The sequence below is a fragment of the Nannospalax galili genome, unplaced genomic scaffold (assembly GCF_000622305.1).
Source record: "Nannospalax galili isolate Female #2095 unplaced genomic scaffold, S.galili_v1.0 scaffold406, whole genome shotgun sequence".
NCBI classification, from domain to species: domain Eukaryota; kingdom Metazoa; phylum Chordata; class Mammalia; order Rodentia; family Spalacidae; genus Nannospalax; species Nannospalax galili.
This window is the reverse complement of record NW_008357033.1, coordinates 4,368,346-4,436,369: the sequence shown is the minus strand read 5'-3', so window position 1 is coordinate 4,436,369 and position 68,024 is coordinate 4,368,346. Positions and strand designations below refer to the sequence as shown.

General features: G+C 48.1%; 5 protein-coding genes and 1 pseudogene across 19 annotated transcripts in view; 3 read left to right on the top strand and 3 right to left on the bottom strand.

The window, feature by feature from the left end:
- Positions 1-5,564, top strand: part of Emc3 (ER membrane protein complex subunit 3) — a 27,626-nt gene extending 22,062 nt beyond the window's left edge. Inside the window, exon 8 of the mRNA XM_008854865.3 lies at positions 4,382-5,564. Within this exon, the coding sequence (XP_008853087.1) occupies positions 4,382-4,510 (129 nt within the window). The 3' untranslated portion in view covers positions 4,511-5,564. The remainder of the gene's footprint in view (positions 1-4,381) is intronic.
- Positions 5,565-10,301: 4,737 nt separating this feature from the next.
- On the top strand, positions 10,302-11,627 carry LOC103751481 (annotated as a pseudogene).
- A 4,544-nt stretch (positions 11,628-16,171) lies between these two features.
- Positions 16,172-26,289, top strand: Prrt3 (proline rich transmembrane protein 3). Its single transcript, XM_008854863.3, has 4 exons — positions 16,172-16,257; positions 21,865-22,915; positions 23,103-23,258; positions 24,018-26,289. Exons 2-4 carry the CDS (start codon positions 21,922-21,924, stop codon positions 25,796-25,798), a joined length of 2,931 nt encoding a protein of 976 aa, XP_008853085.1. The 5' UTR covers positions 16,172-16,257; positions 21,865-21,921; the 3' UTR covers positions 25,799-26,289.
- Positions 26,290-26,527: 238 nt separating this feature from the next.
- Positions 26,528-38,061, bottom strand: Creld1 (cysteine rich with EGF like domains 1). 6 transcript variants are annotated; one of them, XM_029557045.1, is made up of 11 exons: positions 37,986-38,060; positions 37,303-37,495; positions 37,018-37,100; positions 32,096-32,206; positions 31,679-31,770; positions 30,805-30,981; positions 30,625-30,720; positions 28,898-28,981; positions 28,664-28,759; positions 28,386-28,520; positions 26,528-27,007 (listed from the first exon to the last, which is right to left on the bottom strand). In XM_029557045.1, the coding sequence occupies exons 2-11, from the start codon at positions 37,474-37,476 to the stop codon at positions 26,964-26,966; spliced, it is 1,092 nt and encodes a 363-aa protein (XP_029412905.1). In that variant the 5' UTR covers positions 37,477-37,495; positions 37,986-38,060; the 3' UTR covers positions 26,528-26,963. The 6 variants fall into 6 exon arrangements, with proteins under 6 accessions (XP_029412905.1, XP_029412902.1, XP_008853084.1 ...); XM_029557042.1 differs by having other exon boundaries at positions 26,982-27,650; positions 37,986-38,056; XM_008854862.3 differs by having other exon boundaries at positions 26,982-27,650; positions 37,705-38,032.
- Positions 38,062-38,122: 61 nt separating this feature from the next.
- Positions 38,123-51,703, bottom strand: Il17rc (interleukin 17 receptor C). 8 transcript variants are annotated; one of them, XM_029557040.1, is made up of 19 exons: positions 51,385-51,703; positions 51,182-51,324; positions 51,078-51,099; positions 50,737-50,889; positions 50,427-50,489; positions 50,239-50,337; positions 47,938-48,049; positions 47,603-47,647; positions 45,544-45,683; positions 45,300-45,359; positions 43,324-43,378; positions 43,065-43,246; positions 42,895-42,978; positions 41,421-41,469; positions 41,138-41,259; positions 40,889-40,948; positions 40,420-40,468; positions 39,047-39,139; positions 38,123-38,877 (listed from the first exon to the last, which is right to left on the bottom strand). In XM_029557040.1, the coding sequence occupies exons 4-19, from the start codon at positions 50,737-50,739 to the stop codon at positions 38,228-38,230; spliced, it is 1,866 nt and encodes a 621-aa protein (XP_029412900.1). In that variant the 5' UTR covers positions 50,740-50,889; positions 51,078-51,099; positions 51,182-51,324; positions 51,385-51,703; the 3' UTR covers positions 38,123-38,227. The 8 variants fall into 8 exon arrangements, with proteins under 8 accessions (XP_029412900.1, XP_029412899.1, XP_029412901.1 ...); XM_029557039.1 differs by having other exon boundaries at positions 51,182-51,313; XM_029557041.1 differs by lacking the exon at positions 47,603-47,647 and having other exon boundaries at positions 51,182-51,313.
- A 720-nt stretch (positions 51,704-52,423) lies between these two features.
- Positions 52,424-65,581, bottom strand: Il17re (interleukin 17 receptor E). 3 transcript variants are annotated; one of them, XM_017794798.2, is made up of 16 exons: positions 65,399-65,581; positions 65,057-65,072; positions 64,197-64,307; positions 62,141-62,238; positions 61,763-61,919; positions 61,529-61,668; positions 60,047-60,115; positions 58,808-58,874; positions 57,593-57,768; positions 57,461-57,508; positions 57,332-57,377; positions 57,056-57,210; positions 54,623-54,691; positions 54,103-54,295; positions 53,928-54,026; positions 52,424-53,521 (listed from the first exon to the last, which is right to left on the bottom strand). In XM_017794798.2, exons 1-16 carry the CDS (start codon positions 65,528-65,530, stop codon positions 52,944-52,946), a joined length of 2,154 nt encoding a protein of 717 aa, XP_017650287.1. In that variant the 5' UTR covers positions 65,531-65,581; the 3' UTR covers positions 52,424-52,943. The 3 variants fall into 3 exon arrangements, with proteins under 3 accessions (XP_017650287.1, XP_017650289.1, XP_017650288.1); XM_017794800.2 differs by having other exon boundaries at positions 54,103-54,154; XM_017794799.2 differs by having other exon boundaries at positions 61,781-61,919.
- Positions 65,582-68,024: the final 2,443 nt, after the last annotated feature.

The window sequence follows — 68,024 nt, the reverse complement described above, 5'->3', positions numbered from 1 at the left end:
TATGGCACTTCATCTTGCTTTGTATTTTAAATATTTTATTATTTTTATTTTATGTGTACGAGTGTATTGCCTGCATGTATGAGTGCACCCGTGTCGTGCAGTGCCGTGGAGGTCAGAAGACAGCTCCAGATTCCCCTGGAACTGGAGTTAAGGACAGTTCATAGTTGCCATGTGGGTGCTGGAAATCAAACCCGGGTCCTCTGCAAGAGCAGTCAGTGCTCTTAACCACTGACTTATTTATCTATTTTTAATTCTTGTATTACATTTATTAATTTATTTGGGGATAAGCATGCCATGGTGAATGTGTGGAAGCCATCCAGCCAGCCCCTGGTATGATTTGTATACAGCAAAATCTCACTTGACTTTTTTTTTTTTAAGTTTTGTTTTTATTGTATGAGTGCTTCCCTACATATATGTCTGTGTACCTGGTACCTGCAAAGACTAGTAGAGGCTGGCTTTAAACTCCTGGATTTACAGCAGGTTGTAAGCTGCTATGTGGGTGCTGGGAACCGAATCCACATCCTCTGCAAGAGTAGCCAGTGCTCTCAACCACTGAGCCATCTCTCCAGCTCCCATTACTTGATTTTTTTTTTCATGATAAAAACTAAAATAAAATGGAACTCCCTCATTCTGTTACACCAGAATATATAAAGAACTCTTAGAACTCAACATTAGAACTGATGAGTTGGCTCAGCAGTTAAAGGAGCTTGCTGCCAAGCCTGATGGCCTGAGTTTGATCCCTAAGTCCCACATGGTAGAAGGAAAAACTAATCTCCCACCAGTCTTCTGACCTCCACACATATGCTAAACACATATACCCACAACAAACATAGTACACACAAGTAAGTCAATAAATTAAAAATTTTAGGGAGGATAGGTATGGCACATGCCTTTAATCCCAGCACTTGGGAGGCAGAGGCAGACAGATCTCTGAATTCAAGGCCAGCCTAGTATACATAATGAGTTCTAGGCCAGTCATAGTTACATAATGCAACTCTGGGGTGGGGGTTATTTATTTCTTTGTTTGTTGTTTATTTTTAAAGGATGGGGGGTGGCTAGAGAGCTAGCTCTGTGGTTAAGAGCACTGGCTGCTCCATCAGAGGAACAGCATGGCAAATAACAACCATTTCCTGGTTTAAAAACCTGTAAAGCCACAATAATCAAAACTGCAATACTGGTGAGAGGGTAGAAAAGTAAACCTGTGGAGGAGAATTGAGGGCTGAGAGATCAATGAATATTTTTTATTTAAATACATTTATGATAATTTGATGATAATGTATGCTTGACTGGTTTCTCACAACAGTGCCAGGATAATTTAGTGGGGAAAAAGAATAGTCTCAGGACTACAGAGATGGCTCAGCAATTAAGAGCACTTCCTGCTCTTACTGAGAACTCTCTTTCAGTTCCCAGCCTGGAACTTGCTATGTAGACCAGGCTGACTTCAAACTCACAAAGATCCGCCTGCCTCTGCCTCCCAAGTGCTGGGGTCACAGGCAAGGCATGCACCACCACGCCCGGCTAAAAATGAATAAAATAAATAAATAAACCAGTCTCTTCAACAAACAGTGCTAAGAAAAAGATGCCAACATTAAAAAGAACAAAGCTGAAGGGGGCAGGTACAATAACTTAGCAAGGAAAAGTTCCTGCTGCCAGTCTTGACAACCCTGCGTTCAATCCCCAAGACCCACATGGACGAGGGAGAGAACAGGTAAGTTGTCCTCTGATCTCATTTGCTGTGACATGTGTACACGTACTCATTCACACACAGATAAATGGAATTAATTTTTTTTTTTTTAAAGAATGAAGGTAGACATTCCCCACCATTTACAAATGTTAGGTCAGGGGCTGGAGCGATAGCTCAGCCGTTAATACCACTGGATGTTCTTTCAGAGGACCCAGGTTCGATTCCCAGCACCCACATGGCAGCTAACAACTGTCTATAACTTCAGTTCCAGGGGATCCAGCACCCTCCTCTGACCTCTGTGGGCACTGCATGACACTGGTGCACTTATACACTCATACACATAAAATAAAAATAATAAATAAAAGGGCCAGGCATGGTGGCGCACACCTTTAATCCCAGCACTCCGGAGGCAGAGGCAGGTGGATCTCTGTGAGTTTGAGGTCAGCCTGGTCTCCATTAGCGAATCCAGGCCAGCTGCGGCTACAGGGAGACCTTGTCTCAAAACCACCAAAAAAAAAAAAAAAAAAAAGAGAGAGAGAGAGAGAGAGTACAGACTGTTCTTCAAAGGAACCAAGTTTAGTTCCCAGCACCTATGTTGGGTGGCTCATAACTGCCTGTAACTCCAGAGGATCCAACACCCTGTTCTGATCTTCAAAGGCACCTGCACTCACATGCACATACCCACACACAGAGACATATGTACATATAACTAAAAGATAAAAATAAGGGCCAGTGAGATGGTTCAGTGGGTAAAGACATTTGCCACCAAGACTGATGAACCTGAGTTTAACTTAAGCCCCAGGAGTTTAACCTCCTTATCCACCTGGTAGAAGGAGAAAACTGGTTCCCCAAGATTGTCCTCTGACCTCCGCACATGCTCCATGCTACATGTTCATGTACACATGTGCATAAATAAATGTAATTTATTTATTTATTTATTTTTATTTTTTTTGGTCTTTTTGAGACAGGGTCTTCTTGTAGCCCCAGCTGTCCTGGAACTCACTATGTTGACCAGGCTGACCTTGAACTCACAGAGATCCGCCTGCCTCTGCCTCTGGGGTGCTGGATTAAAGGCGTGCACCATCACACCTGGCCCCCACTCCATTTATATTTAAGCAAGGGGTTTAAATTTTTTCTAAATAAAATTCTCATTTTGTTGACAATAACTTTGGTCATAAATTAGAGGTAATGAAATGCAAAGGAAAAGTGATGAGTTTTCCAAAATAGAGAAATCTGTTCTTTGATTTGATTGGAAAGCCTTTTGAGAGTTGGGTTTCCTTTGTGAATCCACTGACCTTTAGTGCACTGGAAATTGTACAAGGCAGTACAAAGAATGCATGCTGCTGGGCATGGTAGCGCACACCTTTGATCCCGGCACTTGGGAGGCAGAAGCAGGAGTATCTCTGTGAGTTCAAGGCTGGCCTGGTCTACATAGTGAGTTCCAGGACAGCTGGGGCTACAGGGAGACCCTGCCTCAAAAAATCCAAAAAAAAAAAGAAAAGAATGCATGGATTGACCCCGAGTACAAGAAGTGATTTTGTTGTTAATGTTTGCTGCAGCTCTGTGTCTTGTGCTTGGGTGCTTTTAGTCATTGTTATTATTGGAAATTTCTTAAATAAAACTGATTTAAATGTAAAAAAAATATTTTTTTGCAGCCAACAAGAGCTGCATAGTGAGGTTCTGTCTCAAAAAATTTTAATAAATGAATAAATATTTTAAATAAATCTTTAAAAAATTTTAAATTAGCCAGGCATGTTAGCACGTCTTTAATCCCAGCACTCTGGAGGGAGGTAGAGGCAGAAGGATCTCTGTGAGTAAGAGGGTACATAGTGAGACCCTGTCTCAAAAATAAATTTGATGGGCCAGGCATGGTGACACATGCCTATAATCCCAGTACTTGGGAGGTTGAGACTGGAAGATCATGAGTTTGAAGTCATCCTGGACTATATGAGACCTTGCCTCAAATAAAACAACAACAACAATATATTGATGGATCAAAGACTTAAATTTAAGAGCTAAAATATGAGCATAATAAAACATAGGCCAGGTATGGTGGTGCACATCTTTAATCCCACCCAGTACTTAGAAGGTAGAGGCAGGGGGAACTCTGAGATCCAAGCCAGCATGGTTTGCATAGCGAGTTCCAGGCCAGTTCAGGCTATTGGGAATCCCTGTCTTCAAAAAACAAAAAACAAACAAAAAAATGTGCACAAATCTTTGTGATCTTAGATTGTGGTTTTGTTTGTTTCTTAGTTTTGGGTTTTGTTTGGTTTTTGGTTTTTGTTCTTGAGACAGGGTCATACTATATAGCCCTGACTGACCTGGAACTTGCTATGTAGACCAGGCTGGCTTTGGGTTTGGAGTGTTTGTTTTGAGGCAGGGTCTCATTTAGCCCAAACTGTCCTGGATTTGGCTGTGTAGCTAGAGATGACCTTGAACTTCTAATCCTCCTGCTTCCACCTTCCAGGTGCTAGAATTGCAGTCGTGTGCCACTACATCTGGCCTTTGTGAGTTTTTTGTTACTTTATGAAAGTTAACAGAGCTGGGCAGGTGCGAAGGATCAGAGTGCCTGCCTCACAAGATCCAGTGAACTTATATCACTAGCTTTGTTCTGCCTCTGGTCGGAGTGGTGGTTGCTCCAGGCCATCCCCATCAGTGACAAGCTCTCTCCCTGCCCTACGTTCTCTTCCTGTGCAGACAGAGTGGGAAGCTTTGGAGCTGACAGATCACCAGTGGGCACTGGATGATGTGGAAGAAGAACTCATGGCCAAAGACCTCCACTTCGAAGGCATGTTCAAAAAGGAATTGCAGACGTCAATTTTCTGAACACTGTGCAGGGATTAGCTGTGTCCGGAACTTGGAGTAATGCTTAACCTTGTAACTTTCGTTGGAGCTGGAGCCTCTGAGAATAAAAGGAGGATGCAAGGGCTGGCGGGCGTGCAGCAGGCTCATTCTTGTCTGAGCTGGGTTCCCCTTTGTGTTGGAAACTAGAGGAAAGAGGAGTTGCTGGATGATGTGCTGTTTTAAAAGGTTGTAAAAGTTCCTCAGGTGACTCTAGTTTAGAAAGTCAGAGAAAGGGGAAAACCCAAGCTACCAAGAATATATCAAAACTTAGCAAAAATTTCAGCCTTTGGAAGAAGCATCATCAGTTCTAACTAGTCATTATGTTCAGTCAGCCTGACTTCTAACCACAGTAAACTCCTGTTTTCTTAGGATCCAAACACCCTGCATTTTACCTTTAATTTCTTGTTAGTATTTTTTAACTTTCTTTACAAAAGTAATACATTTTCACTATCGAAAGTTTAGAGACTGCAGCTGAGGAACTTAGAACTTCTGCACTGCTCACTTGAGCCTACAGAACCACGCAGAGTCAGTGTGTCCTATCCTTATTGAAATCAACTCTTTCAAGAGTGAATCCCCAGGGCCAGGGCAGACTCAGCAAGCCTTTCATATCTCTTCATGTTGTCCAGTGAAAACAGGTGACCCTGAGGCACGGCCAGACTCTCAAGTGCCTTTGGGATCATCAGAGACAGGTTACATAATACAAGTTCTTGATCTGAACTTGAGAAAATATCAAATCCATTGGCCAGTCAATGGTGCTGTACTGTAAATGGCTACTCATTTGAACGAGTGACCTCATTTCCCAGTTCCTCTGGACAGGAGAGAATTTACATATCACTGTCAGAGGGCACGAGGGCAGCTGCTGATGGATACATAGATCAGGGTGACCAGAAATCCTCTGTCTAGATGAACAGCCCCAGGGAAGTGGCAGGGTGCCATTTCTGTACCAAGAGTTGGATGTAATTTGCATGTTGAGCACTGTAATCAAGAACAAGCAACTCTTGACTCTACTAATTAAACAATCCTGTTTTCTCTTTTTGCCTGTGAAAGTGTTGCCTCTGTGGGTTCTGACTATCTTCTGCCAACAGGAGTGTTGTCTTGAACCAGGGCTGAAGAGCCCCAAGGTGAAAGAGATATGGCCCTTTGTCTTCAGAGAATTCATGAGAGGCTTGGGGATGTAGCTCAGTAGTAGAGTCTAAACTAACTGTACATCATGAGCCTGGGTTTTATCTCCAGCACCAAAACAAAACACCATAAGAGAAACCCATTTTTGAGTTCATAGACTCTCTACAGCAAGTCTGGACCAGAAGCAGAAGGCAGGTGGCTTGGAAGTCATCTCAGAAGCAGGCTTGATCCTGATGGCAGTGGTGGGGAAGCACTGAGGGATAGGGGTTACTGCTTGGCTGGGAAATGGTGGCTATGGCAAGTGCTAGGTGACAGTGGGGAAGGGAGTGGCATTGAGTTCATATGCATGATCCCTGCCTGTCCTGGACTCTCTGATTCTTACCTCTATGGAAGACATTTCCCCTCTCTAGGCCTCAGGCTCCCTTTTTCTTCCAAAGAGGATTAGATAATGCAGCCGCTCTGGAAAAGTCTGATTATCCTCAAAAGGTTAAGCATTTTTCCCTCGTGGTAATGTTTACAGAAACAACGGGTGGAGAGGCAGAGAAAAGGGTAACACTCTACACATCTCAGTAGGGAATTAAGGAAGAGAACTGACCGCACATGTCTGCAGAACTTATACATGGAGTCACAGCAGCGTTCTTCACAGTCATAAAGTGGGAGACAACCCAACTGTCCAGCAGCTAATGGATAAATACAGTATATTCATATAATAGAATACTCTTCAGCAGTAAAAGGAGTGAAGTATTGCTATTACAACTCTGAGTCATACAAAATAAAAGAAACTAGTCTTACCAGATTATATCCCACCCCTCTCTTTTTTGGTGCTGGGGATGGAACTAGACAAGTGCTCCACAGAGCTGTGTGCCCAACCGTTCCCATCTTTTATGCAGCTTCCAGAATTAGCAAATTCATAGAGGTAAAGGTAGGTACGTGGTGGGGCTGGAGAGATGGCTTAGTAGTTAAGAGCAGTGATTGCTCTTGCAGATACCCAGGTTCAGGTCCAGCACACATGCGGTGGCTAACCATCCTTAACTCCAGTTCTAGGAGATCTGAATCCCTCTTCTGACTTCCAGGAGCATTGCACAACATGGGTGCACTTACATACATGCAGGCTATACACTCATACACATAAAATTAAAAATGTAGGTAGGTGGTTGGCTGGGCGTAGGGGAAAGAGGATGGGAAATGCTAAGGGGTCCAGTTTTCTTAGGGTAATGTGTTAGGTGACTTGATATCACTGATAAATTGCCTAAGAAAATGAACTTAAAAAGACAAAAAGCTTATTTTGGCTCACAGTTTTGGAAGTTTCACTCCATGGTAAGTAGACTCCATGGTTTCTGAACCTGTGGGGAAATAAAGGAGGGAAGGAGGGAGGGAGGCAGGAAGGAAGGTTGGGAAAGAGGACCTGGAACAGCTGCTCAACTCATAGCTGCCAGGAAGCAGAGAGTAAAGGGTGGGGTCTTTGCACCTTGAAGGGCACACCCCCAGTGACCTCACTTTCTCCAACTAGGCCCTTCCTCTTGAAGATTCTGTCACCTCTTAGTGGTGACACAAACTGAGGACCAAGCTCTGCACATGGGTCTTTTGGAGATCACTCCAGATGCAAACTGTAGAAGAAAGACAATGTGTTCTGAAGCTGGATGGGGTGTGGCTCTGTGGACTTGTCTAGCATATGTATATATGTATGTGTTTGTGTGTGTGTTATGTGTTTGTGTGTGTGTGTGTGTATATATATATATATATATATAAAATCTCCATCTTCAGAGCCACAAAAAAAGCCCTGAAGATGATGATAGTTGCACAAGTCCAAATACACTGAAAGACACGATAATAGCACTTTTTTTTTTGAAGGGAAAGCAAGGTTTTATTAAGTAGAGTTAACAGCTCGCTGCAGCAGGGAGGAATCCTGAAAATGAATTGCCCGTGGTACACTTTTAACAGGTGATTTAGGGTTAGGGATGCAGCTTAGTTGGTAGAGCGCTTGCCTAGTATACATGAGGCCTTGGGTTCGTTCCCCCAGTACCACATGAATCAGGCTTGGTGGTGTACCCCTGTAATCCTAGAACTCAAAGGCAGAGGAAGGAGGATCAGAAATTCAAAGTCATTCTTAGCTACATATTGAGTTTGAGAGCAGCTTAGGTAAATAAGTGATTCCTATGGATTAGATCTCAAACCTGTCACAACACAGCAAGGTCTCCAATGATCCTGTCCATAAGAGGATCATTTAGGTATTCCAAATGAATCACAGGGAGACATCTGTGGCCCCCACTTAGAGAGGGGCCTGTGGTGACCCAGCATGTGCCTGAGGCTCTCCTGTGTTAGCACCTGGTCCCACCTAGCCCCTGCCTTCCTCCTCCCTTCCAGCTTCTAAGTTCCTCTGCCTTCCAGGAGACGGCACGGGAAGATCAAGACTCAAACACCTACATCTTTAGCAACCCCTTCCAAGGATGGGGACAACTGTCTGCAACTCCAGCTACAGGGGATCTGATGCCTTTGGCCTCTGAGGGCACATTCACATACATACACATACCTCCACATAATTTTTTAAAAAAAATATCAAGAGAGCTGAGGAAAGCTGGATATGGTGGCATGCACCTATAATTCCAGCACTTGAAAGGTAGAAACGGGAGGAACAGTTCAAATCCAGCATCAGTTATTTAATGAGGTTGAGGCCTGCCTCAGCTACATGAGACCCTGTCTCAAAAAAAAAGGGATGGGATGGGCTGGAGAGATGAGTACTTGCTGCTCTTTCAGAGAACCCAGGTTTGGTTCCCAGAACCCATGTGGTAGCTCACAACCATTTCTAACTCCAGTTCCAGGGTATCTGACACCCTCTACTAGCCTCCCCTGACATCAAGTGTACATATAGTGCACTTACATACATGAGGCAAAACATTCATTCACATAAGTCTTTTTAAAAGGGGGGGAAGGGTAGTGAGAACAAGAAGACATAGCTCAGTTGTAGAGCATTTACTTAGAATGTGCAAGGCACTCAGTTCAATCTAATACCATAATCAACCAACCAATTCTAGATATATCATTTCACACACATTCTAGTATCTCTAACAGGTCTCTAATAGGTAAGGCATTTTATTTATTTGTTTTTTTGAGACGGTCTCATGTAGCCCCAGCTTTCCTTGAATTCCTGATCTTTCTGCTGCCACTTCCCAAATACTGGGATTACAGGTCGGTGCTAACAAACCAGGCTCAACATGTTTATTCATGAATATGTTCAGATTTTCCCCTGATCATCTTAAAATGCCCCCTTACAAAGGGTTTGTTTGAATGGGGGTCCCAGCAATGCCTCATTGTGGTATTGGTTGCTATGCTCTGCTCTGTCTCTTAAATCTTTGTTTTACTTTTGTTTTCTGTGTATGACTTTTGTTGCATGTAAGTGCACCCATGTAGTGCAGTACCCGTGGATATCAGAAGAGGGTGTCAAATCCCCTGGAACTGGAGTTACGAGTCTCTGTGTGGGTGCTAGGAACAACCCAGGTCCTATGCAAGAGCAGCCAGTACTTTTAACCACTGAACCATCTCTCTAGCACCTTTTTTTTTTTTTTTTTTTTTAATTTTGGCACATGGTTCTCTTTTTACTTTTGCTGTCTTTTTTCCTTTTCCAAATTTTTTTTTTTTTTTTTTTTTTTTTTTTTTTTTTTTTTTTTAATCTTGAGACATGGTCTCCTTATAGCTCTAGCTGGCCTGAAACTCACTATGTAGACCAAGCTGGCCTTGATCTCACAGAGCTCTACCTGCCTCTGCCTCCCAAGTACTAGGACTAAAGTGTGTCACCACGCTGGGCTTTTGTTTTGTTTTGTTTTTGAGACAGGGTCTCACTATGTAGCTCTGGCTGACCTGGAACTCAGAGAGATCCACCAGCTTTTGCCTCCCAAGTGCTGGACTTAAAGGCAGGCACCTTTGATCTTCAAGTGCTGGGTTTACCAATAACATTTTTTAAATTATTCTCTTAAAGAAGCAGATCTGTTTAGTAGGTGCTGCGGGAGATGCTGAAATCTGAGAATTAATGAGTTCAGACTAGGAACTGTGAAGGCTTACTGCCACCAGGTTAGTGGAAGAGTGTCCTGCCCTCAGAGTCAAGGACAACTGGCAGGGCATCAAGCAGGTGCCTCAGCCAGCCCCAGCTCCCCCCTGTTCTGCCTTTGTTTATGTGTTGCTCCTGCCAGAGTGGCCAGCCAAAATGAAGATGTCAGCCAACTGTTTTGGGCACTGTCTGTACAGGAGGCTTCATCCCTGCTAGACACACCTCCTCTGCCTTCTCTCTCTTCTCTCTACCTTGGGAGCTTCCAGCTCCCACCAGCCCCCAGTTGTAACAGTCTGCAGTCCTTTCAACAGAGATCCCAGATGGACTGTCTGTTTTTATGAACTGACTCCTAGCAGCAGGGGCCACATGGAAGGCCTGGGGCGGTGTTCTCCTCTCTCAGATAACCTTCCAGAGGGGCAGGATGGTGATCACTATGTGTGATCACTTGCTGAGTACTGGCTCTGGAGACAGTCTTGTGACTTGTTAATTGCTCTGTGATCTTTAGCAGGTTCCTTAACTTTTCTGAGCTTTTGCTTACCAGCTGTCAGATAAAAAAATAATAAAAAGAGCTAAAAAAAATAATAAGAGCTGTTGGGAAACTTAAAAAGAATGATACAGGTAGGACTGGAGGTATGGCACAGTTCCTCACAAACTGGTAGATAGGAGCTATTGATCACCACCCACTCCAAATGAGCAGTGTCCTCCACCCCCAAGATCTGCCACCTGAAGCTCTCCAGGATGATACACGCAGCTTCTAGAGGAAGACCCTCACCTCATACAGCTGGCAGCCAGCACTCATCACTGGCATCCACTCTCTTCTTTCCAACCCTGCTCAGCTTTCATCTAGGCCTTGGGCCAAAGGGATCAGACTGTCCTGTCTTTGTGAGGACTCTCAGACTTGGAAACCCCATGGGATCAGGGCTCCCTACCCCAAAGAGGGCAGCCAGTGAGCAGTACTGTGAAGGGGGCAGGGTGAATACACCCTAAGGAGGGGAGCCTGGCCAACAGGGAACTGGCTCAGGGGATATTAACCTCTCAAAAGGCCCATCAAAGGGTTGAAGAGATGGCTTAGTTGGTAAACTGGGTGCCATGCAAACCCTAAGACCTGTGATCCCTAGAAGCCACATAAAAACCCAAGCAAGCTGGTGTTTGCCTGTAATCCCAGCATTGTGGTGGCAGAGACAGGCAGATCCCTGGGGCTCAGTGCTCAGCCAGTGTAGCTTATTTGGCAAGCCTCAGACCACTGAGAAACCCCATCTCAAAAAGCAAAGTGAGCCAGACATGGTGGCACACATCTTTAATCCCAGCACTTGGGAGGCAGAGGCAGGTGAATCTGTGAGATTGAGGCCAGCCTGAGCCACATAGTTCCAGGCCAGCTGGAGCTACAGGGAGACCCTACCTCAAAAAGACCAATAAATAAATAAGTTAGTTAATTAATTAAATAAAAAACAATTAGGGTGCTTTTTGCCTCTCTCTAGGCGTCCAAGATGTGAGGAAGTGGTGGGTCCTCTGGTGTGAAATTCTGGATTTCCCTGGGTCTTCCTTTAGGAGCAGTGATCAACTGCGCTGACAACACAGGAGCCAAATATTTGTGTATCATCTCTTTGAAGGGAATCAAAGAATAGCTGAACAGATTTCCTGCTGCTGGTGTGGGCAACATGGTGATGGCCACAGTGAAGGGCAAACCAGAGAAAGAAGTGGTACCATCCAGCAGTGGTAATTCAACAACAAAAGTCATACCAAAGAAAAGATGGGGTGTTTCTTTATTTTGAAGATAATGCAGGGGTCATAGTAAATAAAAAAGGAGAGATGAAAGGTTCTGCCATCACAGGTCCAATTGCAAAGGAGTGTGCAGACTTGTGGCCCATAATTGCATCCAATGCAGGCAGCATTGCACGATTCTCCGATGTATTTGTAAACTATGATGCCCATTAAAAGTATTTGCTCAAAAACAAACAAACAAAAAACCCAATTAGGGCACCTGAGGTTGACCTGTGTAACCTTTACATACACATGTACACACACACACACACACACACACACACACATGGCCTATTAGAGAGTCATAGAGCAGTGAGAATCAGGAGCCCTTAGATTCCATAGCTCCCTTAGGACTGCTGCGTTCCCTGGGAGACTGCAGGGTCCCCAAAAAGGAAACTAGGATCTAATCAGGAAAAGGAATGGATTTTGGACAATTCCTCCAAATGCCAGTGACTATGTCAAGAATCAAGATCTAGACAATGTCCCACAAGACTAGAAAAACAGGCTCCTCCAGGAGATAAACAGCAAGCAGGCAGCATGCTACATGCAGTGTGTGTTGTGTTTGTGTGTGTATCTGTATGTCTGTGTCTGTGTATAAACCAAGTGCACAGGAGCCCTGCAGAAGACCCAGGACATCCATATTGGGTGATAGCCAGGAATGACAGTTCAATATGAAGCCAAGGGTGACTCAGCTTTCCATCACTGTGACAAAACAAGATTTTAATCAAATTGTGAGGAGGAAAAACTGATTTTTGCCTTGGGTCTCAGAGGTTCCAGTCCATAATCACTTGGCCCTATTGCTTTGGGCCTGTAGTGGCACAGTACATCATAGCAGGAACACATGGCATGTAAGGGAGGCCTGTTCACCTCAGGGTGGTCAGAAAGCAAAAAGCAAGAGAAGTGGCTGGGATCCTAATAGCCCCTTCAAGGACACACTCTCAGTTACCTTTCTTCCATTAGGCCCCACTTCTAAAGACTGCCATCTCCCCAAAGTGCCACAGCTAGTGACTAAGTCTTTAGTACACAGGTCCTTGGGGGACGCTTTGAATTTAAACTATAACAGGCCATATTAATAGAAGAATAGAATCGAGGAAATGGGAGATGAAAGTTGTTTTTTCTCTTTTTTTATATTTTATTACTTTTATTTTATGTGTATGTGTGTATTGCCTGTGTGTAGGTAAGTGCATCCATGCTGTGCAATGCCCGCGGAGGACAGAAGAGACTGTCGGATCCCCTGGAACTGGAATTACAGACAGTTGTTAGCTGCCATGGGATTCAAACCCAGGTCTTCTGCAAGAACAGAACAGTCAGTGTTCTTAACCGCTGAGCCATCTCTCTAGCCCCAAAAGGTCAGTTTTCTTAACTAGGCTCATTTCTTTCTTTCTTTCTTTCTTTCTTTCTTTCTTTCTTTCTTTCTTTTTTTAATTTTTTTTTATTTTTATTTTATTTTGGTCTTTTGAGACAGAGTCTCCCTGTAGCCACAGCTGTCCTGGAACTCTCTATGGAGAACAGGGTGGCCTTGATCTCACAGAGATTCACCTGCCTCTGCCTCCTGAGTGCTAGGATTAAAGGCATGTGCCACCATGCCCAGCTAACTGGGCTTATTTTCAAAAGTCATACTGCAAGGGGTACATTGTTAGCTGTAAGAAACTAACAGAGGAGCACTGTCCCCATGGTGAATGCCCAGAATCCTGTTCTTTAAAGGATCAATGGAAAGAAATGGAGAGGGGTGACCCCAGGGGAAGGTGAGATGCCTTCCCAGTTCTCAAGAGGTGAGAGCAGGAGAGCTGCTCAGGTAGTAGGGTGCAGGGCACAGTCCTCTGGAGTCAAAGAACTGCTAAGCCAGGTATGGAGGCACATCAGCCTACAGCCCCAGCCACTCAGGAGGCTAGGGCCTGTGACTCTGAGACCAGCACAAGAGGGAGACCTACATCTCAACAAAACGAGAGTTGCATGCTGTGTGCAAGCCCCAGCATTAACGAGCTACCAGGGGCTGAACATTTGGAAAAACTACAACATGTCAGACACAATAGAGGGCCTGAGGCCTGCTTTTCAAGAGCCAGAGGTACAAGCCCATGAGAAAGGAAACCTTACCTTAACCCTGGGAAGAACTGTTTCTTTTTCCTTTTATTTCTTTTTTTTTGGGCGGGGGGGGGTCAGGAAGCTACTGAAGGTGGAGCTGAGGAAAATGGCCACCTGATTACCCATCAGTCAGTGGGGGAATATGGGGAATGACTGAATAAATATCAGATGTCCAGACCATGCAATACTGGGCAGATAGAGGAAAGAAGAGGGTGGAGCAAGTCTGGATTGTGTTCAAAATGTTTCTACCTCTGCTACAAGGCAAAACTATACAATGTACAGAATAATGTACAGAATAATACATGCAGTGTGATTCCATTCTATTAAAATGCATGCATAGATAGATAGATGGCAGAGGACAGACAGACGACAGAGAAAGTTTTTTTTTTTTTTTTTTTTGAGATAGCGTCTTACCTTATGTAATTCCTGGTTGTCCTGGAACTCACTATGTAGACAGAGATAAACCTTCTTCTGCCTCCCAAGTTCTAGGATTAAAGGCTTGTGCTATCATGCTTGGTTTAGTTGTTGGTTTTTATTTTTGTTGTTTTATCTTAATATGTATGAGTATCTTGCCTGTGTATATGTAAGTGCAACCATGCATGTAATACTTGTGTGGGCCAGAGAAGGTGTTGGATCCCCTGGAACTGGAGTTAAGGATGGTTGTTAACTACAGTGTGGGTGCTGGGAACTGAACCTGGTTCTTTGCAAGAGCAGCCAATGCTTTTAACCACTGAATCATCTCTCTAGCCCCAGATCATTTATTTGTTTATTTTGAGACATGGTGTCTCTGTATGCTAGGCTGGCCTTGAAATCCTACATAGCTCAGGCTAGCCTCAAACTCACAATTCTCCTGCCTCCACATTTTTTTTTTTTTTTTGGTATTTTTGAGACAGGGTCTCCCTGTAGCCTCAGCTGGCCTGGAACTCGCTATGTAAACCAGGCTGGCCTCGATCTTGCAGAGATCTGCCGGCCTCTGCCTTCTCAGTGCTGAGATTAAAGGCCTGTGTCACCATGCCTGGCCCTGTCTGCACTCTTTTTGAATGCTAGGATCACAGGTATGTACCACCACTCCTGGCCATACATGGTTGGTTGGGTTTTTGTCTCTCTCTTTCTCTCTCTTTCTCTCTTTCTCTCTTTCTCTCTCTCTCTCTCTCTCTCTCTCTCTCTCTCTCTCTCTCTCTCTCTCTCTCTCTCTCTCTCTCTCTCTCTCTCTCTCTCTCTCTCTCTCTCTCTCTCCCCTAGTAGACCAAGCTGCCTTATCCCTTATCCTCCCCACTGCTGGGAACATGAGGTTATAAGCAAAGGGAACAGTATGACGAGGACAGTGAGTGCACTGGGGGCAGAGGTGAGAGTTCACAGTAAAACAATTGTTCTTGGAACATTTCTGTGTTGCTAGAATTAAGATAATCAGTACACATTGTGTGTGTTTATAATTCAAGTGACTTGACATTTTAGTAAATGACAGTCTACCCTAGAAATTTGTCCTCACCATTACAGAGTCTACACCATTTCCAGTGCCCACAGGCATTCCCTGTATGGATTTTCCTGAATGGACTGAGCCTAATGATCGACATTTGAAAGGCTAAGATAGAGAACAGTGGTAGAGTGCTTACCTCCCATGCATTAGGCCTGGGTTTAAACCCCAGCACTGAGGGAGAGTTTAAAAAAAAAAAAAAGACAAAAATGATGGACATTTACTATATCAGCAATTGTTCCTGGAGAGACCCGGACACCTGACAGTGTCTCTGGGACCTGAAAGTGTGCAGAACCCCAGATCTAACCATGCCTCCACTAGATTACCAGACATGTGTGGTGGTTACATGCACATGGCTGTGGGGTGCAAGGTTGGGCCATGTCCCATTCCTCCTGCTAGCGAAAGACTAAAGATAAGGAATCCAAACCACAAGGACCAGGCAAAGTAAACATGATCAGCTGACAACATGTTGGAAATCTCCACAGCAAAGGCAGGAATGAAGTAGATCTAGGGCCTACAAGATGGTTCAGCAAGTAAAGGAGCTTGCCTCCAACCTTGAAGACCTGAGTTTGAGCCCCAAGACCCACATGGTAGGAGATAACTGACTCCACACAACCTATGTGGCATGAATAAGGTCCCCCCTTCACCCCCACACAAAGTAATTTAAAAAAGGAAAAAGTGAAGTAGATCCGTGAATAGTTACTTGGGAAATATGTCAGAATATATTGTAAAATGATGATTGGGGGAAGGCAAGTTATAAAAACAACTTGCACAGAGTGATCTCATTTCTATTTAATATGCACATATAACTAACTGCACTGAAGACCTAGCAGGCACGTCAAGTTGTACGTAGGCTTTACCTATGCGTGTAGGCATCCCTATAAGGATACCGTAAGGATACAGAGGGAGCCAGCTGCCTGTCTCATGAGCTTCCAAACAAGGCTGAGTCTGGCTGGGGTTCTTCGGGGTTCTTCAGGATTCTCCATGTGGCTCAGACGTGACCTCGGTTGTGTTAGTGTGCCAGAGAGGCGGTGAGGCTGGACAAGATCCATGACCAAGAGAAAGGGTTAAGCATCCCGAGCTCCTGTGGGCGGGCTCGGCAATGAGATCTGAGATCTGAGATCTGAGATCGGCAGCGCTGGGCTCTGCTGGCCAAGCCTGAGCATGAGCATCTCCTAGGATGCGGCGCAGCAAGAGGCTGCAGGGACCCGCGCAAGGTGAACGCGGGGCTGCGGATGCAGCGCTCAGGTGAGGAGCTGACCGAGGGAGGGGGTGATGGCGGGACCCTAGCAGGGGGCACAGCCTGCAGCACCCTTCCAGGGCCTGGGCAGACAGGCATGCACGACGCCCGCCCCCCACTCGGGACACTGCGGGAAGGCGTGGAGCCAGGGAGAGAGGAGCCTGGGGGAGGGGGACGAGGAGGAGGAGGAGGGGGAGGAGGAGGAGGCGGAGGAAGAAGAAGAGCGGTAACCCAAGATGCAGGCTGCCCCTCAGAGGCCTTTGCCCTGCCCCAAGGCCATTCTCTAGTCTCGGTGGTTGGAACTCCCCACCCCTCAAATCTATCTGTCCAACCATGGGACCCCAGTGCTGGGCGAGCTCCTCCTGCCTGGATTGCAGGTGCCCACATCTCTTGCATCGGGGGTGGTAGGCAGATGGCATGTTATTCACTGAAGGCCTAGCTCAGCCATTTCCTCCTCTGCAAAGCTTTCAGAGCTGGCTGCCCGTACTAGATGAGCCCTGTGGATTTGGTTATCTCCAGTATGTACACTCAGCCTGCTGTGCGACCTTCGGCAAGCTGTTCAGCCTCTCTGAATCTTGGTTGCCTCCTCCTCCCCTATACAATGGGTTGGTTACTTGTACCTGTTAGCAGAGGAACCCGAGTAAACAGCTCAACCTTGATCAGCTGCGATCAACCATGTTAGGGGCTCCTGAATTCTCAGCACACCCCAGTCCCAACTCCTGCCTCTTTGTGGGTCTCCAGCCTGGGCCAGAAGCAGAGTCTAGGGCTTGGTAGGTGTTTGAGAGAGATCTAAGGTAGTCTGAATTGTGGTTGGGGATAGACCCAAGAGGTTTGAATCCCCTGAAACTGCCCACAACCTCTGCATGAGTCTGGGGGAGCTCCTAGGGGGGGCGTACCTGGAGTGACTGTTAGCTTCTCCTAGAGTCTGAGCTAGGAACTAACCCTTGTACAGCTGTATCCCAGAGGGGAAAGGAACATAGCCCTGCCCCTGACACAGCAGGAACTCCGCTGACTGGCCACCAAAAGTCCCTCCTGCGACCGTGGCCTACTTAGGGATAGACTGGTGAACAGGGACCTTCAGAGAACATCCACCTGAGCTGAGTATACACAGGGCCTAGTGGTGTGAAATGAGAGGCAGGAGCCCCAGGCCATGGCCAGACAAAAGATAGTATAAAGGGGGACCAATGCCCAGGGGAAGTCAGGCATGGAAGGCTTCCTGGAGGAGGAGTGTCTAGGCCAACATAAGCCACTGTCTTATCTTCTCTGGGCATGTGCAATTGGCTTTATTTATTGATTTATTGATTGATTGATTGAGCCAGAGTCTCACTATGTATCCCTGGCTAGTCTGCAACTTGCTATGTAGACCAGGCTGGCCTCACAGAGATCCACCTGCCTCTGCCTCCCGAGTGCTGGGATTAAAGAGGCCACCACATCCAGCCCCTTTCCCTTTTTAAAATACTACTCAGAGCTAGTCACTCCCAAGCTCCCCATTCCCATGCTGCAATCCACCCCCTGCTGTCCTGATTCCACCTTCTCCCACTGCTTTCTTCTCTGCCAGCAGTCCACTGTGTTCTGATATTTCTTGAGCTCACTGAGCTCATTCCTGCTATAGGGCCTTTTCATGCACTGTTCCTTTTGCCAAATACTTTTCCTTCAGGTCTCCAAATGCATGAATCTCTTATAATTCAGCACAGCTTTATTTGGGGGGGGGGGTTCTTTTTGAGACAGGGTCTCCCTGTAATAATTCAGCACTTTAATGTCACTCCAGAGAGGCCCCTCCAGGTAACTACTGTGCAAACAGACTCTCATCCGTCTATCTCCTGACCCCATTTTATGTTCTTCAAGGCTAAAATTTAACATTCTATTTACTTATTGTGTGTGCACAAGTGCCACGATGCATGTGTGAAGGTCAAAGGACAATCTGTAGGAGTCAGTTCTGTCCTTCCACCATGTGGGTCCTGACCATCTCACTAGCCCTTAAAATTATTGTTCATCTTATCTAGAATGCCAGCTCCATAGAGAGGAGCAGTCTTGTCAATCTTTTTTTAAATTTCATTTTATGTGTGTGTATATTGCCTGCATGTATGTAAGTGCACCTGTGTCATGCAATGCCGGAGGAGGTCAGAAGAGGGTGTCAGATCCTCTGGAACTAGAGTTAAAGATGGTTAGCTGCCATGTGGGTCCTGGGAATTGAACCCAGGACCTCTGCAAGAGCAGCCAGTGCTTTTAACTACTGAGCCATCTCTCTAGCCCATCAATCTTGTTCACTGATTTTTATTATTTTTGAAAATTTTATTTATTTAAAAAACAAAACAAAGCCAGGCGTGGTAGCGTGCACCTTTAGTTCCAGCACTTGGGAGGCAAAGGCAGGTAGAACTCTGTGAGTTCAAGGCCAGCCTGGTCTACATAGCAAGTTCCAGACCAGCTGGGGCCACAGGGAGACCTTGTCTCAAAAAGGCCAAAAATAAAAAAGGAAATCAAACATGCTTTTAAACCCAGTACTTGGGGGGCAGAGGCAGGCAGATCTCCGTGAGATTAAGGCCAACCTAGTCTACATAGCAAGTTCCAGGCCAGCTAGGGCTACAGGGAGACACTGTCTCAATAAAAAAAAAATCTATTTTTATTTTACGTGTATGAATGTTTTACCTGTATGTATATAAGTGTATCCATGTTGTACAATGCCGTGGAGGCCAGAAGAGGGTATCAGATCCCCTGAAACTGAAGTTACAGACAGTTGTTAGCCACCACGTGGATGCTGGGAACTGAATCCAGGTTCTCTACAAGAACAGCCAATACTCTTAACCACTGAACCATCTCTCCGGCCCCTTGTTCACTGTTTTTTTCCCAGGGCCTAGCATGTAGTACATGTTCAGTTTGTTGAACTAATTAAGGAGGCTTAAGGGGAGAAAGCTTTCTGGACATAGGCTAAGGTGAGGGGGCCCTACGACACACTAAGCTCCTGCTGTGGGCCTGGCCCTTGTGTATCTCATTATTTATGTCTTAAAAGGACTCCCTTAAAGAAAACACTGTTGTTAGCTTCATTTTACAGACAAGAGAGCCACATGCCAAGAAGCATGGGAGACTCAATGCCCATATTCAAACTCTGGTCTTTCCTCACAGGAAGGGGCACTCTAAGATCAAAGCTGGACCTTTAAAAATCTGATTTCAGGGAAGTAGCCCAATGGGTAAGGACACTTACTGCCAAGCCTGACCAGATGGCCTCAAACTATGTAGCCCAGGCTGGTATTGAACTCACAGAGAGATCTGCCTGCCTCTGCCTCCCAAGTGCTGGGATTAAAGGCAATGCCTGGCTTGACATTTTTTAAAAAAATATTTTATTTATGGGGGCTGGAGAGATGGCTCAGCGGTTAAGAACACTGACTGTTCTTGCAGAAGACCCGGGTTCAAATCCCAGCACCCACATGGCAGCTAACAGCTGCCCATAACTCCAGCTCGGGGGCTCCGATGGCCTCTTCTCTCCTCTGTTGGCATTGCACAACACGGGTACACTTACCTACATGCAGGCAATACATGCATACACATAAAATAAAATAAAAAATAATAAAATATTAAAAAAATATATTTTATTTATTTTTATTTTATGTATAAGCATGTATTGCCTGCATGTAGGTAAGTGCACCCGTGTTGTGCAATGCCAACAGAGGAGAGAAGAGGCCATCGGAGCCCCCGAGCTGGAGTTATGGGCAGCTGTTAGCTGCCATGTGGGTGCTGGGATTTGAACCCAGGTCTTCTGCAAGAACAACCAGTGTTCTTAACCACTGAGCCATCTCTCCAGCCCTGTGGCTTGACATTTTTTAAAAAGTCTTTTTAAAACCCTGATTTCAGCAAGTGGAGGGAAGGAGAGGGCATTCCACACTGAAGGAACAGAACTGGGTAGTGAGTGGTGGAGATTAGGTGAGTGGCCTGGTGTGGCCATAGCCTTGGAAGGCCAGGAAAAGAGCTTCTAGTCTTTACTAAGAGTAATGGAAGTCATATAAAGTTCTGAAGCTGGGTAAGTGGCATGACCAGAAATGCAGCACTTTTTTTTTTTTTTTGAGGTAGGGTCTCCCTGTAGCCCCAGGTGGCCTGGAACACACTATGTAGACCAGGCTGGCCTTGAACTCACAGAGATCTACCTGCCTTTGCCTCCCAAGTGCTGGGACTAAAGGTGTGCGCCACCACACCTGGTTAGAGATGCAGCTTTTTAAAAAAATAGAGCAGATATATGTCTTCAATGCTTTATTTTTAAATAATTTAGAAACATTTAAAATAATTTTTAAAATATTTTAATTGAATTTTTTAGAATTCCTTTTTTAAAAAACATTTTATTTATTATTTTCATTTTATGTGTATGGGTGTATTACCTGCATGTGAATGCACCCGTGTCATGCAATGCTGTAGAGGTCAGAAGAGGGCTTCGGATTCCCCTGGAACTGGAGTTAAAGACAGTTTGTAACCGCCATGTGGGTGCTGGGAATCAAACCCAGGTCGTCTGCAAGAGCAGTCAGTGCTCTTAACTGCTGCGCCATCTCTCCGTCCCCTCAGAATTTCATACAATGTATTTTGATCATATTTAGACCCCCTTACTATTTATTTGTCTGATTTCATAGACAGACAGACAGACAGACACACACACACACACACACACACACACACACACACACACACAGGCCTATGAAGTCTAATTTGTGTCTGCCAATGCCCTTCAGTGTAGGTCCATCCACTGGAGCCTGGCTAACCTACCCAGAATCACAGCCTTAAAGAAAACTGATTCTCCCTCTCCTGGCAGCTATAATTGCCAACAGTCCCTCAGCCAGGGTTGGGGGTTTTGCCCACTTCCGCACCTCTGTGCTGGGATTTTTGTCTGGCTTGAATATGAGTAGGTCTTGTGCATGCTGCTATCATTGCTGTGAGTTCTAGCTGCCCAGCTTCCTTGTGGTCATCCACCACCACTGGCTCTTACAGTCTTTGGGCCCCTTCTTTCACAATGATCCCTGAGCCTTGGGAGGCAGAGGTTTGATATAGATGTCTTATTCATGGATAAGCACTCTGAAGTCTCTTATTCTCTGCAGGCTGACCAGTTGTGGGTCTCTATGATAATAACCCTCTGCTTTATGAGGATGCTTCTCTGGTGAGAGTTGAGAGATGCATTAATCTAAGGGTATAACAATAAGATATTAGTTGTTGATTTAATACTATGAATATTTAGCAGAATAATAGTATTGGACTTTTTTCTATGGCCTGTGACCTGTCTAACCACAGGTTCCTAGGCCTGATACCAGTGTCAGATTGGGGCTCCATTTTGTGAAGCTGACCTTAAATCCAATCAGAAAGTAGTTGGTTACTCACATAACATTCGTGTCACTATTGCACTAGTGGGTATCTTGCCAAGCTAGTTGTTACTGTAGCCTGCAGGATTCACGGCTGAGCAAGGCTGACGATTGAGGTTCTTTCCGGCAGCATGCATAGCCCCTTCCAGCACTATGAAAGCCAGCCAAAGCTGCTGCTGGAGTTTCTCTCCTTTCCCACCAGCCCCTTGGGGAAGTCATGGGACTCCTCCGTGCTCACATGTCATCTCTCTTTACTTATCTTGTTTCCTCTCTCCTCTTTTGTAGGCTCATCCAGTGAGATCTGGAAGTCCAGGGCTCTATTCCTAGGCATCAGATTAGACCATGGCTCTGAGCACGTGGGGCTGTGTCTGTACTCTCCTGCTGTTGCTGCTGCTGCTGCTCCTGCCGTCCATGGGGACTGGCCCAGCCTTGGGCAGGGGCCTTCCCAGGCCACTAGAGGACTCAGAACTCCACCTGATCCCATCAGAGCCCCAGACCTTTGATCTTTTCTGGGAAAAGCCCAGAAACAAACGTCCCTGGCACCCTAGTGTCCCTCAGGCCTCTACTGAAGGTCCTGAGAAGTCTGCAGACTCTCCACTGGGCCCGGCCCTGCATGGGCCCAAAGTGGCCCCTGGGGCCCAGGGTGAGCACCTCCCAATAACCGATGACCTCCAGCTGGCCCAAGGGCCCAGCTCCCAGGGCTGGACAGGACCTCCTGACTCACAGGAGATTCTAGAAGCACAAGTCCCCCACCCAGTGGAGGCCCCCCACCTCACTTTCATTCCTACAACTCCCAGTCTTCAACTCAGGGTAGCCACAGTTCCCCCAGCCCCACGAGAGCCTGGAGGCATGGTGGGACAACGACCAACTAGAGATGAGGGTTTGAAGGCCAAAATGAAGACTGGCATGCTACAGGCTTTTTCCTGGGACCACCAGAATCCTCCCCATACTCTGGTACCCCAGGCAGGTGTCGTGAGTAGGCCAGCACTGGAGAAGCAGGGTGGGCATGAAGAGGGCTTCCAGGAGGCCATCCAAGGCCCCTTCCTCACCCTGCAGGATCCAGCAGCCCCGGAAGTTGGCTCAGCAACACCAGTTGAAGGGGCATCTCCTCAGGAGCCTGGGCCCCACCTAAACCTGCCATTGGCCAGAAGCCTTCCTCCTGCTGAGGAGATGCCAGCTGAGCCCCCGCAGAAGGCTGGAGTTGGAGAGACCTGGGAAGTCAGCTCCCTGGCTCCCCTGCCCAAGCAGACTGGCATCCCCGGTGGGCAGGACTCCCTAGCACCCCAGCCCACACCTTCTCCAGCCTCAGATGCTCCTGATGGGCCACTGAGACCAGGTAGGAATCACAATGAGGGGGCTGAGTGGGGCTGTGAGGGCCAGTGGTCCAGGGCAACTGGGTGCAACTTTGGAGTACCATTTTCCTTCTTATAACAAATTAGGGTGATGGCACTTCCCTCTGGAGGGACTAGATGTGGGGGATTGCAAGAGGGTCAGGCAAGGCAGTGATTGTTTTTCCATTTCAGCAATAGCAGCAATGAATGGAGCAGATCCTATCTCCCCGCAGCGGGTGAGAGGAGCAGTGGAGGCCCCAGGCACTCCCAAGTCCTTCATCCCTGTTCTTCCAAATGCTGGTCTGGCTACAAATGGAACAGAGAGCCCTGTGGGGGCCCTGCAGCCAGGTGAGGTCATGGCTTGGTGAAGAGTGTAACTAAGACCCTGTGTGAAGTCAAGGGGCTGTGGGGCCAGGGCTGAAGAGAGACAAACACCTACGTAAAGGAACTGGCTAGGTCCTCCTTCAGGCAGCCAAGAATAATAAACTAATGCTCACTGGGGACTCCAGGAGAAATCATTTTCCCTTTTGAGCTAGAATGTTCTCCTGTTCAACATGGACATATCTCCTGCAGTGATTCTCCAACTCTGGCAAATCACTGGTGGAGCTTTTGAAAATGCCAGACTGGAGGTACATATTGAGTTCAAGACAGGTGTGAGGATAGCTTTATGAGACCCTGTCTCAAAAAACACAGAGCTGTCGATGTACCTTAGTGTTAGAATTATTGCTTAACATATGAAAGGCCATAGGTTAAATTCACAGCAACACACACACAGTTTACATGTTTTGTCTTTGTGGGATAGGGGCACTGTGCTAAATACTGTGTGCCCTCATCATGGCCCAAAGACCCTAGCAGGTGCTATTGATCTCTATTTCACAGACTGCATTTTAACTTAACTAACTACACTTTCAAATTTGGAAAAATTAGAAGCACTTTTTGTTTGAGACAGAGTCTGATATAGCCCAGGCTGGCCTAGAACTCACTATATAGCTGAAGATAGTTTTAAACTCCTGACTCCCTTGCTCCACCTCCTGATTATAGGCGTAGGTCAACATACCCAGCTCTCCAAAGCACTATCTAAAGAGCTATTTCGTATTATTATTGCAGATGAAACAGAGGAATGGCCAGGGCGCCCCCAAAGCCATCCTCCAGCACCCCCAGCCCAGGCTCCCTCGACATCACGCCGCGGCCTCATTCGAGTCACTACGCAGAGAGCCCTGGGCCAACCACCCCCTCCAGAGTCCTCAGCCAGCTCCATGGCTCCAGCCCCAGCTTCCAGCCCCCCAGCCAATGCCACTGCACCCCCCCTGCGCTGGGGACCTCTACGGCAGGTGCTGAGTTTTTCCTGGGAGCTCCATGTCTATGGAGTGGGGGCGCTCTTTCTGCTGCCAGCGTTATTGGCACTAGCCACACTGGCAGCCGCCTTGTCGGGACCCCGGTTGGCGCTAGTAGCTGCCGTGCTGGTACTGGTAGCTTCGGGGCTGCGATCTGCCTACATGCTCACGGATCCGTATGGCTCTCAGGCACGGCTGGGCATACGCGCAGGCCTGGTGCTCTACAACCTGCCCTTCCCCTTGCTACTCACTGCGCTGGCCGCCCTGACCCTGCTGGGCCTGGGTGCGAGGCTGCCACAGCCGCTACAGAACCGGTTCCTGCTGGGAGCCATTGGATTGGTGCATGTGGTGGGACTGCTGGCCACAGACCTGTTCAACACCACGAGGCCTGTGCTCAACCTCCTGACCCAAGGCTTATCTTGCGCCTGGGGCGCGTCCGTGGCTCTGGGCACGCTCTGTCTGTGCCGTCGGCGCCTGCTAGAAGGCCCGCGGGGCTGTGATGCCAGCCCGGGCCCACGGCTTCTGGCTGTGGCGGGCTCGCTGGGGCTGCTGGCCAGTGGCTTACAGTTGGCGGCCTCGCTCTGGCTGTACCCGGGGCCAGGCCGGGAGAGCCGCTTCTCCTGGGCCTGGTGGGGAGTGCACTTCTGGCTGCGCCTGCTGGAGCTGACATGGGCGCTTGCCCTGGCACTGGCCGCCGTGGCCGCCACGCGTCCCAGGCCTCCCACGGAGCACGCTTGCTGGGCCAAGCTGTTGCGCCTGGCATGCCCTGCCCCGACCGGCAAGAGCGAGGTGCCAGAGAGGCCCAACAACTGTTACGCGGGGCCCAGTGGCCTGGGCACCGGGAGCTTGGACATCAGCAAGAGCCTCATCCGCAACGCTGCGGAAGGTGGGCAGGCTGCCACGCCGGGTTCTGGGGCCTGGAGCTCGGCTGCCTCGCTGGGTCGCGGTCGCCAAAGGGGTCCGGGGATGTCCCGCAGCAGCGTGGAGCCCGCGCCGTCGCTGAGCGAACTGGACCTGCGGCCCCCGTCGCCCATCAACCTGAGCCGCAGCATCGACGCCGCGCTCTTCCGGGAGCACCTGGTTCGAGACAGCGTGTTCCGCCACTGCGGCCTGCGCGGCCTAGCCTTCCAGCCGCCCGGGGGTGCTCTGCGGTCTCGCCGAGGCAGCCAGCCCGACGCGGAGCTAGAGGGCACGGGCGTCTCGCTCCTCCGCGGACGCTGCCGCTCGCTCAGCGATGTGCGCATGCGCGGCCCGGTCCCGCACCATGTGGCTGACCAGCCTGGCCGGGCCGCAGACGGAGGGGTGTCAGGCAGCTCGCTGGACAGCTTCTCCAGGGGCTCCCTCAAGATCAGCTGGAACCCATGGCGTCACGGGCTGTCGTCCATGGACAGTCTGCCCCTAGATGAACTGCCCAGCACGGTGCAGCTCCTGCCGGCCTCCACCCCAGCCCCAGTCCCTACTCCTGCCCGGGCTGGGGAGCCACAGGGTGAGGTCCAGCAGCGCTGCAAGCCCGGAGACTCTCGAAGTGCCTCCAGTGACACCATTGAGCTCTGAGCTGCCATCCAAAAGAACCTGGACCCTCTCTTCGATGACTGTGCCAAGACAGTTGATCATTTGGAAAAACTGGCCGTCTGGGGCCTCCACCTGACTGCAGCAGCCCCCCTGGGACTGCTGGGCTTGAATTCACCCCACCCATTTCGGTTTTTTAAAAATCTCTATTTTTTTCAGCAGATATTTTGCACAGAGGCCGTGAGTTACACAGGATACAGGGTGGACATGCATGAATTTGAGCATGGGGAATAGGGAACAGTTGCTCCTGACTCCCTAGTGGAGAGACGCACCTCACTTGTCCAGAATGACTGTCCTCTTTGTGCCAAAGAAATAAACCCTATCAATTTGGCTCAAACCGGGAAGTCAAGCCAGGATCCTGTACCCTAATAGAGAAGACAGGGGGCTCCTCCCCACAGAAATTCAAAGAGGCAGGCTGGAGAGCTGGCTCAGTGGTTAAGAGCATCAGCCTCTCTTGCAGAGGACCAGGTTCAGTTCCCAGCACCCACATGGCAGCTAACAACTGTCCATAACTCCACCTCCATGGGCATTGCACGACAAGGGTGCACTTACATACATGCAGGCAGTACACTCATACACTAAAACTAAATTTTTGGGGGGGTGTCTTTTTGAGGCAGGGTCTCCCTGTAGTCCCAGCTGGCCTGGAACTCACTATGTAGACCAAGCTAGCCTTGAACTCACAGAGATCCACCTGCCTCTGCCTCCTGAGTGCTGGGATTAAAGGCATACACCACCACGCCCAGCTAAATTTTTTTCTTTTTTTAAAAAAGAAATTCAAAGAAGGGAACAGGTCTTCCAAAGGAAAGTTGCTCCAGGCTTTCATAGTAACAGCCATGGTTGTCTTCCCGTCTATTCTGTTGTGCAGTCCTCAGCTCTTAGTGGTTACCTCATTTTAATTCCCACATTAAGCCCAAAAGGAAAGTATTCTCATGGCCACTTTAGAAATGAGAAGAGTGAAGTTTGGATGTGAAAGTCATCTGTCTAGGGTCCTGCAAATGACAGTGGTATTCAACCCAGAAAATTCAATTCCCAATCTGGCTCCTCTGTGGGCCTCCAGTCCTCCCTCCATGTCTTCATCATGGCAGCCCTCAGTTTCTGAGCATTTTGGAAAACTTCCCAAGGTGGCAGAGTTGGGGGTGGGTGCAGGGAGTTAAGACTGAAGCTCTTCTAGTTTCCAAGACGTTCTTTTATTTCCTGAGATGAATAAATAAGTCAATGACTGAGAAGGGGGTGAACACAGAACAGGAGCTGGCAGCATGCACCTGGCAGGAGGGCTGTGGTGGCCCTGGGTCCCTATGGGGACCCCTCTCATCCAGAGCAGGGGCCAAAGCTCCCCTGCAACCTCCCTAAGGAGAAACTGTCTTTTGAAATTCACATGATGTGGAGCCTGCCAGTCCCCTAGGTGAGGACCTCATAGCATCAGCTTCAGGGTTTCTTTTTCACCCCAGGGACCATGCCTGCCTGCTTAGGCCTGGGGTCCTGGGCTTCTCAGTAAGGCAAGTAAGAGGGTGTTTACTGCACTCTCAAAGAGAAACCAAGCTGCCCCAGGTGTCGTCAGGAGAGAAAGATGACCTCTGGGGGACAGCCTGGGTAGGAGGAGATCCTGTAGGTGATGTCAAAGATTATCTACCCTTGATGAAGCCCTCCAGCACACGGTCACTGCGTTCTGACAACCAATACCCAGTCATGGCTGCCACAGCCCCAATGAAGATGGCAGTGAACACCAAGTCGCCCTTAGCAGCAAGTGTGGCCAGTGCGCAGATGATGACACCAAAGAACATCTGCTGCAGGACCACGAGCTCATCCTCCGTCATCTCTGAGAAGAAGCCTGCAGACTCTGGAGGAGGTGCAGCTTGTCACTCCTGTTGTCAGACTGGCAGTCCCTGGAACTGCCCACCACTCCCACATGCCTAATCACTGCTGCCAAGTTTGTCCAGCCCACCAGGCACACAGAACCATTCACTGCTCGGAAGGACTTTGCAGGGGCAGCTGAGACATGCCACGATTAGTGGGAAGCAGGCTGGGAATTGAAGGGGCTGCCCATCGCCTTGAGGAGGATGTGTTGGGGGCAGGCCCCATATTACATGTGCCAGCCCAGCTCTGCCAAATCTGAATCCCAGCTGTGGCCCTAAGCAAGCTGCTGTGTGCCTCTCTGTACCTCAGCTTCCACATCCATAAAATGGGGAGAACACCTATGGTGTTGGGTGGTTTCAAGGGATTAAAGGTAATATGCTTAGAATCACATGTGTGTGACCCCAGTAAGAGCTGAGGAAGTGGTCCCTATCATTGTGGTTACTTTTCTCACAGAAACGAGGTCCTGGTCCCACCGGACAGTTGAGAAAACAGGCTTAGGGAAGCAGAGTAATTTGATAACAAATCTGATTCTCTTACTACCTGGGAGGTAAGGCCACCAAAAGCCACTCTGGAGAGCAGACACAGGCTCCAGGTCTCAGTGCAGTCTTGGGGGCTGGGTGACAGTGGAGTGGGGCAAGGATGTCACTGTTGCTGCTGCCTGGAGGAGGGGTATGCCTGCTCTCCCTCTGGACCAGACCAGCCCACCCTCCCCACTTACCTGGGATCTGCTCCTTCACACAGATGCCCTCCACCTGTCTGTAGCCCTCTGCGCAGACACAGCGGTAACCACCCTCTGTGTTTTCACACCGCTCGTTCTCTCCTGGACACACCATCGTCTCACACTCATTCACATCTACAGGGAGGGGAAGTGGTCAGGGTGCTGACTGCCGGGGCCTCCCATGCAGCACCCCAAACTGTATTCACATCCTGACACACCATTGCACCCTTCTTCCCTTGCTTCTCCCGTACTCTAGCCCCTGTTGGGAGAACACTCACCGAGGCACTTGGAGCCCACCTGCTGGTAGCCAGGGCTGCATTTTTTGCAGCGGCCAGGCCCTGCCCCCATACATCCCAGGCAGGCCTTTGCACAATCTGAAAAAGACAGATGAGATGAGGGCTGCCCCTGGGCCCAGGGAGTCAGAGGCAGAAGTTTGGAGGGACAGACATGAAACAGCATCTCCTGTCCCTCTCCTCCATCCCCAGACCCTCCCTGCACAAGTGAACACTGACCTCGGCACTCGTAGGAACCTTCTGTGTTCACACAGAACTGGTCAGCTCCACAGCTGGCTCGCTCTGTACCACACTCATCGATGTCTATAGAGGGTAAGGGTGAGAATGTCAGTCTATGCAGGGAAGCTGAGGCAGGACTGTCAGACATGGACTTGCCTAGGATTATAAATGTAGTACTACGAGACTGTAAGCTGACCACCAACACTGAAGCGAAGGTACAGTAGACTAGTGTGAAAGTTCCTAGAAAGAACTGAGCTTTTGACTGAATTTCCTGAGGAGCCCACCAACTGAGATGTTGTAGATCTGGAGCCTATTCACAGATTATCTAGAGATAACTTTTAACCCCATAAATAGTGAAACACTGCCTACCTTTGTTTCTAAATTAACATTCCTGTGACCAATAAAGTGTATTAACTTAGCAGACCACCAGGTCTCACCAAACAAAAAGCTAATAATGTCATCAGAACCACACCCCCCCCCCAATGTATTTGAAAAGTGTCTTGATTTACGACTTTCCTTTTTTCTGTTACTATAAAGTAATGTAACTGTTACCGCACCGGAACATGGTATTTGGGGTAACCTGAATCTGTGTTCCCGGGCCATGGTCACTCATATTTGGCTCCAGAATAAACTCTCTCTTATTCCCCTTTGAGGTGAGAGTTATGCTTCTGCGTCAACACTAGCATTGCCACAGCTAAGTGGATAGAGTTCTGCCACAGGATGGAGATGCAATCTATGTGTTCCACTTTTAGCCTGGCCATAAAACAATCAGCCTCTTCTCACTTCCTAAGTGCTGGGACAAGCACCAGAGAGGTGACCATGACTCAGCACCATTCAAGTGGCTAACATCTGAGGGGACAGCCATTCAGTAGAGGGAACCTGGGTCTCTCAGTGACTGAAATGCAGAGCTTCGCTGCTAACCTGGACCAATCTCGTCAGGACCATGATATGATAAAGTATCTCTATATTCTTTTCTTTTGTACTTCTGAGACAGGGTCTCATGTAGTCCAGGCCAGCCTGGAACACACTATGTCCCTAAGGATAGCCTTGAACTCCTAATCCTCCTGTATCTACCTCCCAAGTGCTAGAATTACAGGTATGTACCACCATGCCTGGCTTTAAATCTCTGTAATTTTTTTTTTTTTACATTTATCTATTTTGTGTGCATGCCACAGCATGCACTTGGGAGGTCAGAGGACAACTTGCTGGAGTTGGTCTTTGCCTTCTACCATGTGTATCCCAGGGTTCTTGAACTCAGGTCCCCAGGTTTGGCAGCAAGCACCTTTAGCTGCTGAGCCATCTCACTGGCCCTCTGCAGTTCTTTATATCAGAATCTTTGAGGATCTTCCTGTCACAGCAGCTTTGAGTCTCTATCAGTCTATACAGGTAGCTAGGTAGAGACCAGACCAAGTACTGAATCCAGGTTTCCTGACCCCAAGTTCAGTGTTCTTATACCTCTGGCTAATGTAACCCTTCCTCAGTGTTCAAGATTTGGACAAGCCAAAGTGGCACCTCCTATAAGAAGCCACTCCTAATCCTTCTTGGCCCCCAACTGAGCTGAATCTGGACATGCATCTCCCACTGCATACAGGTCAGTCTGCACTGTAAGTGCCTGGCTTCCTACCTTCCCAGCCTGGCTGAGGTCTCCATGAGGATGGGGACTATGCTGGTTCAGGCCAGGCATGTGTATGAATGAAGCCCAGGCCCCCATCCATCTCCCCACTCACCTACACACTTGAGATGATGCAGGGCCCAGCCCTTCTTGCACTGTAAACAGTGGGATTCCTCAGGTCCTGTGCATCGGGCACAGGGGCCAAAACACGCTGGGTGGAAAGCAGGTAGTGTGAGGATGGGCAAGTAGTAGTTATCCCTGCTGTCCCTGCCCCACACACCTTTTGTCTACCTACCCGAACATACCAGATGGCTGCTGTTGCGCTCCGCCTCAAAGTAGCCAAGGCCACACTGGCCACAGGCCTCGCCCCCATAGCCGGCTTGGCAGTCACAGTGCCCGCTGCCCCCTCGAGTCCCTTCCCCTTCACACTGCCCGTAGCCACCACAGGGCCTCTCTGTGCCCCCAGGACATGCTGTGGGTAGACATCAACTCAGTGAGATCTTATATACAATTTTAACATGTAAGACACTATTTTCTGCATGTTGTTAAATATTTTTGAAAAGGAAATTTAAATTTATTTATTTATTTATTTATTTATTTAATTTATTTTGAGACAGGATCTCACTATGTAGCCCTGGCTGACCTGGAACCTGCTATTTAGACTAGGCTGGCCTAAAATGCACAGAGATCTGCCTGCCTGACCCCTAACTACTGAGATACAAGGTATGCACCACAATCCCCAGCAGGAAGAGTAATTTTAATGTTCACATACTTTGCCATAAAACTATATGTAATTTACTTAATAACGTGTTGAGGAACTAGATAATCTTTTCCTTTCATTTTATTTTCATTTTCTTCTTCCTATTATTATTATTATTTTACAGGGTCTCTTTATGGTCTACTTGCTATGTAGATCAGGCTGGCCTTGAACTCGATTCTTTTGAATAAAGAGAGGGGGCAGGGTGGGGGCAACATTTATTTAATACCACATTGCATGTGGCTCAAGCTAGTTTTGTGCCTTTTTTCAGAGCCTGTCCCACTAATTTCCTCATTTCAGTCCTGGGAAACAGGCCAGAGCTGGAGTCCAGACACTATCTGAGTAACCTGCACTCACACAGCCAGGCTGGTCACTGTCTCTTCCCACTCCCAGAGGACTGTGAAAGACTCACGCAGGCAAGAGGGCCCGAAAGTCCCAGAGGGGCAGCAGAGCTTCAGGGAATCTGAGCAGAGCCACTGGAAGAGGTCCGGTGCTTCTTGCTGCCTGAAGCAGGGGTAGGGTGGAAGGGAGAGGATGCTGAAACAGTGCCAGGGCATCCGCCTACTGCCCACCTCTCACTGAATCTGTGATTCAGCCCAGCTTGGGAATATGTCCCAGAAAGCACCAGACAGAGGCCCTTTCCCATTTGGCAGAGGGGTAAACAGGCCCAGGGTGGGAGCCTGGGTCCCACAGCAAGTCCTTGGATCTGGATTTGGAAGGCTCCAAACAAGGACGGCATGTAACCCAACCCATTTCTTGGCCAAATGAAAGCCTTATCACCAGGCTCTGCCTGTAACCCACTCCCAGGGAAGGTTCCTGTGCCACTCACTTGTGAAACCACCAGCTCTCCACCAGCTCCTCACTCAGCTCCAGCAGGCGGTGGCACTCAAAGTCAGACTTGCTGCACACACCCTCCAGCACCTCCACCAGGCGCGTTTCACTAGCAGGATGAGATGGGTGTTAAGAACATACTCCACCCCACCTACCAGCTCCTCAGGTCCCTCTACCCTCCCTCACACTCTGACAATAGCAAAGGAAGGGCCATGGGCATAGAGGAGAGTACTGGCTCTGAGAGTCAGACAGACCTAGGTTCAAAGCTAGATGTGTGAATTGAGCAAATCATCAAACCTCTGGTTTTTCTGGCTTTTTGACTTTACCATCTCTCCAGCCCCTTTTGTTTTATTTGACTGGAACTCTATATAGACCAGGCTGGATCCACCTACCATCTCTCTCAGTTTTGAGTCAGGGTCTCACTAAGTCACCCAGAACTCTCCTGCCTCTACCTCCCTACCACTCCCAATACCATTGTGTCATGCCTAGTGCACTTCTGTTTTCAAATAGAAACAATCACACCCCTGCAGGTGTGTAGTAAGACTCCTCAGTTCCTGCATATGAGCTGAGATACATCCGGGCTGGGCAGATATGACTAAAGGGTAGAGTGAGGACCTGAGTTCCTTATATAGTGCAGCCCCCACCCCAGCCCCTGAAAATATATAATCTCCTAAGTATTGGCAAGGAAGTGGAGAAACTGGAACCCTTCTGCAATGCAAGTGGGGATACAAGATGGTACAATCACTTTCCACAGTTTCTCAGTAAGTTAAACATGGAACCCCCATGACTCAGCAGTTCCACTCCTGGGCATATACCCAAAAGAATGAAAAACAGGTATTCAAATAAAACCTTGTACACAAATTCATACTCAAGCTTCATAAATGGGCAAAAAGTAGAAAACAACCTGTCCATCAATGATGAAAGAAAAATGCAGTATATTCATTCAGTGGGATATTATTCAGTCATAATAAAGCAATAAAGTAAGCTGGGCATGGTGACATATGTCTTTAATCCCAGCACTCAGGAGGCAGAGGCAGGCGGATCTCTGTGAGTTCAAGGCCAGCCTGGTCTACAGAGTGAGTTCCAGGCTAGCTCAGGCTACAGGGAGACCCTTGTCTCAAAAAGTTAAAAAAAAAAAAAAGGAAGAAAGCAATGTACCACAAGTTTCATGAGCCATGAAAACATGCTAAATGAAAGAAGCCAGACAAAAAAGGTCATATACTGTAGGATGTCAAAGGGATCAGGACAGTTGTCTGTTTGATTAGAGTAGATTAGTGGCTGCCATGAGCTTGCCAGAAAGGAAGAATGAGCAGCAGCTGCTCAATGAGTACGAGATTTTTTTTGGGGGGGGGGGGGTTAATAAATGTTATAGAGCAGAATTTGGTGCACATACCTATAATCTCAGCACTCTGGAGGCTAAGGCAGGAGGATCACAGAGTTAGAGGCAGTCTAGACTATATAGAGAGAATTTGTCACAACAAAACCAAAACAAAAAAAGTTCTGGAACTAGATAGTGGTTGTACAGTACTGGAAATGTGTGAAATGTCCCTAGTGGTGATTGACTGATTCCTCCCTCCCTCCCTCCTTCCCCTCCTTCTTTCCTAGTACTGGAGATTGAACCCAGGGCCTGACACATGGAACTACTTCACCACTGGCTAACCTCACAGCTCACCTACCTACCTACCTTCCTTCCCTACCCCACCCCTCACTTCTCTGACAGGGTCTCACGTAGCCCAGACTGGCCTTAAACTCACTACGTAGTAGAGTTTGGCCTTGACCTCCTGCTTCAACCTCCCAAGTGCTAGAACTACAGGTATGCACCACTAGGCTTACAACCCGGTTTTATTAGGTGCTAGGGATGGAACCCAGGGCACTGTGAATGCTAAGCAAGCACTGTACCAACTCCACTAGCTATATCCTCAGCATAGCAAAATTTTGTGTATGTATATTACAATTTTAAAAATTAAAATATAAACCACGTGTGATAGCTCATACCTGTTATCCCAACACTTCGGAGGCAGAAGCACAAAGATCAGGAATTCAAGATCATCTTTAGCTATATAGCAAATTTGAGGACAGCCTGGCCTACAGGAGACCCTATCTAAAAGAAATAAATAACAAATATGTGGGGCTGGAAAGATGGCTCAGTGGTTAAGAACACTTGCTGTTCTTCCAGAAGACCCAGGTTTGATTCCCAGCACCTACATGGCAGCTAACAACCACCTGTAACTCCAGTTCCAGGGGATCCAATGCACTCTTCTGACCTCCGCAGTTTTTGCATGACACAGCTGCAGTTACATACATGCAGGCAATACACTCATACACATAAAATAAAAATAAAATATTAAAAGCCAGGTATGGCAGGGGGGTCTGTCACCCCAGCACTTGTGGGGGCGGGTGTCAAAGACTGGAGATCTCAGTCTCCAGTTTAGCTGAATAGCCAAATCAGTGAGCTCCAGGTTCAGTAAGAGAGCTTGTCTCAAAAAATAAGGTGGAAAGTGACTGAAGAAGACACTTGAAGTCAACCTCTGGCCTCCACCCACACTGTGCACACACAGCCAGTACACTGTGTACCAGCACAGATATACACACAAACACAGATACACACAAATAAATAAAATAAATATAGATAAACAGGATGCATTGTATTACATATTTAAGGGGTCCGACAGAGGCTGGCATACAAATTTAAATAAAACAAGGAGAAAGAGAATGGGAGGAGAAAGGAAAGACAGAAGAAAGGAAAAAGAAAGGGAGGGAAGAATGGAAAAAGGAAGGAACTAGGAGCCACTGAGATAGATCAAGGGATAAAAGCACTTGACACCAAGGCTGAGGACCCGAGTTCAATCCCTAGGACCCACATGGTGGAAAGAAAGAACTGATTTCCAAAAGTTGTCTTCTGACCTCCACATGCGTACTAAGGCACCACCATACCCTACCCCACCACACAATGTTGAATATATTAAAGAGGAAAAAGAAACCAGGAGCCATTATAAAGTGAGGAGTATTCTTGGGGCTATCTCATGCCTAAATGAGGAAACAGGGAGAGGAGAGTGACCAGCGTTACCCTTTTCTTTCTAGTGGGCACTCGAATTTATCCCTTACCTCAATCCCATGAAACAGGTGAAGAAACTGGAGCTCTGGGAAGTAGTGTTACCAAGGTTAAACAGAGTAAGAACTGACTACCAGGTCTGTCTAATCCAAGTCTTTGCTGCCCCGTCTCAATGTGACTCTGAAGAGCTACAGGCCCCCGGGCTCAGGCCTCAGCTTTGCAGGCACTCTCACATCTTCCTGTGCTTTCAATACTGGCTATAAGGTGACAACCCTAAAAGTCTGTTTCCAGTTCCCACTTCTCCCTTGAGCTACAGAATTGAATGGAGGCTACTTGGGTGTCTAGTGAATATCTCACCCTAGTATATGCAGTGCCTGACTCCACCCTATCCTAACCCTTCTCTGCAGTTGTATTTTCTCAGAAGACAGTTGGGTGATTCACCCAGTTGCACCAGTGTTTTTTCTTTTTTTTCATACCCCAAACAGAAGTCATTATGTCAACTGATTACCTCCAAAATATGCCTGGAATCCAACGTGTTTTCACCATTTCTGCCCTGGATACCCTGCTAGTTCATGTTGCCTTCATACCTAGACTGTGCATGAGTCCCTGAACTGGCTTCCCCACTCCCTCCATGCTGCCCTGGCTCCCTGAAGTTTTTAAAAGCAGTGTAAATGGAAAAACTTCAAAACACACACACAAACAGAATAGAGAAAAAGTAGTATGAGGAATCTCTTCAATGAGACTATCACTTACTTGCTCAAAACCTTCCAGTTGGAGCTAGAGAGATAGCTCATCACTGTAGAGCACTGGCTGCTTTTGTAGAGGACCCAGGTTCAGTCCCAGCACCCACAAGGTAGCTCACAACTGCCCATGACCCCAGTTCCAGGGCATCAGATGCCCTCTTCTGGTCTCCGTGGGCATCAGACACACTGGGTACACACGTGGTACACACACACACACACACACACAGGCAAAACATTCATGTGTAAAATAAATCTTAAAAAAAAACACCCCAAACTCAAACCTTCCAGTTGCTTCCCATCACATTCAGGACAAAATCTAAACCTATTTCTGTAGCCTTTTGCTCATTCCATTTCAGTCACTTTAAAAAAGATTTATATTGGGCCAGGTGTGGTGGCACATGCCTTTAATCCCAGCACTCAGGAGGCAGAGACAGGTGGATCTCTGTGAGTTCAAGGCCAGCCTGGTCTACATAGTGAGTTCCAGGACAGCTGGGGCTATAGGGAGACCCTGTCTCAAAAAGACCGAAAAAAAAAAAAAAAAAGATTTAGATTAGTTTTAATTATATGCACGTGTCTGTATGTGGGTATGGGCACATGAGCACAGATGCCCATGGAGGCCAGAGAGGGTGTCGGATCTCCTGGAGCTGGAGTTACAAGCAGTTGTGAGCAACCCAATATGGGTGCTTGGAATTGAACTCAGGTACTCTGCAAGAGCACTATGCTCTCTTAACTGCTGAGCCATTTCCTGAGTCCCAACTCCAGCCACTTTTGAAAGAAACGCAAGATGAACCCCACACTGTACAGATCTCTTCCAGGCTGTCAGGAAGCTTGCTGCTTCACATTGGGTGTCTATCCAAATGGCCCACTTAAAACATCTTGCATCCCATCCGTCTGTGGTCTACCTGAGTTCCTATTCTTCACCTGTATGTGTATAATCTATTCACTGCTTGTCTCCTCTAAAACGAAATGAAGACAGGGCTTTGCTTTCTTATTTACTGCTGTACTGCAAATGCTCAATGACACTGTGGAATGAATAAATGCCCCCCAAGCGCTCCTACCCCAGCCACAACCAGTCAACAGAGACTGAGATGTGGGGCACTCCCCTAGCTCCCACCATCCTCTTACCTATCTTTATATTTAGACAGCTTCTCTTCCTCCCAGGCAGTATTCCCACCTCCAAAGTTGTCCCGGATGGTTCTCTCCAGGCCCTGGATATAGAGAAAATTAGCACTCTAGCACGTCACTATTTTATTGAAGTGGAAACGTAAGGACAGAGAAGTAACTTGCCCAAAGTCATATAGTAAAGCAACCAAGATTGGGACTGGAGTCCACGCAGATCCGGAGAGAGTTCCCTGCCATCCACTCTCACAAGTAGCTGGACCCCTCCCTCGCGGCTGCTAGTGCACCCACCTTGTTGAAGCTGTCCACCAGTGCCCGGCAGGTATGACATGGATGAGGCTCAGCGGGCGGAGAAGAATGGGGAGGAGGAGAAGGCTGGAGGCAGGCAGGCCTCGGAAAGCTCATAAACAGGCTAAGGCCCCAGAACAGAGCTAGGACCAGGCCCCGCGGAGGCTGTGGGGCCATCTTTTCCCAGGTTGGGGACCTGCAGATACAGGGCATTGGGGAGGGTTCACTGGAGGAGCCAGGCTCCAGGTGGGAAAGCAAAGGGTCAGTTCTGAGGTCCCGGGGCCTTCACAGCCCAAGCCTAAGTAATTACAAAACAGGACAAACTGGGGTACTGGAGGTACGGAAGGTTGGGTGGGGAAAGGAATCTAATCTGCAATTCCAGGGGAAAGATGTTATCCCTGTTACCGTAGGGGAGGTGACCTGGATCGCTGGCGAGGGGCAGGAGTCAGCCCATTGTTTTAGGGTTACAGTGAGTTACTGGGGGTCAGATCTGTAGGATTAAAAAGAAGGGGTCAGATCCCAAATATTCGGAGAGGAGGCCGGATGGGCGGTCTTGGGGAAGAGCCCGGATCCGGATATGAAGGGAAGGGGTCAAGTTCAGGGTCTAGCTGGGAGACCAAGGCTCCGCCTAGAACCGGCAGGGAGGATCCAGACCCGCCTAGAAAGCCCAGGAGGAAAAAAGCCACCTCCCCGCCCCGGAGCCGAGAGTCCCTGCGCGAAAGGTACACCCTTTCCCACCGCCGCAGTCAGGAGGGCGGGGCCCACCTCCCAGCCAATGATAGCTGGCCATGTGCCATTGCGTCAGCTGACGCTAGCCAATCAGAGGCAGCTCCGGGCTGCACCTGTCCCGGCTTTACAGGGTCACGGGGTTAAAGGCCATCCTAACGGCTCCGCTGGAGAGCAGGAGAGACTCGTGTGGGCGACTGCCCTAGGAAAGCAGTATGTCTTTATTTAAGGCGAGGTCTGGTCCCGGGTCCCACCCCGTGCGTGCTGGAGAGGCCCTGGCGGGCAAGAAGCAGCTGTCCAGGGCGGGTCGCAGGGTGCGGGCCACGTGCTCCGCCCGCTCCCGGAGCCACCCGGGCTGGGAGGCGCTGCGCCCCTGCAGGGCGCCCAGGAAGCCCGGCAGCTGCGAGGGCAGAGAGAAGAGAGGTGCGGCGCGGAACAGGGCGGGCACGGCGTCGGGGGGCAGCAGGCCATCGAAGCACACCCCGATGTAGCTGCCGGCCGCCCGGCCTTGCAGGAAATCCGGCAGCACGCAGCTGAGCGAGGCAGCGAAGGCGTCGTGCGGGCCGTTCGGGCCTGGTGCCCACGCCTGGTCCTGCAGCCACTGCTGGCACTGCGCCACAGCCCCGGGCGAGAAGAGCAGGATCACCACGCCGTCCTCCTGTAAGGTCTGACGCCGCTGCTTGTGGAACCAGGCCAAGGCCCCGTGCTCGCTCAGCTCGCGGCGGCTCCACAGGTCCACGGCCACGCGCAGCGGCAGCTGACTCAGAGCCGACGCCAGCGCGCCCACCAGGCGCTCGAAGCCCGCGCCCTCGGCGGAGTGGAGGAGCAGGGCCACCCGGGCCCTGGTGGCCTCTGCGGGAGAGAGCAGAGGGGAGGTGGAGGGAGCCGTCCCGTCGGCCCCCACCCAGCCGGCAGCACACCCATCCCCAGAGCACATGTATTGCTCCAGGAGCTTCAGCCACTCTTGCCCAGCTGCCCACTTTGGACTATCCCTGGAAGATAGGGACAGGGACGCTCTCACCTTTCACGCCACCCTTTTTGAGAAGGAAGAAGAAAAGCACTGCTGCCAAGAGTAGACCAAACAGCCACACCAGGGCCCACCGCTTGTGGATATCTGGGACAGGCAGGGAAGAATGGGCTAGTTAGAAACCTCACGCTTTCATCCCACATCACAGGAGGAAAACAGGCCTACAGAAATGAAGAGATCTGCCCCCAGAGTCATAGGGTCAGGGCGGGTGCATATGCGCTCTCTATGTGACCTGCTTCAGTTTTCAGGTCTGCAAAATTGGGATAACAGTACCAAGTGAATAGGGTTGCACATAAAACACACGCTGGTTGTGGTGGTGCATTTCTTTAACCCCAGCACTCAGGAGGCAGAGGCAGGAGGATCTCAGTGAGTTCTAGACCAGCCTAGTCTACATAATGAGTTCCTGGTCAGCCAGAGCAGCCTAATGAAATCTTGTTTAAAAACAAACAAAAAAACACTTTACAATGCTAAGCCTTCTAAATGCTCAAGTTGATATTGTCCTGTTCATCTCTATCCCAGCACTCAGGAGGCAGAGGCTAGTGGATCTCTGTGAGTTAAGAGACCAGCCTGGTTTACGTAATGAGTTCCAGGCCAGCCAGGGCTACATAGTGAGACACTGTCTCAAAAAAACTTGAATAAATAAAAATACACATTTTGCTATATCATTCAGGAAGCTTCTGTTGCACCAAACATAAAACCCAGATTCCCTTCCAGACTTTCTCTTATCCCATGACCAGCCAGCCTGTCCAAAGACCCTCTAACCACACTGACTTTAGGAAGTCTGAAAACTTCCCCCAAATGCAGTTTGACTGTTTTCTCCTAGCTCAGCTGTCACAGTGAGTGGTAACTTTCCCCTGTACCCTTCATCTCTTCAAGTTCAGGTCCCCTATATGCTCATTCACAACACTGAACCTGTTAGAAAGCTCAGGCTATATTGTAAGAGCACGCTTGTGAACATTAAGTAGCTCATTCTTACTAGATGTATTTGACGATGTCTTTTTAGACTTCAACTGGTGGAGGGAGAATCTATCTTTTTGGTGATGCTGGGATCCCTGCAAGTCTCCTATTTGTTTTTGGTGTGTGTGCGCGTGTGCAGAGGACAACCTGTAGGAGTCCGCTGTCCTTCCACTGTGTGGGTCCCAATGATAGAACTCATGTTGTTAGGCTTCTTCATAGCAAACACCTTTACTCACAGAGCCATCTCACCAGCCCTCTTCATGTTTTCGAATAAAAGGAATGGCCCCCATCTCCCCATGTATCTGAACCTGGGCAAGGACGAGGCCACTGTATGTGCTGCCTTGGCACTATAGTCCCCATCAGAGTCCAGTTCCCTGTACACAGAGGAAGGGCAGTTCCTGTGTACTCACACTTGCCCATGGGGCAGGCCCATAGTGCTCCCAGATTATCATTCCACAACTGTAAAACACAAAAAAAACAGGTCCAGAGTCCTCAGCTTGGTGTTCAACTCAACCAGTTCTGGCCAGCTTTATCAAATTCCCAACCTCCACTTTCTGTGCATACTTCTCTGTGCAGAGCAGGCTCCTGGCAAGCTGCTCTGCTTTTGCTTAAGCTGTGCCTGGCTGCCTAGGCTGACATCATGCCATGTGGGGCCCACAGGAAGAGCTCCTTCCTCGAAGTTCTAGAACCTAATACTTAACGGGAATGCTTATGGGTTTAACTGGTCTCTGGCCAGCAGTGAGCATCTGAGGGACAGGACCTATGCTTGTACCTCTAACCTCTCTAGGGCTAAACACAAAATAAGCCAAACTAGGTGAGAGCTTCTTTTAGACATGCTACCTTTAGGGACTGGGGCAAGCTCTCCTACCACCTACTCACCTGGAGACACTGGTGCGACTGGAAATCTTGCAGCAGCTGTTCTCCAAAGTGAGCAGCTCTCTGCCAAGTCAAGGAAAGGGGGTTGTCACCTGAGGGCAGCACCTGAGGGGCTTCAGTTGAGCAAAACTGCTTGGGGAGAGGAGAACTGGGAGACTTGAACGGCCACTAATCAGAACCCAAGATATGGCACGCACACCATGTTTGAGACAGAGCTGGAAAGTTCTGTGAGGAAGGTCCCTTTGTCCTCACCGTAGAGGCATTGCTGGGCAGTGGTGTACAGCCACTGGGTTCCAATGCACAGAGTGATGTGTTGTTCAGAGAGCTTCTCATCTCGACCAACAGGATATCATCCTTGAAGGGTCCCAAGGAGTCTGGGAGAAACGAGAGGCCACTCTAAGCAAGACCCATTCTCGTTAGGACTTACCTCTTTGCCTTCCTCCCAGGTCCTGACCTTCACACCTGGGAGCCAGCACCTCTATGGTTCACCCCATTACAGTGGCATCTGTTCCAGCTGCCATCGAGCCTTACTTACCGGCCCACAAGCATTCTTGCATCTGTACCTTCTCCAAGCTGTTCACCTGCTTACAAGGGGCCAGAGTTAGGAGTACTAGGAAAGGAAAGAGCCAGGGCCAGACAGGCTTTCTGGGAGGATGTGAGAGGAGGGCAAGCTCTGCACTGGACCTGAGGCTAGGCACATCTGGGTTCAGGCTGCAGGATTATCAGTCACCCCATCTTTCTCAGACCCAGCTTTATGAGGACACCTATGCTAATACACCTTATAACCTTAAAGTTCTGTATCTTGACCAATCACAGCATTCCCTTCTCATCCTACCACCTCAAAGAGGAGATTCCTTCTCACTTAACCATCAGTGAAAATTACCACCTCAGTCTTCCCTCATTCCTTCACTTTCTACGGAGCATTTGTATTAAATTTTAACATACTGCTTAATTTATTTACTATAGTATATTGTTTGCCTTTATTCATTAGAAATAGGTTCTGTGGAGATGGGGACATTTATCAGTTTTGTTCACTGACATCTATCTCGCAGTGGCTGGCACATAGTAGATAATTAGTCTTTTTTTGTTTTTGTTTTGTTTTGTGGGGTTCTTTTTAAGACATGGTCTAACTAGAGGCCCAGATGGCCTGGAACGTGCTATGTAGACCAGGCTGGCCTCAATCTCACAGAGATCCACCAGACTCTGCCTCCCAAGTGCTAGAATTAAAGATGTGTCACGATGCCCATTTTTGTTATTTTGTTTTGTTTTTTTGAGGTTTCCTGTAGCCCCAGCTGGCCTGGAACTTGTTATGTGGGCCAGTCTGACCTCAATCTCACAGAGATCTGGCTGCCTCTGCCTCCCAAGTGCTGGGACTAAAGGTGTGTGTCACTATCCTCGGCTTCAATGAATGTCTTTATAGTCACCCTTTAAATTGTAGGGCAACCCATTCTATAGGTGGGAAAATAGGATAATGATAGCAATAATAAAAGTAACATTTGGCATTTAGTCTATGTCAGTTCCTAAGGTAAATAATTGTTTTAACTTTTTTTTAAAAATTTATTTTATTTTACATGTATGTGTGTATTGCCTGCATGTAGGTAAGTGCACCCATGTCGTGCCATGCCTACAGAGGTCAGAAGAGGCTGTCAGATCCCATGGGACTGGAGTTATGGACAGTTGTTAGCTGCCATGTGGGGGCTGGGATTCAAACCTAGGTCTTCTGCAAGAACAGCCAGTGTTCTTAACCGCTGAGCCATCTCTCCAGCCCCAGTAAATAATAACTTTTAAAAAAAGGCTTACTTCTTCACAACTACTCTATGCAGTACTTGCTGTTATTAGAAGAGAATAATGTTCAGAGAAGTGAAATAGTTTGTCTAGGGTTGTATGCACTGCTTAAAGTAAACAATGGAATTTCTAATGAGGTTGGTAACCACTATGGCTTAGGGGCCCAAGAACAAAGTGGGTGTTGAGGATGTGACTTGAGGAGGGGATTCTGTACATGGTCTCACCCTCAGCCCAGTGCTCTGGATCACCATTCTGACCTGGATACAGAGGTTAGGGTGGCCGTTCACCAACGGGAACTCATGGGGCTTCTGTGGAAAGTAGAGAATGAGTGAGGTCATGAAGAACCCTGGAGTTCCTTTCCCTCCATGCTAGGCCTGCCTTCTACCTCACTTACATTTACAATAACTTCTTCCCGGGGCATGGGTGGTACCAGTGGCCGGCAGGGACTCTGATCTGGTGCCTGCCAGCACAGTACCACCTCAGCTAGCAGAGGGCATGGTGCATCCAGCTGCCATCTCCCTGGGGATAGCAGCTGCAGCCTGGCTATGTGCCACAGGTTCCAGTGTGCTCGGGGATCTGTGGTAGAGGGTCAGGGTTACTGAACATAGTACCTGCCCTCCTATGCTGCCCCCAACCTTGGGAGATTTGCTCACCTTCCCGGAAGGGGCAGAAGCTGGTCCTGACAGAGTCAGGCTCCAAGGGCCATACCTGGAAAGAAAAAAGAGCTCCAATAAGTTCATTCAGCTCAGCTCCTCATCCATGAGCATGTACCAAGCCTCTGCTGGCACTAGGATACACTCACTGAGCCATATTTACAAGTACTCACCAGGCCTTCTCACTCTTTTCAGAGTTTTAGAGGTGTCAAAATGTATTCTGAGGACTGGAGAGATGGCTCATTGGTTAAGAGCACTGACTACTCTTGCAGAGGACCCAGGTTCTGTTCCCAGCACCCACATGGCAGCTAAAACTGTTCCAAACTCCAGTTCCAGGAGATCCAACACCCTTTTCTGGCCTCCACAGGCATTGTACAATGTGGCTGCACTCACATACATACAGGCAAAACAGTTATACACATAAAATTGAAATAAATTTTTAAAACTTTATTATTTTTATGTGTATGAGTGTATGAAATATTAAAAAGTGTTTTGTTCTGTTTGGGGATCTTTTGGTCTTTTTGAAACAGGGCTTTCCTGTAGCCCCAGCTGGCCAGAACTCACCATATAGACCAGGCTGGCCTCGACCTCACAGAGATCGCCTGCCTCTGCCTCTCAAGTGCTAGGACTACAGGCATGTGCCACCCACACCCAGCTGTTAAAAAGTTTTTTAAAAGTTTTTTTTGTTGTTGTTGTTAAATTGAGAGCACTTACTGAGTAGCACTTACTGAGTAGTAGGCATTATGCATAGTAATGTGGGCAGTTAAATCACACCAGACATTTCTGTGTGTATCTGCTGTGTGCCTACTGTGGTAATGGAAATTTGTTCATCCATCCATCCTTCCATCCATCCACCCATCTATCCATGCATCCAACAGCTGGCACCCTGTGAAAGGCTCTGGCAAAATTATTATATTTTAATTAGATATGATTTGATTGCCTTCAAGGAAATCACTAACAGTTGTAGTAAGGATAAAATACGTAAATGTTATTAAATCACTCGCTTCCAAATATTTACTGAGCATCTGATATATACAGGAGGAAATTAGTCAGATGCTCAATGTTAAAGACAAGGACAAGACAGGGCAGAAGAAAGACAAGGGGGATTTGGAATTGGGAGAGGCCAAGTTGCCGAGGACAAGAGCTAGGAGGATTTGGTTCTATGGAAGAGATTGTGAGTCCAGTAGGTGGTGGGGGGGAGGGGGGGATCTTGGTCAGTAGCTCCACTGATATAAAAGGAAATTTGGGGTAAAATCTATTGGGAAAGTTTCAGTTGAGGGCAAACTATGGGACCTGGAATGTCAGAGAGGCGATGGAAAGGGAGGTGGGGCTAGATATTATTAACAGTCTAGGGGAGAGACTCTGAAGGCCCAAACTGAACTGAGATGGAGAGGAAGAAGAAAAAGAATGAGAGACTCTGTCAGAAGTCAAATGAAATGGGACCCGATGGCTTATTCAATGTGCAATCAGAGGAAGGAGAGGAAATAGCCAGCACATTCAAGCCTGGGTGTGGCGCCCTTGTTTACTGTAGTCCTATGGTGGGGATACTGTTTGTTCTCACTTCAAATAGGAAGCAGGCTCCCAGATGTAGTGTAGTGACTTGCCCGCAGTCACACAGCTAGCAAATGGCAAGCAGGATTCAAACCCATTTAAGTGCATAGCACATATTCTCTTCACAGAAGCACAAAGAGGGGATTAGAAGAGTAGAGAAAAGGTTTCAAGGAGGAGGTGACATCTAAGTGGGCCATGAGACATCAGGAGCAGTCCTTGGATAGAGGACTGGGAGGAACATCCTGGGCACAAAACAGGCAGAAGGCATAGGTCAGCACAGGTAAAGGGAGAACCAGCCACCCAAGGTAGCCTTGGTCTCTCCCTTAGAGAAGAGTATGGAGGACAATAAGCCCAGGAAATTAGAGGCCACCCCTCTCCAACTCCCCAGTCCCCTGCTCACATGTGCAGCTGGACTCTGCTCCTACCTGAATACAGAGGCAGGGAACCAGATCTGTGTGGTTCAAGGTAATGCTCTGTGGCCCAGTCTGTGGGACAAGCAGATAGAAGGAAGTTAGAGAAAATAAGGAAGAGGTAAGAAAGGCTGAAGTCCCCACCAAGGTCCTTTGTTTTGGGTGTGTCCTTTTCAGGGGTCTCTTTTGACAGTTTGCACACATCCTTAGTCTGGGCATCAGTGCAGAGTGGAAGTGGACCTGTGGGGAGAAACCTTACCAGGTTTCTGTGCCGCCAGGGTTTGGGGGGACCCTGGACCTGATCCCAGTACAGTAAGAAGCCAAAGTGCTGCTCCTCAGAGACATCCAGCACCAGACGCACATTGTCACCATCTGCAGACACATTCAGCCAGGGCAAAGCTGGTAGGGGAATCAGAGATAGAGAGCAGTTCAGATTCCTTTCACCCTACTACACAGCCAAGGCTGGGCCATGCTCACCAGCTGTCCCTTTGGAGACTCTGTCAAACCCTTTAACTAGGAGGCTCTTGGAGGACAGAGAATATGCCCTCATCTCAGACCCTAGCCACTGGCCCAGGGCCATGCACATAGTGCTCCAGGATGTGATCTTGTGTCAGCTCTTCTTCCCCTGCAGCCAGAATGATCCTGCTACCTCCTTAAAGTAAATCACTCTCCCCGGAATTCTCTGATGCCCCACATTGTAATCCCAGTAAAAGCTAGAATCCTTAGAATATCTTGAAAGGCTTCAACCAGTCTAGTTGCTGCAACCTAGTACCTGTGCCTTGACTACTCTGCAGCAGACACTGAACTCCTTCATATTCCTTAATCATTCTAGACCATACTCCTGCCTCAGGCCCTTTGCACTTGCTCTTTTTGCCCTATAGAACCCTGTCTTTCAAAAACAGAGCTCCTCCTTTACATGCTTCACTCCAGTGATGCCACTTGATTACTGAAATTCCCAACTTTCTCTTCCCTCTTTCTTGAATTTTCTTCATAGCTCTAGTCATCATCTAACTTACTGTGTGCTTCATATCTCCATGGTTTTGTTATGTCCTCCCTTAACCCCACTCCAACCCCAACTCCCAGCTCCATAAGGACAGAAGTTTTATCAGGTTTGCTTATGAATTTATGTCCAGTGTCTGTACCTATGTGTGGTACAGAGTCATTACTCAGTCAATATTTGTTGAATAAGGAAAGCAACTGCCACTGAATGAAGAAATAAAATACATGATCTGTTTTCAAAGTTCTGGTGCATAATGGTCTTGATGGATTGCCAAAGAGGAAGGCCAAGTTTAAGTTCAAGGAACCAAAAAGATAATGAAGTTTAAAAAAAAAAGATGATGATGAAGTTGAAATAATCCATTAATTAATTCTTTTATTTTTATTCTGACCTCCGTGGCATTGCACATACATGCAGGCAATATACTCACACATGTAAAATAAAAATAATATTTTAAAAATAGTTTATTTTTATTATTTATTTTATGAGTGTATTGCCTGCTTGTGTATAAGTTCACTTGTGTCGTGCAATGCCCACAGAGGTAAGAAAAAGGTGTTAGATCCCCTGGAACTGGAGTTATGGATGGCTGTTAGCTGCCATGTGGGTGCTGGGGATTGCAAGAGCAGTCAGTGCTCTTAACCACTGAGCCATCTCTCCAGCCCCCCCCTCCAAATTCATTAGTTAAAAACTACAACATTTCTATCTTAATCTTGGTGCTAGTTGTAAACTGTATACATATATAAACACTAATTGAACTGAGCCAAGTGTGATGATGCAGACCTTTAATCCCAGTTACTTGGGAGGCTGAGGCAGGAGTATTGAAAGTTTGAGTCCAGCCTAGACAACACAGCAAGACCCTGTCTCAAAAAAATAATCCCACTTAATTAACCTGCACATTAAAACCAGTGTACTTACAAACTTTTCTGTATATGTTATACATATTGAATAAATAAAAAAGAAAATACAAAAGCCAAATCAGAATCTTGACTTTCTTGACTCATATTTCAGTAATATAATTTCCATTTTGAAATATGACATAGGGAACCATAATCCTGACAGTGCTTTGGGCCACTAGATAGCCCCAGTATTAAGAAATATTGTTATAAGAGATTCACCTTTGTATTCCCAATGCCTGGCACAGTTTTAATAATTACTGAAGATCATGTTGGATAAATGGATGGATGAATGGATGGATGGATGGATGTGTTCAGTGAGCTTCTGGAATGTGGCATCCCAGAGCTGAAGCCAACTCCAAGTGTCCTTTGTGTGACCTCGAGACCCTGGCCCTCCCTCCACCCAGCCCACTGTCCCTAGCCCCTACCCCAGCAGCTCTGGATGCTGTCCTGGACTTCGAGAGCCCTGCAGTCTGGGGAGAGATCACAGAGAAGCCTCCAGTGGGACTAGGGACCAAGGAAAGAAGAAAGGCAATCCAACCCATAGGGAGGCACTGGGAAGGGCTTCCTGCCCCCTAAAAACCACCCATATCTACATGATGCACAAGGCACTTACCCCAGGGGCTAGAAGCACAATGGACTGACTAAGGAGGGTGCCAGCCCAGAGCCCTGTGATGGAACTAGGAAGTGATGGAACTAGGAAGAGGGGACAGAGACTAGAGAGGCCACGGCATGGGGTCCCAATGGCTTTGGGGCCACTTACCAGGCAGCTGTTGTGTAAGGTTGAGTTCCTTCTGGTACCTGGGCTGTGTGTAGGACCAGATTCGCACCTCAGCCCCCAGGCCAGCCTCGAAGCAGTCAAATACTGCAGAGCCCTATGAGGAGAGGGTGGTGGAGGGCTGGAGATGGAGGGCTCAGAATTCAAGCTGAGAGCTTGGGTTCATCTGAATGGACCACTCTGCTCACCCACTGTCCTATTCCCAACCAATAACTGTATTTATACTGTCTAGCCTGAAATCTACCATTAAAGTTACCTCTTTTAAAACAAGTCCCCAGTTCTAAAGCAAATTATCTTTAGTAGCTGTGTTGGCTGGACAACCAACAACCATGTGTGTCCTAAGTCAGAGTTGGCTATCTGAGTCCCTGACCCACTTCTGCTGACCTGGAGCACCTAGCCAAAAGTAAGTTGATTAAATACCCAAGCACTACTAGCATGTAGCACCACACACACTTCATGACTAACTTGTGAAGTGAACTAAGTAGTTTTAAAAATATTACGTGTGTGTGTGTGTGTGTGTGTGTGTGTATGTGTTCGCATGTACCATGGCAGGCATGTGGAAGTCAGAGAACAACTTGCAGGAGTCTGTTCTCTCCTTCTACGATGTGTGTCCTAAGAATTGAAAGCAGATCATTAGTCTTGGTGGCAAGTGCTTTTACCCACTGAGACATCTAGCTGGTCCCCCAAGCAGTTTTCCCAGTCTACAGTTTTCACCTGGGGACTAGGGGCTGGAGGGGTTTGAGTAATTCTTCCTTAGTGAGTTAGACCTCCAGCCATGTGTGGCCTAGGAAAAGCCCCCATACCCTGTCCAGGTACACACACCATGGTCTGGCATGATTCTTCTCTTAGTCCAATAAGGCCTAGTTTATGGGAATAGTTTTCAAGATTACAAAAGAAAGGAAAAATTTAATAAGACCTTTTATTGCTGGGCATTATATCAAGTGCTGCACAACTTGTTTAATTCTCACAACAGTTAAAGGAAGTAGAACTATTTGTTGTTGTTGTTGTTGTTGTTGTTGTGTGTGTGTGTATGTCTTAGAAATAAAAAATAAATAAATAAATTAAACCCAGGGCCTTCAGCATGCTAGGCAAGAGCTGTACCACTGAGCTACATTCCAAGTCCTTTATTCTTAATTTTTAGAAATATTTAATATTTTTATTTTATGTGTATAAATGTATTGCATGCATGTACCTAAGTGCACCTGTGTTGTGCAATGCCCTCAGAGGTCAGAAGAGGATGCCGGATCTCCTGGAACTAGAGTTATAGACAAAGATAGTTGTTAGATGTCATGTGGGTACTGGGATTCAAACCCAGGTCCTCTGCAAGAGCAGCCAGTGCTCTTAACTGCTGAGCCATCTCTCCAGCCCCTATTATTTTTTCAAAGTGGTCAAAAGGACATTTCATGAAGGGAGTTTACAAATAGCCAATATGCATATGAAAAAGTATGCATCAGTCATACTTTGACTTCCTCAGTCATCAGGGATGTACAAATTAAAGCTGCAATGAACACCAGACACAGAGGCATGTGCCTCTAGTCCCAGCACTCAGTAGGCTGAGGCGGAGGGTTTCAAGTTCCTTCCTAGTCTGTACTACATTTCAAGACTGTCTCAGAAAAACTAGGACTGGGGATGTAGCTCAGTGGTAGAGTGCTAACAAACACAAAGACTTTGGTTTGATTCCTAGCAAAACACACACAAAACAACAACAAAAAATAGTGCCACTGGGATGGCAAGATGGCTCAGTGGGCAAGACACTTGCCACCAAGCTTGACAGCCTGAGTTGGATCCTCAGGGCCCAGGTGGTAGAAGGCAAGAACTGACTCCCACAAGTTGTTCTCTGACCTCCACATACTCACACACATACACATATACAATAAGTAAATAATAAATGTAATTTTAAAAAACACTACCACAACCACTACCAAAAAAGTTATATGCCACTACATACATAGCAGAATGGCTAAAATTTAAAATTATAGTACAAAGTGTTAGCAAAGATGGGAAGCAACTGGAAGTTCTAGACATTGCTGATGGGAGTGTCAAATAATAAATCATCCTGGATTACTGAATAGTGATTTCTCACCAAGTCCAACATATGAGGTAAGACTTTTTTCTTACCCTCACTCTACAGACAGAAGAGTCAAGCACACAGGCCAGAGAGGTCTCAACCACTGCTCTGATCAGCACCAAAATTTAAAGAAACAATGCACATGAGACTGTTTTGGAGATCTCATATTTAGGTGGCTACTCTTGTCAGGAGGATGACACCACATACCACAGACTGACCAGGCTGCACCAGAACAGCAGGCACTTGTACTTCAAGCAGGGCGCAGCGAGCAGTGGGGTAGGCCTGGAAGGAGAGCACGACTTGGGCCTGGAGAGAGGCTGTGGCCAACAGAGAGAGGGCAGTCAGGCCAGGGACTTGGGTAAAACCCTGACAAGAAGCAGCAGTTGGGCCGGCTGGCTCTCCTTACCATTCCTATGCTCCCCAAACTCTGGGCCAGACTTTCCATCATCTTCAGGCTCTTCCCAGTGCCCTGCAAGGAAGAGAGAGCAGGGCTCAAGCCAGGCCCCAGCTCTGGCCTGGCTTCAGGCTTAGATTCCTTTCTAGAAAGCCCATTTGCTGGGAAATGGAGGCCTGAGGAGAGCAGGCTTGTATGGGGGTGCCAGGGTCAGTGCTCTAAACACTGAGGAGGACCACACTGCCTGATAGAGTCTGCAGTCGTCATATCCTCCCCAGGCACTCTCTTGTGTGCACATGTAATCACAGGACGATTTACTCACCATGCACAGCCAAGTGTACAACTACCCGTACACAGAGGGCACAGTCTGTCTCCTGTCGACACCTCAGCACCAGCTCTGTCTGCAAGCTTGTAGGCACTAGTACAGGACCTGGAGCAGACTCGATACTTCCAGGCAGGCAGAGCACATCACCATCTGAGTGTGAAGGGTGAGGTGGGAGCTGAAACTGTTCAGAGCCTGTTTTCATTGCACCTGACCCCTTCAGAGGGCCAAGGAGCTTGGTCTTTCCAGAGCTAAGGGTGGGCAGGGTGGCCATGGGGACTAGGACAATTCTCCCTCCATGCCACCTGGGCAGTTCTCCCTCTAAAAATAGCAATACTTACCCCAGAGGTGGCAGGAGAGGCCCTGGGAAAGAGGGAAAAGTCAGAGTTTATGTCCCCAACTCTAAGAACCTTCCCCTGTTGGGCATCCCCTGACCCCTGCCTACCTCCTGCTGAGGCTCCCTATCCTAAGCTCCTCCCAGAAGACAAAACCAGTTCTGGTCCCCTTCCATCTTCTCTTCCCCCATCAGCACCAGACAGACCAGACAGGGCAGTTCAGATGGAGGCAGTGACAGGAGCTAGATCAGGGCTTTGATGAGCCACAGACTGAACTCTGAGCTTCCCCAACCTCCCAGGGCCCCAGACTCACTAGAGAGCAGCGTGCAGTGTCCTGAGGCTCCACAAGCCTCTCCAGAGAAACGACCACAGGGCTTCGGCCCAGTGCCAAGGACAGCAGGAACCAGGGCACGGGCATCTTCTAGGTGCCAGACAGCACCCAGGCCTGAGACCCCGACCTGCCCCCCCCCTTAGGGGGGGCAGCCACCTTACCCTTATACTACTCAGCCCCGAATCCCTGGGCCACAGTAGATGTTAGAATCCCTCTCCAGCTGTGATTTCCCACTCTAGCAAGCCCTGACTCTGGGTCCAGTTTCAGCAGGAGTGCTTTCGGTTTGGCTCCCAGCAGGCAGTGGCTGTTCCTGCCCCGCCCTGTCCCTCCCACCAACTCCAGGCTTTGGAGCCAGCAGCTTTGGACTGGAGTGGTGGCCTCCAGTACTCCTCCTCCTAGACTGACACCTGGCTGGGAGGAGCCAGGAAGTCGGCACAGCTGGAGTCAGGGCTGAGTAAGAGAACTCTTACCCTCAATGTCCCTAAAGAAGAAAACTCCTGAGCAAACCAGGGTGTGGGCCTTAGCAATCTAGGGCGTTGACCTTTGCACACAGGCCCTATAATCCTGGAGCCCGCTGGGTCCCCTCTCACTGGATACCTCTGGTTCTTCACATACCTCCCTGGACCTCAATAACAGTGACCTCTGTCAGAAAGTGGCCTTTTCACCACTGCCTGGCCTATGTTCAAGGGTGATAGAGGGATATGTGACTGGTTGGGAGAGCCCCAGAGCCCAGCAGACAGAGGTGCCCTGCTGTGTCTATGGCTGGCAGAGTGAAGGTGGGCATGCTGCCAAGTCTTTCCTTTGCTCTTGGAAGGATCACAGAAAGGATGAAGATCCAGATGTTGGATCCTCCTGGGCTTTCACAGACAATGCTTGTGAGAATGTGAGGGCAGGGAATACTGGTGTGCATGAGGAGGACCTGGGCTCCTAAGCTGTCCTTGAACAAGTCCCAAGCAGGCTCCCTGACTCAGAGGCTGGTGGGGCACACAAGAACAGCACACTGTGTTCCTTAATTCACCACATTCACTTTTATTTATCTTTCTGGAGCTTGGTTTCCTGCCTTACCTCTGTCCTGGCCACTTAGGGCTGAATCTTTTCCTTGATCAAAAAGTTTCCTCTCTCCCTCCTCTCTCTCTCTCTCTCTCTCTCTCTCTCTCTCTCTCTCTCTCTCTCTCTCTCTCTCTCTTTCTCTCTCTCCTCTCTTCCTCCCCCCCCTCCTCTCTCGGCTCCCAAGATGGTTTTTCTCCACACTACCTTGAGCAGAACCCTTGACAGATCCTGCTTCCCAATCCTGGCTCAGCTCTTGAGCCAGGACCAGATCATCTGCATAGAAGCTATCTTCCAGGCGTCCTGAAGAGAACTGAAAGGCTCAGAACGGGTTGAGGAGCTAATAGGAAAGCCCCACTCTCCCCTAGGGATTCTGAGAGGGAGCAAGTGTGAGGGGCACGTGTGGGGCCTGGGCAGGGCCTTACAGGGTTTTTTGTCCAGGAAGCTCTCTTCCAAAGAGTCCAAGTTAGAGGCCTATTCTGGGGTCCCAGCCATTAATCCTGCAGAGCATCAGAACCGCAGTGAGGATCCGCGGAGCAGGGATAGACAAGTTTGGCTGCCTCCAGCTCAAGCTGGTGACACAACTCCAGACGATCTTGCAAGGACTGCTTAGCCCCAAGGCAGCTCCAGCTGGTGGCACCCAGGGCCCGTAGCAAGCGCGGCAGGTCACGAAGCAGACGGTAGCGTGGCAGGGCGCGCAGCGGCCGGGGGATGTCGCCTTTGGCGCAGAGGCGGCCGAAGTAGACCAGCAATAGCAGCGGGCGTGGGCCAGCGCAGAGCAGGGCGCGCAGGGGCGCTACGTGGGGGTCGTGGCCACGCGAGGCGCTGCGGTCCGCGCTGCTCCACAGCAGCAGCATGGTGCCCCGTTCCCGCGCCACGCGCTCTCGCGCGGCCCAGAGCCACGGCAGTGGTCCCACGCGTGCCACATGAGTCCCCTCCCACAGGTCCACGATCACGTCCCGCCTGCCGCCCAGCGCCGTCCGCAGCAGTTCCGCCAAGGCTCCCACCAGGCGCCGCTGCGCCTCTGAGTCCGCTGTGTGCAGAAGTAAAACCGGCCGCACTCGGCCGGGACCTGGAGACAAGAGCAACTCCTGAATGGGGCAAGGTCCTAAATAGCCCAACCGTCCTTTCCTGGGCGTCAGGCCTATACTACGGCGCTGCACCTATGTCCCTTATTTGCTGACCCAAACGGCCGAACCTATTTGGTGCTTATAGGCTAATGAGAAAGATGCACGGTTTCTAGTGCGTTGCAGTCTAGATTCCCAGCCCCTGACAGGCCTCTTGCCAGCAATTAATGGCATGGTGGTACTGACAAGCTGCACCTGTAGCCCTTTGCCCTGCCTGAACCACTCCTGATACTAGGGGTCCTGAGGATAGCAATCTGACTGCCGTGGCCTCAGGCTCAGGCAAGAGAGGAGGGGACCACTAGCCTAAGTGCTGGGAAGGTGTGAATCCCCTGCCTCCCCAGGTGAACTTACCTGACAGTAGGCGCCGGCAGGTGAGAACCAGAACAACACCCAGTAGAGTGGTGAGGCACAGCAGTGCCAGGGTCAGGAGCCCCAGGTGTCTATGGGAGACTGAATCAAACAGGATAAGGTCAAGCCCACCTCCTCAGTGCCCAAGCTCCCTCTTCTCCCTTGACCAAGAACTCACCATCAGGACACAAGAGGTGCTTCCAGGCAAACTGGACGTCTGACCTCCACACCTGAGGACAAGAGTCCCTGCCCATGTGAGCCAGGGCATCCCCTCCTCCCAAGGAGTGAATGAGGCCCAGGAGTGGAGAAAGAAATCCCCCTGGCTTGGGAATTCCTCCAGCTCCAGTTTTGTGTCTGGTACAATCCCTGGCCTGACACAAAACAGGTTGAGGTGGGCAAATGCCAGTGAGAACTGGCCAAACTCAAAAAGTAAGCTTGTAAAGTTAGCCAGGGCTGCAGTAAGGGCCTAGAGGGCACAGGCTGGCTGGGCCACAACTGAGTGCTGAGCCTGTCACCACGCCTCACTATGGACAGAGAACACTAGGTTCATTCATTTTACAGGGGAAGATGAAATATTAGTTCTTTAATAACATAAAAATTATGACAACTAATTCCAATTTAAAACACTGTGCTGGCTAAGCCAAATGTTTTTGCAGACTGTTCTGGGGTCTATGACAAATAAGGATAGGATACCTTACCAGGATACAGCCTCCTGGCCTCGGGAAAGGGATGATGAGGTCTAGTGTCACTGGGACTAAGCCCTGAGTCTGTAGGCACAAAAGCAGAATGACAGTCTCCATATAGGCAAATCTGATTGTGTCTCACCCTCCTCCATCCTACCTAGGCATTAAGGCCAACTATCACCTCAAGCAAGACTTCCTAGCCACTCCAACCCCTACCAGTCTTTCTTAGCTCTCACCTGCTACAGCCAAGCCAACATATGACACAAATAGACAATCTGAGAACCAAACCCTGAAAGAAGGTGGGCACAGCCATTGTCTCTGTCCTCTAGCAGCTAATCACATGTGCCTCCCTTCACTCCCTACACAACTTAGGAGACAGCTTGACTGCTGGGAAGTGTGAGCTGTGGAGGCAGGAGGCCTGGATTCAGGTTTTACTGCTGCTTTGTCATTCCCAGCTGTGTGTTTTTTGCCTGAGATAGGTGAACTCTCCTCCCTCCCTGAGCCTCTGTTTTTCACTCTTTCCTTCTTTCTTTCTTCCTTCTTTTCTCCTTTTTATTTATTTATTTATTTATTCATTCATTCATTCATCCATTCATTCATTTATTTACTTATTTATTTAGAGACAGGGTCTCCTTGTAACCTCATCTGGCCTGGAACTTGCTATGTAGATCAGGATGGCCTTGAACTCACAGAGATGCACCTGCTTCTGAATCCCAAGTGCTAGTATTAAAGGTGTGTGCCACTGTGGCAGCTAGCCTCAGTTTCCTCATTTGCATATGGGGGGCAATAATCTTTTAGTGGGTTACTGGGAGCATCAAATGGGAATACGCATATGCCTTTTAAAAAATATATATATTTTACTTATTATTTTTATATGTATGAGTGTATTGCCTGCATGTATGTGAGTGCACCCATGTTGTGCAATGCCTCGGCAGTCAGAGGAGGGAGTCAGACTCCCCTGGAACTGGAGTTAAGGACAGTTTGTAGCTGCCATGTGGGTGCTGGGAATCGAACCCGGGTCCTCTACAAGTGTAGTCAGTGCTCTTAACTGCTGATCCACCTCTCCAGCCCCATGCATATGCCTTTTAATAAACTTCAGTGTACATTTATTTGTTAGAAGTAGGTATTATTGGGACTGGAGAGATGGCTCGGTGGTAAAGAGCATTTGATTTGATTCCCAGATTTGATTCCCAGCACCCACATGGCAGCTATCAACTGTCTATAACTCCAGTTCCAGGGGAATCTAATGCCCTCTTCTGACTTCTATGGGCTTTGCACAACACAGATGCACTTACATGCAGGCAATACATGAATACACATAAAATAAGAATAAAATATTTTTAACAGAAGTAGCTATTATTAGACTAAGAAATGAAGGGCAGAGACTGCTATATGCTTTCTTTATATCTACCAGGGTATAATACAGGGTGGCACAGAGTATGCACTCAAAAAAAAAAAAAAGAAAAGAAAAATGTGTACTAAATTGAATAGCACTGGTTGAGATATGTCTACAGATGGGATGTGATTTCACTGTGTGTTCTGGGTGTTAGTTATGAGGTGACTAGTCTCTATCTCCCAGTAGCACCATCTACCCTTTACCCTAACCCTCTCATCTGCCTCAGACCATACTCTTTAGCCAGCTATTAAGAATCAAGTCTTAAGTGTCCACTGCCACCTGTATGTTTGGGAGCCCCTATACATAGGATGCAAAGCAAATAAATGAGCTGCAAGTGAGCAATTAAGAGAAAACTAGTCAGCTTAGTCAGCTTGGTGCTGTAGCTTTATGGGTGTATCTGATTGTGGTTTTTAAATCAGAGACACAGAAAAAGTCTGTTAGTCAACTGTTCTCAGTCCACATGATAGAGTTAAACCAGTGTAGTACTGTACATCGAGTACTTCGGCCTCTATAGGCCTTGCCTCTTGAAAGTTAGTAGACTGGTGCCTTGTGGAGGCTCAGTAAGGCACTTGCTATGCAAGCATGAGGACCTGAGTTCAAATCCCCAGCCAACCATGACTGCACATGCCTGTAACCCCAGCATTGGGAGGCAGAGACAGGTGGATCCCAAGATCTCATTGGCCAGCCAACCTATCCAAAAACAGTAAGCTCTAGGTTCAGTAAGGGACTCTGTCTCAAGGGGAAAAGGTAGAAAGTGATAGAGGAAAACACCTGAAAGTCCTCCTCTGGCCACTGCATGCACACCCAAAAATGTGCACTCCCCCGACAGGTACATACATATTCATAGACCATACACACACATGAATATATATATAATTTTTTTTTCATATGTTCATCCAAGGCTGATCAAGTAAATAAACTAGCCAGATGATGGGATCAGGGTTTTCTTGCCTCCACCCACCTAGAATTTGCCTCACTGACGTTGACAGGGAGACTGGGAACTATGTATTGGCCAAGAGAACAGTAGGGACCAAACCCTGGCTAGGCCATACCTGGCTGACACTGTACACAGGAGGCATCAAGGTGTCTGGCCCCAAGTCTGGGTGGCTCCAGGCAGCACTGAAGGTAGCGTACATCCTCGAAGAAAAGTGAAGGATCAGCTGCTCAGCCTCAGTTTCCATGCTCACATTCCAGGATATGAAAGACTCTATTTGTGGGAGGTAATTGGAGCTGGGTTGTGCTGAGCATGCAGGTCAGGGTTTACTTGATCACAGCTGGGTGAAGGTGAATGTGGGAGAAGGGATTCCAGCTGAGATCACTTGACTCACCACTCTGGTGGGGACATTCAACATGGCTGTTGTTTTCAAAAGAAAACTGAGAAATATAGGAATGGCAAGTCAGCAAGCTTCAGACCTACCTTCCTTCCTCCACCCTGCCTTTCTTGCTCATGGTTGTACCTTAAAGCAGAGCTGGGGGTGCAAGTCCACCTTCTCCAAAACATACCACTGTGGGGTGAGGAAAGTTAGTCAGGGAGATAGTCCCTAGGCCTCAATCCTGCCCCCCTCCATCCTGGGGCAGGCTGTCCTCACTCCTTCTGATTCTTGAGCTGTGGCATTGGGGAGGTCTTCACAGGAGCCCAATGGATCCCGCCTCTGGCAGAGGGAGGCCTCCAGCTTTAGTGGGCAGCGGAGTGTGAGAGCCATGATCATCTGACTGTGCTGGCTGTAGTCAGTGAAGTGTGCTGACTTCCAGAAGTCTGAGCCATCTGGGCAGGCAGCAGATCCAAGAGTGAGACTTCAGCCTGGCTCCAGCCTCATCTTGCCACCTCTAGCCCCAGGGTACCAGGAGGAAATTTGAAAGTCCCAGGCCTAACAGGTACTCCAACTCCTCCCCAGCCTCCCTTATTCTCTTTCTATTCAGCTTTCTTTTCTTTAACTTTCCATCCTGGGCCTCCATTCTGGGCAGCCCTCTGCTGCACCTCAAAATCTGCATATGTACACAACCCCAGCACTCAGGAGGCAGAGGCAGGCAGATCTCTGTAGGATCGAGGCCAGCCTGATCTACATAGTAAGTTCCAGACTAGCTGGAACTACAGGGAGAGGCTATCTCAAAAACACCAAAAAACGAACAAACAAAAATCTATGTAAGCTCCTCTCAGAACTTGAATCCTGAATGCCTGCCTTCCTTTCCTGCCTTTCTTCTCTAACCCTGTCCATCTCCTGAGCTCAGCTCAGGTACCAGCTCCTGAGAGACACTCTCTGTTAATGACAGCTTCCATGGGCTTCTCCTTTCCTGAGTTCATGCCCTGCAGCTACCCTTAATTATAGCCCTGTATGTATGCAGGTTTTATGCTACTCACTTGTGTCTGAGTGTCCTGCCTCTCATTAGGGACAGCACTGTGCATACGGTGCCTCATATGTCACCTGCCACTTTCCCATTAAATATTTAATTCAAGCCTCATACACACTTTGGCAGTGAGGCAGGGTAAATCCTACAGTACAGGAGAGAGAAAGGAGGCTCTGGAGATAATCCATGGCAGATCTGAGACAGTAGCCTGGGCTGGTCCTTTAGTATACTATTCCCTGAGTGCCCCTCTCCTATTCCCACAATGCTCAGTGCTCCAGGGCTCATCTGCAGGCTGGTGGTTAGACACTGTGGCCCTTTTCTTCACTAACTCCAGAAAAAATATCCTCATGTTTTCTGGGGTCTTCTTCCATCATAGGTATGGAGGGGGCAAGGGAGGAGGATAGGAAGGCAGGGTCAGAGGGCATGTGTGCATCAGTATTCATACAAGCAACACTCACAGGCTTCTGGCCAGTTCTGGAAGGGACATTTTTTGCGCCTCACAGTGTCCTCTTGCAAGTAGGATGCCTGGGGGGTCAGGGGAACATAGAGGGTCAGGGGAATGGCTTTTCCTATATCATTCTGGCTCTAGCTTACTGTAATGCAAATTGCTTAAGCTGACAGGACACTAATGAAGGGGAGGAATGTGGGGTGTGGGCAAGGGTGAGGGCTACAGAGCTTAGGAGAGAGCAGCAAGTGGGGAGATGATTCCTCTTGGCCACAGAGAATTATCCCCAGCAACAGGGAAATCCTGAGGTCCACACCCCTCAACTTTATTTAGCCTTCCCTGGCCTCCACTCTGGGCCATTCTCAAGCTACTCAGTAATTCCGGACTCCCCAAGAGCTCCCGTGTTGTCCTCCATGACAACTACTTATTTTCCCAGGTCTCAACCTGCACTTTCCTTTTGGTATTCATTCCTCTTGCCTTTTCTGTATAGTCTAAAGACCCCTTTATTCTCCGATTTCCAAGGAGAGGTGGAAAGCCACAATGGAGGGGACATGACTTTGGAAGACATATGCAACCTTGGCTCTGTAGAACACACAGTGATGGTGGCTATCTATTCTGTCTCTGGGCTGCAGCAAAATCTAGGCTAGAGGAACAGGCTGTGGGTGGGGCTGAGGTGAAATTACCTTAGGACAGTGTAGTATTTCCTAAGACCCTTCGCCTCTGACCATGTATGGTTCACAGCCAAACTGGGACTAGTTTCCAAAGCACCTTAGTAACCCACCCACTCCTTCGGGGTCTTCTGTAACACTATAGAGTTTGCTCTACCACTAAGCTACCTGTCCAGCCTTACATAGTCTTTCTCTCTCTCTCTCTCTCTCTCACAGGGTCTCCCTGTAGCCCCAGCTGGCCTAAACTCACTATGTAGACCAGGCTGGCTTTGAACTCACAGAGATCTGCCTGCCTCTGCCTCCCAAGTGCTTGGACTAAAGGTGTGCGCCACCCTACCCAGCTCAGCTTTACATAGTCTTTACATTGTTTTTTTGGTTTTGTTTGAGACAGGGTCTCCCTGGCCTGGAACTTGCTATGTAGACCAGGCTGGCCTTGATCTCACAGAGATTTGTCTGCTTCTCCCTCTGCAGGGATTAAAGGTATGTGTTACCATGATCGGCTACATAGTCCTTTTTAAGCTGAATTATTAGAGATGTGGTTGGCCAAGGAGTCATGGATAATCCACGCCTTTTCTTCTGCTCACCTCTATGCACAGGCAGGGCAGAAGGAATTCATAAGGCAGGTCTGCAGTGTGGCCCCCAGACACAATTTTCTGTGGATAAAGCAGCAAAGGCAGGGGGTACCTAAGGAAAAGGGCAGGGCAGGAGGAAGCTGGGACCTTGGCCAATGTACCCTGCTTTTTCCTATGATATAGGACTTATTTCTTCCACTGAAAAATTCCCTCTCATAGGTGCTGGGAGCTATTAGTATAAGCACAGCCATTATGTACATTGAGCTGTGGCAGGCTTGCTTGTTTACTTTATGATCTTTCACCTTGACTCAAGAGTTTGTGTGTTTTGCACACCATTACCGAATTGTTTTGCCAAGTCAGGAGGAATGTGTTGATAATTTAGGGGAGATGGTTAAATGGTGGAATTCACAACAAGTATTTGACCGTTCCTTGACCCTCAGATAAAGGTGGGAAAAAACAGCTGTTGAAGCTAATTGAGCTAAGCAAACGGTGGCTAGCTCTGATGTTCTACTGTATAAGAAGGCGGAGCTAAAATAAACCGGGGCTGCAGTCTACTGACAGTCCTCCCAAGTATCCTTTCTCTGTCTCTTGTTTTTCTTTCATCCTCACTCCCCCTTTCAGGTGCTGTTCATCTTGGCCAGCTGGCACCGGCACATAGGCTCTCTGTTCTGTACTCTGACCATCTGCTTGAGGTACTCTACATGGAGTAGGGTGGGGAAAGGGGATGCCAGGCAGGGTTACAGAAGCGGTGACTATTAAATGCTAGCATCACAGTGAAATTAGGAGTTATCACCATTGCAGACAGGGAGAGAGCTGAGGACCCCAGGGTATGACATCAGTCTCTGCAAATGATACCCAACTATATACTAAGGCATCTTTGATGAGTGGAAGTGGAGGTGGGTTGCTAAGACCTGGGCTAGGAGATGGGGATATCATTCTCCGGGGACAAGGCAAAGGGTGGAAAAGGAAAGTAGAAAGGCATATGTGAGCATTTGTTATAATCAGGGGAATCACTTTTGGAGGGAAAGACAAAGGCTTTTTTCCTTTAAGACAGAGTCTCATGTAACCCAAGCTGAACTCAGACTCATTATGTAGCCAATGAGACTTTGAACTTCTGACTGCTCTGCTTCTACCTCTCACTTGGTTTGTGTAATGCTGGGGATCAAACCCAGAGTTTCATGCATGCTAGACAAGCACTCTACCAATTGAGCTATGCCTGAACCACACTGAGGGTCCTCTCACTGGGAGTAATACTATACTCCTTTCTTTGCTGGTTATTCATGGTTGCTTCAGGACTGTCTGCTTGTTCCTCTCAAGTAACACGAGCCCCCCCGCCATTTTTTTTTCTGTCTAATCCAAAGAAGTCTTAATGCTACATACCTCACCTTATGAGATGGTTTTGGACAATGACTTTCCCTATCTGGGCCTCAGGGTCTCCCCCATTTGCTCAGGTACTGTGTGATCTATCTCTTCACAGGGTATGGCATATCATACCTGGGCATCAAAGGGATTGTTCATCTCTTCGCATTCCAATGCCCACTGGTAACAAAGACGCACACTAGCCTCTGAGCCTGGAGGAACAGTCACCTGAATAGCCCGTGCTTCAGGCAGCAAATTAAAGGAGAACTCAGGTCCTAAAAAGAGGGGAGGTCTCAGTGGCCTTGCCTCTTGTTTAGCACAGGTAGGGTTACTCAGCTAAAACCATTTCCTATCACACAGTGTGCCTACCTCCAAGCCTTTGCAAACCTGCTCTGAGGAGATACTCTTGGTGTGGGGCTGAAGGTTGGGTCCTTTTAGAGCGCAGTCCCTTGTGGGAGATAGCTGGAGAGGGGATGGAAATGTGATGGCTCTCCTGAGACAAAGAAGAGCTACCTAGCAGGTTCCTCTGTAAGCAGAGAACAGAGAGCCATTAGGCCAGGAACCAGGAAATCTGGCTTCTATTTTTGCCTTTGGAACCTCTGAGGGACCACAGGCAAGTTGTTCAACCTCTTTGGGCCACAGTTTTCCCTGGTAATATCCACATTTTCAAACTCCCTATTGTGGCTATGAGGGATCAGAAAGAAAGGGATTGTGGGTCACAGGGTAGAGCTGGAACTGACAGAGTACCTGAGGGGATGCTGGCATCCTGTGTCTCCAATAGAACTTGAACTTACAAGAATTTTTGAATTTCTGCATCAAGAAGTGGAACCAGCCCCACTGAAGGCCTGTAGAGGGGAAGACACACTTAGTATGCAGCTCTTTATGGCTCCTCCCCAACCTGGAGGTGTGACCCAGTGTTGGGTAGACAGTCATTTTAAGTCAGAGACACCAATGAAGTCAAGGTTCTTTGGTGGTAAAAAATTATGATGCATGCCAGGCATGGTGGTGCACACCTTTAATCCCAGCACTCAGGAGGCAGAGGAAGGTGGATCTCTGTGAGTTCCAGGACAGCTGGGGCTACAGGGAGACCCTGTCTCAAAAAGGCCCCCCCCAAAAAAAATTATGATGCAATAAAAAAATAACGAAACCCCTCCAAAGCTCAGGGAACATCACGGAAGAGGAAGTGGAAAGAATTTAAAAGCCAGAAGATGGGAGGAGCTCTGTGAGATGCTGTCTTCTGCACATGACATGTCTGTGGCACTCATGAACTCCCTGTAGCCAGGGTGACCTGCTGTACAAGGTCAAACCAACAAGCTCAATCAACATTCCAACAGGCAGCACTAATTGGATTCAGTGGGTTACAAAAAAGCTGGGCAGGATGGCACAAGCCTTTAATCCCAGTACTGGGAAGGCAGAGGCAAATGGATCTCTGTGAGCTCAAGAGAGCAGGAGGGAGGAGTTGGGATGAATATGATCAAGATACATTGTATGAATGTATGAAATTGTCAAAGAACAAGTAAAAGATGTGCTAAAATTGGGGCTGGAGAGATGGCTCACCAGTTAAGAGCACTAGCTGCTCTAAAAATGACCTGGGTTCAATTCCCAGCATCTACATGGTGGCTAACAACTGCCCCCAGTTCCAGGGATCCAACACCCTCTTCTGTCCTCCCCAGGATTGTACAACACAGATGCACTTACACACCTACAGGCACTACACTCATACACATACAGGCACTATGTGTATGAGTACAGTGTCTGCATGTATGTGAGTGCACCCATGTCATGCAATGCCGCAGAGGTCAGAAGAGTGAAGGATGGTTCATAGCTGTCATGTGGGTGCTGGGAATTGAACCTGGGTCCTCTACAAGAGCAGTCAGTGCTCTTAACCGCTGAGCCGTCTCTCCAGCCTCATAAATAAAATATTTTTTAAAAGATATGCTAAGATATGGTGGAGTCTGTAACTCCAGTCCCAGGGGATCTGACAGCCTCTTCTGACCTCCACGGGCATTGCACGACATGGGTGCACTCATCTACATTCAGGCAATACACGCATATACATAAAATAAAAATAATAAATAAAAATTTTTAAAAAGATACTAAAATAAGAATTTCTTAGGTAGAGAAAAAAGATACACAACCACACACACACACACACACACACTTCCTACAAAGGTAGGTATTCATTGTAGCATGATTTCTAACACTGAAAAATTTTAAACTACCAATTTATAAGTAGTATATTTAGAATATACCAATGAGGCAATGAAAATATAGAAGTGAATAAAAAGATCCTATATTTTAAAGTATTTTATTTTTTTATTTTATGTGCATGCGTGCATTGCCTGCATGTGGGTAAGTGCACCCGTGTCGTGCAATGCCCACGGAGGACAGAAGAGGCTGTCGGATCCCCTGGGACTGGAGTTACAGACAGTTGTTGGCTGCCATGTGGGTGCTGGGATTTTAACCTGGGTCTTCTGCAAGAACAGAAGTGTTCTTAGCCGCTGAGCCATCTCTCCAGCCCCTAAAAGATCCTATTTTATAAATAGAAAGTAACAATACCAAGCTCAAAGAATCCAAAAATTTTAGGGATTGGTACCAGATGAAAAAACAGCATCCTCACAAAGTCATACAGTTGCTCCCATGAGTATGAAACATGCTATTCTAGGATGTTCCAAGTCCCTGTTGAACTTAAAGAACAAAATCTATTCTGGTGCCATAAGTGACACTTGCCTCAGTCTAGGTAGGGGCCCTTCAAATGTCCCCAAGTCACACCTCCACTGAGAATGGCTCAAAGGTCTCCTACCTGAAGGATGTGACACCAGACGCAGGCACAAACAGTATGACCAATGCCAGACCTGAGCATGCCAAGGCTTTGTGGAGAGAAGAGTATGGTAGGGGATTTGAGTAGAACTTCCTGTGTAAGACAGAAGGAAAGTCAGCATAGTGAGAGCATGCCTGTAATCTCATCACTTGGGAAACTGACACATGAGGATCAAAAGATGAAGGCCTTGAGGCTAGCTACATAATGAGACCCTGTCTCAAAACAACAACAAAAAGGTTTTTTTTTTTTTTTAAAAAAAAAGAGCAGGGTCTAAGGAGGTCTCTTCTCCTTCCAACTGGATTTGAGGCTGAGCTCTGACATATCCTGCAAGTATGATCTTGGAAAAGTTATAGGACCTAGGTGTAGACTGCTTCATTCATAAAGTGGGGTTGTTGTAAAGACCAAGTAATGTACTACTTGGAGAAATGCTGGGTAAAATAGAATATACCACAAGATATGAAAGATTATTATATTACTGATAGGAGTGAAGAACTAGTTAAAGGAGGAACCAACATGTAAGAAGTGCCTGGAGATTTACCATGTTCCTCATTTTATCCACCCACAGGCTGGAAGCAACACCGTCCTCACTATACAATCATTTCAATTCCATTCCTGTACTCAGAAAGTGGGGGTTAGATGTGGGGTGGGAGGTAAACTGCACTGCCTATGTGTTCCCAGAGTCTGGGGAAGACTGCAATGCAAATCTAGACTAGTCCTGTACATTCTCATTGATACTAAGCTACTTCCCAACGTTGGGAACCAAAATTACCATGGAGGGCTCCCTGGGATCTGGAACAAAAGGGACTGTGGGGAAGAGAAGTAGGGCAGGAAGTAAGACTCACCAGTGAAACTTTTATCCTGAAGGTACAGGGCCCAGTAGTGAAAAGAAAGGAGAGGCATTATTAGAAGGGACTCCCATAAGAAGCATTCTCCTTGATCTCTTTGCTTCAAAGCATCCAGTTGTGAGGCCCATGGCTAACTGTCCATCCACGTTGGCATTTTTCTTCCCAGCTCCACCCTGCTGAGGACCTCAGCACCAGGACCTTATCAATCACTTCAATACCACATAGAGGGCACGATGAGGCACACTAGAGCACAGAGACTACAGAGGTCGGAAAGGGCAGGCAGGAGAACACCTACCTTCTGTCAAGTAGGTGTCCCCCTACCTAGCAGCAGCACCTTACCACGTGAAAGGCCAGCAGACGTCGGGAGATCCAGCGTGGCAGGTTGGGGCAGCCAATCTCCGCAGACACGGAGAGGCTGATGTGCGGCAGGAAGAGAGGCAGGAGCAGAACTGCCAATCTGCACCTCCCCATGAGCTTCTGCGAGATCAGGGCACTGAGACCATGGCTTTGTCGTCTGCTAGTGGGCAGCAGACCTGGCTGTGGAGCTGTGGGAGCACTCAGTACCAGCAGGAGATCTCACCCACTCCTGCCCTGGCTCCACCCTGCCCCAAAGCTCCTCCTGTATCCTATCCAGCAGGCTAGGTCACATTCCTTCAAGCTAGTAAGCAGAGGTAATGAGGAACACTTGTTCTCTAGAAAACTTTACTGCCTTCACCTCAAAGACAGGGGCTCTAGGTGTGGCAGAGAACCAACAGGAAAGGGACCAGCACCGCATTGAGGAGGTGCACCCATTTCTCAGTCCCTTCTACTCCTGAAACACTGTTGTGGGTCTGACACATCTATTAACATGCTCTAGAAATTGGGTCTCCCATTGACAGGTACTCATCACTCGATTAGAGAATCAACAGAGCTGTTAAACATTAATCCACACTGAGTGCTGAAGACACAGAGGTGACTGGTGCATCATTTAAAGTTGGGAGGGGGGGAAGAATTTTTAAAAACTATAGAACACACATAAATAGACCTCCTATGTCCCCCATATGTATTCCAGCTACCTACCTGGCTCTCAACAATAGCCCAGCTGTCTCTATGTATCCATTAGCTCTTCTTGGTAAAATGTTTCAAGCCAAAGTGGTCTTCAGTTTCAAGGACCTACTAAATAGTTCAGCCTGCTCAGGAAGCCCATAGGTCATAGCTGAGCTCTGGAGCAGAGGGAGCAGCCCCACACACTGACCTGGTTTCCTGTGGTTTCCGGTGCAGGAGAAAGGCTGATAAGGCTCCAGGCTTTGTGGGGACCCTCCCCATCATCCCACAGCTTCCTCCCCCTCATGGAGCATTTGAGCTGCTTCAGCCCTCACCTTGGTGACACCCACAATGGAAGGAAAGTGTGGGGCATGCCTACCCAGTCAAGCATATTGAGATTGTTCTTGTCCCTCTTTCAAAAATTCTTAAAATTTTTATTTTTTTAGTTAATACTCTGTGTGTGTGTGTGTATGTATGTGTGTGATATGCATGTATGGGCAGGTACATTTGCCCATGTAGGGCATGTGGAGGCCAAAGGTTGACTTCGAGGTGTCTTCCTCGATTCACTCTCCACCTTGTTTTGAGACAGGGTTTCTCACTGAACCCGAAGTTCACTGTTTCAACTAGGCTGGCTCCACAGCAAGCCCCCAGGATCCACCTGTCTCCTTCCCCCAGAAGAAGGGTGTGCTGCAACCCACACCCTGCTTTTATGTGGGTGCTGGGGAATTGAACTCAGGTTCTCATGCATGTGCAGCACTTTACATGCTATGACATCCCCCAAACCCGTTGTTGTTGCTATTCTTTGAAACAGGGTCTCATATCACAAGTTGGCTTCAAACTCTCTATGTAGCTGGTAGATGATTTTGAATTCTTGATCCTCCTGTCCCCACTTCCAGAGGGCTGAAATTACAGGCCACTGCTTCCTATTTATTCAGTGCAGGGATTGAACCCAGGGCTTGATGCATGTTAAGCCAGCATTCTACAACTGAGCTATATCCCCACCTGCAACACTGTTGCTGTCCCTCTAAGACTCAATCTGGACCACCCTTCAGTAGTGTGACCACAGACTTCTGGCTATTCCTAAATCATCTGGCCCACATCTGAAGGCTTCACCCTACCCATTATCCAAAAAACAGCCTCTCACTTTTAAGTTCATTAAAGACTATAGGCTGGACATGGTAAATCACACTTTTAACTCTAGCCCTTGGAAGGCAGAGACTGGTGGATCTCTATGAGTTTGAGGCCAGCCTGGTCTACACAGTGAGTTCCAGGTCAGTCAGGACTACATAGGGAGACCATGCTAAAAAACAAAAATCAAAGAAACAGAAAAGTTAGAGTGGGGTAGGGTGGGGTTGGTGGTCAGATAATTCAGGAGGTAAAGGAATTTGCCATCAAGTCTGATGTCAAGAGTTTGATCCCCAGGATCCACATAGTGGAAGGAGAGACTCTACTCCCAAGTGTTGTCCTCTGACCTGTACATGCATACCATGGCATACAAATAGAGAAATCAACTATAATTTTTTTTTTCTAAGTTAAAGACTAGGGGCTGGGGTTGTTTGTAGTTAGGTTAGTGGAGTGTTTGCCTAGCATGTATTCAAGCCCTGGATTTGATCTTCAGGAAGGTGAAGTTCAAGGTCATCTGTAGCTACACAGAGTTCTAAATCCAAACCAAACCAAACAACAACAAAAGATGTTAAAGACTAGCAGAGTCTGTGGCTCAGGTCTGTAATCTTAGGTACCTGGGAAACTGAGGCAAAGGGATCATTAATTCAAGGCCTGCTTGCTACACAGCGAGTTCAAGGCCAATCTGGGAAACTTAATGAGACCTTGTCTCCAAAAAGGAAATAAACTGAGGGCTGGGGATGTAGTTAAGTGGTAAAGGTCTTGCTTACCATGTATAAGGCAAGGCCCTGGGTGGGTGGGTGGGGGAGACAGAGAGAGA

Excerpts from the sequence above, each read along its gene's own strand:
- Prrt3 (XM_008854863.3), top strand. The coding sequence starts at position 21,922 with ATGGCTCTGAGCACGTGGGGCTGTGTCTGTACTCTCCTGCTGTTGCTG. Across the intron at positions 22,916-23,102 it reads TGATGGGCCACTGAGACCAG|CAATAGCAGCAATGAATGGA; the intron begins GTAGGAATCACA and ends TTTCCATTTCAG. Across the intron at positions 23,259-24,017 it reads TGTGGGGGCCCTGCAGCCAG|ATGAAACAGAGGAATGGCCA; the intron begins GTGAGGTCATGG and ends TTATTATTGCAG.
- Creld1 (XM_008854861.3), bottom strand. The coding sequence starts at position 37,512 with ATGCCCTGTATCTGCAGGTCCCCAACCTGGGAAAAGATGGCCCCACAG. Across the intron at positions 32,207-37,017 it reads CTGTCTAAATATAAAGATAG|TGAAACGCGCCTGGTGGAGG; the intron begins GTAAGAGGATGG and ends TCATCCTGCTAG. Across the intron at positions 28,521-28,663 it reads GGTGGGCTCCAAGTGCCTCG|ATGTGAATGAGTGTGAGACG; the intron begins GTGAGTGTTCTC and ends CCCTCCCTGTAG.
- Il17rc (XM_029557037.1), bottom strand. The coding sequence starts at position 51,489 with ATGCCCGTGCCCTGGTTCCTGCTGTCCTTGGCACTGGGCCGAAGCCCT. Across the intron at positions 50,890-51,077 it reads CCTCTCCTGCCACCTCTGGG|ATGGTGATGTGCTCTGCCTG; the intron begins GTAAGTATTGCT and ends CTTCACACTCAG. Across the intron at positions 50,490-50,736 it reads TGTACACTTGGCTGTGCATG|GGCACTGGGAAGAGCCTGAA; the intron begins GTGAGTAAATCG and ends TCTTCCTTGCAG.
- Il17re (XM_017794798.2), bottom strand. The coding sequence starts at position 65,530 with ATGGGGAGGTGCAGATTGGCAGTTCTGCTCCTGCCTCTCTTCCTGCCG. Across the intron at positions 57,378-57,460 it reads ACCCCCAGCTCTGCTTTAAG|TTTTCTTTTGAAAACAACAG; the intron begins GTACAACCATGA and ends TATATTTCTCAG. Across the intron at positions 54,027-54,102 it reads GCACCTCTTGTGTCCTGATG|TCTCCCATAGACACCTGGGG; the intron begins GTGAGTTCTTGG and ends TGTTTGATTCAG.